This window comes from Salmo trutta, chromosome 15 (genome assembly GCF_901001165.1).
Source record: "Salmo trutta chromosome 15, fSalTru1.1, whole genome shotgun sequence".
In the NCBI taxonomy this organism is placed as follows: domain Eukaryota; kingdom Metazoa; phylum Chordata; class Actinopteri; order Salmoniformes; family Salmonidae; genus Salmo; species Salmo trutta.
The window spans coordinates 8,342,558-8,414,646 of record NC_042971.1 but is presented as its reverse complement, the minus strand read 5'-3'; the positions used below and the strand labels follow the sequence as shown (position 1 = coordinate 8,414,646).

General features: G+C 42.0%; 1 protein-coding gene and 2 long non-coding RNA genes across 4 annotated transcripts in view; 1 reads left to right on the top strand and 2 right to left on the bottom strand.

Moving 5' to 3' along the window:
* Positions 1-32,176: 32,176 nt before the first annotated feature.
* Positions 32,177-34,164, bottom strand: LOC115148415 (NLR family CARD domain-containing protein 3-like; the record flags this gene model as incomplete). The annotated part of the gene is made up of 1 exon (XM_029690296.1): positions 32,177-34,164. A coding segment is annotated over one exon (1,737 nt), but the record flags the coding sequence as incomplete, so codon positions are not given.
* An 860-nt stretch (positions 34,165-35,024) lies between these two features.
* LOC115148416 (uncharacterized) lies at positions 35,025-42,955 on the bottom strand. Its single transcript, XR_003866662.1, has 5 exons — positions 42,712-42,955; positions 38,478-38,582; positions 35,990-36,085; positions 35,267-35,383; positions 35,025-35,072 (listed from the first exon to the last, which is right to left on the bottom strand). It is a non-coding gene; the product is annotated as an uncharacterized LOC115148416 (long non-coding RNA).
* Positions 42,956-65,741: 22,786 nt separating this feature from the next.
* Positions 65,742-72,089, top strand: part of LOC115148417 (uncharacterized) — a 6,892-nt gene continuing 544 nt past the window's right edge. The window contains exons 1-2 of one of the 2 annotated variants that reach the window (XR_003866664.1): positions 65,742-66,006; positions 69,665-69,781. This is a non-coding gene — a long non-coding RNA (uncharacterized LOC115148417). Of the gene's footprint in view, positions 66,007-68,946; positions 68,966-69,664; positions 69,782-72,089 lie in introns of those variants that run through there. The other variant, XR_003866663.1, reaches the window with a different exon arrangement.

The window sequence follows — 72,089 nt, the reverse complement described above, 5'->3', positions numbered from 1 at the left end:
GTCAATGCGGAAACTTTCAGGAACTTTGAAAGATTCTTCAAGTGCAGTCACAAAAACCATCCATCGCTATGATGAAGCTGGCTCTCATGAGGATTGTCACAGGAAAGGAAGACCCAGAGTTACCTCTGCTGCAGAAGATAAGTTCATTAGAGTTAACTGTGAAGACAACAACTATGCCTATGAGATGGTTTGGGATGAATCGGACTGCAGAGTGAAGGAAATGCAGCCAACAATTGCTCAGCATATGTGGGAACTCCTTCAAGACTGTTGGAAAAGCATTCCAGGTGAAGCTGGTTGAGAGAATGCAAAGCGTGTGCAAAGCTGTCATCAAGGCAAAGGGTGGCTACTTTGAAGAATTTCAAAGATAAAATATATTTTGATTTGTTTAACACTTTTTTGGTTACTACATGATTCCATATGAGTTACTTCATAGTTGTGTTGTCTTCACTATTATTGTACATTTTTTACATTTACATTTTAGTTATTTAGCAGAAGCTCTTATCCAGAGCAACTTACAGTAGTGAATGCATACATTTCATGCATTTTTTTTTTTGTACTGGCACCCCGTGGGAATCTAACCCACAACCCTGGCGTTGCACACACCATGCTCTACCAACTGAGCCACAGGGAAGGCCAACTTAGACAACAGTTAAAATAAAGAAAAAACATTGAATTTGTAGGTGTGTCCAAACAATTGACCGGTACTGAATATGCATTGTGGAGGAGAACTGATCCTAGATCTGTACAAAGGCATAACATCTACAGCAGGAACAACTGTCTGTTAAAAAGGCCCAGCTGGATTGAATTGAGCTATTTAAAATGACATATTTGAATGTGAAATGATTTGTTCTGTTTGTCAATACAAGACAGGGTCTGTGGAGGCTTGGCCTATTAGTGGTAGATTTGGGGGAGAATTTGAGTTGGAATAGTGATAGATTTTTGGAGGGACCCTTGTCACTACAGCCAATCAGCGAGCAGCTTCCCTTCCCCCACACCGTAGGCAGTTCTGTTACTCACAACACTTCCCCTGCTTTCCTCAACAATGGAAAAGCCCACTGAACTAAAGCCTTGCCATTTCAGATCTTTTTTAAAAGATTGGGGAATTTTTTGACAATTAGGAAATAATATTTCATGTTTTACTCGTACCTCAGCCAGCATTGTGAATGATTAGGAAATAATATGTCATGTTTTACTTTTACCTCAGCCAGCATTGTGAATGGTTAGGAAATAATATATGTCATGTTTTACTCGTACCTCAGCCAGCATTGTGAATGGTGTCTGATGCAGTGACATACTAGACCATGGCAGTAAATCTAATACTTAGGTGTTTTTAGTCATGCATGAAAGGTCTGGGGTGGTTCTGTGGTTATAAGTTAATAACTTTGGAATACATTTCTGGCCATGCTGGCAGGGTCTGAATCAAACCCAATGTCCACCTGGTACACTGACAGGGTCTGAATTAAACCCAATGTCCACCTGGCATACTGGCAGGGTCTGAATCAAACCCAATGTCCACCTGGCACACTGGCAGGGTCTGAATCAAACCCAATGTCCACCTGGTACACTGGCAGGGTCTGAATCAAACCCAATGTCCACCTTGTACACTGGCAGGGTCTGAATTAAACCCAATGTCCACCTGGTACACTGACAGGGTCTGAATCAAACCCAATGTCCACCTGGGACACTGAAAGGGTCTGAATCAAACCCAATGTCCACCTGGTACACTGACAGTGTCTGAATCAACCCAATGTCCACCTGGTACACTGGCAGGGTCTGAATCAAACCCAATGTCCACCTGGTACACTGACAGGGTCTGAATCAACCCAATGTCCACCTGGTACACTGACAGGGTCTGAATCAAACCCAATGTCCACCTGGCACACTGGCAGGGTCTGAATTAAACCCAATGTCCACCTGGTACACTGGCAGGGTCTGAATCAAACCCAATGTCCACCTGGTATACTGACAGGGTCTGAATCAACCCAATGTCCACCTGGTACACTGACAGGGTCTGAATCAACCCAATGTTAAGGGGAGGGAAGATTGGTCAAGAGGGTGATGATTATTGTTGTTCTACTGCCTGATTGTTATGCAACAACACTGTTTACAAAAGCTTTGGTAAATCAGCACAACAGTTTTCAGCTGTGCTAACATAATTGCAAAAGGGTTTTCTAATGATTAATTAGCCTTTTAAAATGATAAACTTGGATTAGCTAACACAACGTGGCATTGGAACACAGGAGTGATGGTTGCTGATAATGGGCCTCTGTACGCCTATGTAGATATTCCATAAACAATCAGCTGTTTCCAGCTACAATAGCCATTTACAACATTAACAATGTCTACACTGTATTTCAGATCAATTTGATGTTATTTTAATTGACAAAAAAAGTGTTTTTCTTTCAAAAACAAGAACATTTCTAAGTGACTCCAACCTTTTGAACGGTAGTGTTAATCATTTTAGAATAAGGCTGTAATGTAACAAAATGTGGAAAAAGTGAAGGGGTCTGAATACTTTCCGAATGCACTGTATTGTTACACCATGTAGGAGCAGTATAGACCTAGTCTGTTCATTATATACATCTACATGATGTATTGTTACACCATGTAGGAGCAGTATAGACCTAGTCTGTTCATTATATACATCTACATGATGTATTGTTACACCATGTAGGAGCAGTATAGACCTAGTCTGTTCATTATATACATCTACATGATGTATTGTTACACCATGTAGCAGCAGTATAGACCTACAGTAGCTGGCTACTTATTTATATGTTGTTTGACTGAATGAAACTGCCTTAAATGTGCTGTAGAAAAAAAAATATTCTCACTAATCAATCACCACATTCAGGTCTTTGTATGTCTCAATATAATAGTATTATTTAATTAAATCCATGTAAAATAATCTTAGTCTGAAAATAAAATGTGATCCTCAACTGCGTTTCCCTCCAGTCAGCAGACGGCGATGTGCGTCTTTCAGGCGATGCTGCAGCGTGACGTATAATCTAGTGGACGGTTCTTCATAAACAGCTCGTCAACCACCTCGGTAGCTTGCTAGCCAACATAGCCGAAAGATTCAACCTATTTATACGCTTTCGGTCTATATTACCTACTGTGTTTTAGACACACTTCTGTCGTATCTACTTGTTAACCTATTTAATTTAATATTACGTTATTGTTTATTAGTCAGCTATAGTAGCTGGCTGGTTAAGTTAGCATTAGCCTAGCCGCTAATGATAGCTAGCTAGCTAACATCCCCGAACATGAGCTCCCTAAACTTCTCCCCTCCTGTTAAAGAAGAGGAGGTCTACTGGACGGAGAAAGAAGCTCTGGGGCTGAACATTGTCGTGAAAGAGGAGAAGGAAGAGGAGGATGTTACAGTAAAACAAGAAGGAGAGGGTGAGGCTGTTACAGTGAAAGAAGAAGAGAAAGACGTTTCAGTTAAACAAGAGGAAGACGCGTTCAGAGTGAAAGAGGAGGAGGATGCAGTTTATGGAGTGAAAGAGGAAGGAGAGAAGGAGGAGGCAAAAGGTCAGATTAACACCAGTAAACACTAATATTTAATAACGGGGCACAAACCCTGCAGTTGTTGAACTGATGAACACACACGTGGTTTTAAAGCAGCAGTGGTTTTGTTTTCCATACATTTTAACATGCTGAGTTACAGTTCATAAAAGTCAATTGGGGCACAAGACCCAGCCAAACAGAATTAGTTTTCCACAGAAAAGGGCTTCATTATAGACAGAAATACTCCTCCGCACCCCCCTCCCTCAGACGATCCCGCATGAAACATGGGACCAACACTTTCCATGTTGCGTTTATATTTTTGTTCAGTATATAAACTTAGAAACACATGTCAGCGTAGAGCCCTGAACTATAATAATAAGGCATCAGTTTATCTGGCAGGACAGTGTGGTGTGTAGTGATCAGCAGTTTATCTGTCAGGACAGTGTGGTGTGTAGTGATCAGCAGTTTATCTGTCAGGACAGTGTGGTGTGTAGTGATCAGCAGTTTATCTGGCAGGACAGTGTGGTGTGTAGTGATCAGTTTATCTGGCAGGACAGTGTGGTGTGTAGTGATCAGCAGTTTATCTGGCAGGACAGTGTGGTGTGTAGTGATCAGCAGTTTATCTGGCAGGACAGTGTGGTGTGTAGTGATCAGTTTATCTGGCAGGACAGTGTGGTGTGTAGTGATCAGTTTATCTGGCAGGACAGTGTGGTGTGTAGTGATCAGCAGTTTATCTGGCAGGACAGTGTGGTGTGTAGTGATCAGCAGTTTATCTGGCAGGACAGTGTGGTGTGTAGTGATCAGTTTATCTGGCAGGACAGTATGGTGTGTAGTGATCAGTTTATCTGGCAGGACAGTGTGGTGTGTAGTGATCAGCAGTTTATCTGGCAGGACAGTGTGGTGTGTAGTGATCAGCAGTTTATCTGGCAGGACAGTGTGGTGTGTAGTGATCAGTTTATCTGGCAGGACAGTGTGGTGTGTAGTGATCAGTTTATCTGGCAGGACAGTGTGGTGTGTAGTGATCAGCAGTTTATCTGGCAGGACAGTGTGGTGTGTAGTGATCAGCAGTTTATCTGGCAGGACAGTGGTGTGTAGTGATCAGCAGTTTAACTGGCAGGACAGTGTGGTGTGTAGTGATCAGCAGTTTATCTGGCAGGACAGTGTGGTGTGTAGTGATCAGTTTATCTGGCAGGACAGTGTGGTGTGTAGTGATCAGTTTATCTGTCAGGACAGTGTGGTGTGTAGTGATCAGCAGTTTATCTGGCAGGACAGTGTGGTGTGTAGTGATCAGCAGTTTATCTGGCAGGACAGTGTGGTGTGTAGTGATCAGCAGTTTATCTGGCAGGACAGTGTGGTGTGTAGTGATCAGTTTATCTGGCAGGACAGTGTGGTGTGTAGTGATCAGTTTATCTGGCAGGACAGTGTGGTGTGTAGTGATCAGCAGTTTATCTGGCAGGACAGTGTGGTGTGTAGTGATCAGCAGTTAATCTGGCAGGACAGTGTGGTGTGTAGTGATCAGCAGTTTATCTGGCAGGACAGTGTGGTGTGTAGTGATCAGCAGTTTATCTGGCAGGACAGTGTGGTGTGTAGTGATCAGCAGTTTATCTGGAAGGACAGTGTGGTGTGTAGTGATCAGCAGTTTATCTGGCAGGACAGTGTGGTGTGTAGTGATCAGTTTATCTGGCAGGACAGTGTGGTGTGTAGTGATCAGCAGTTTATCTGGCAGGACAGTGTGGTGTGTAGTGATCAGCAGTTTATCTGTCAGGAGAGTGTGGTGTGTAGTGATCAGTTAATCTGGCAGGACAGTGTGGTGTGTAGTGATCAGCAGTTTATCTGGCAGGACAGTGTGGTGTGTAGTGATGTGTTGTGTTATGGAGGCACTTTGTTGATTCTTGATGTTCACTTGTACAACTGTTCATCATTACTATTGTATCTAAATGAATTATTTTAACACATTGGTTAAAAGACTCTTGTCACAAAAATGTAATTACATGGAGCAATATACCACATTACTTCTTACTTACATTCCTTGTGTTACAAACATTGCCAAGCTGCTCATTAGTTTTCTTGTAGTTGTGATTTTTGGTGTGATCAGTCATGGCAAAAAAAGATTTTGGCTGGTAAAAAATCAGTGGCTGGTATATTCTATCATCTGCCTGCTACAGTGGCTGGTATATTCTATCATCTGCCTGCTACAGTGGCTGGTATATTCTATCATCTGCCTGCTACAGTGGCTGGTATATTCTATCATCTGCCTGCTACAGTGGCTGGTATATTCTATCATCTGCCTGATACAGTGGCTGGTATATTCTATCATCTGCCTGCTACAGTGGCTGGTATATTCTATCATCTGCCTGCTACAGTGGCTGGTATATTATATAATCTGCCTGCTACAGTGGCTGGTATATTCTATCATCTGCCTGTTACAGTGGCTGGTATATTCTATCATCTGCCTGCTACAGTGGCTGGTATATTCTATCATCTGCCTGTTACAGTGGCTGGTATATTCTATCATCTGCCTGCTACAGTGGCTGGTATATTCTATCATCTGCCTGATACAGTGGCTGGTATATTCTATCATCTGCCTGTTACAGTGGCTGGTATATTCTATCATCTGCCTGCTACAGTGGCTGGTATATTCTATCATCTGCCTGCTACAGTGGCTGGTATATTCTATCATCTGCCTGCTACAGTGGCTGGTATATTCTATCATCTGCCTGCTACAGTGGCTGGTATATTCTATCATCTGCCTGTTACAGTGGCTGGTATATTCTATCATCTGCCTGCTACAGTGGCTGGTATATTCTATCATCTGCCTGCTACAGTGGCTGGTATATTCTATCATCTGCCTGTTACAGTGGCTGGTATATTATATAATCTGCCTGCTACAGTGGCTGGTATATTCTATCATCTGCCTGTTACAGTGGCTGGTATATTCTATCATCTGCCTGCTACAGTGGCTGGTATATTCTATCATCTGCCTGCTACAGTGGCTGGTATATTCTATCATCTGCCTGCTACAGTGGCTGGTATATTCTATCATCTACCTGTTACAGTGGCTGGTATATTCTATCATCTGCCTGCTACAGTGGCTGGTATATTCTATCATCTGCCTGCTACAGTGGCTGGTATATTCTATCATCTGTCTGTTACAGTGGCTGGTATATTCTATCATCTGTCTGTTACAGTGGCTGGTATATTCTATCATCTGCCTGTTACAGTGGCTGGTATATTCTATCATCTGCCTGCTACAGTGGCTGGTATATTCTATCATCTGTCTGTTACAGTGGCTGGTATATTCTATCATCTGCCTGCTACAGTGGCTGGTATATTCTATCATCTGCCTGCTACAGTGGCTGGTATATTCTATCATCTGCCTGCTACAGTGGCTGGTATATTCTATCATCTGCCTGTTACTGTTGCTGGTATATTCTATCATCTGTCTGTTACAGTGGCTGGTATATTCTATCATCTGCCTGTTACAGTGGCTGGTATATTCTATCATCTGCCTGTTACAGTGGCTGGTGGACCAAAATCAAACTAAAACAAGACATTTGTCAAAGTTTGTAAAAACATTTAAATATTCACTACATTGACTATCTGACTTTGACGTTCATACAGGAGAGAGACGGGACTATCAAGGATCCTCTGGGGAGCCTCAACAACATCATGAAGCTGACGAGGCAGAGAAGAGTCTCTCCAGATCAGAACACCTCAAGAAACACCAGAGACCCACAGGAAAGAAACCTCACTGCTGCTCTGACTGTGGGACACGTTTCAAGTCTTCATCAGAATTGAAAAAACACCAGCGAGTACACACAGGAGAGAAACCTTATAGCTGTAATCAATGTGGGAAGAGTTTTACTCAGTCAAGCCACCTGGTATCACACCAGAGAACACACACAGGAGAGAAGCCTTATAGCTGTGATCAGTGTGGCAAGGGTTTTACTCTGTCAACCAACCTGGTATCACACCAGAGAACACACACAGGACATCAGCCATATAGCTGTGATGTATGTGCGGATAGTTTTACTACATCAAGCCAGCTGGTAGTACACCAGCGAGTACACACAGGAGAGAAATCTTATAGCTGTAATCAGTGTGGGAAGAGTTTTACTCAGTCAAACAGCCTGAAATCACACCAGAGAACACACACAGGAGAGAAACCTTATAGCTGTGATCAATGTGACAAGAGATACTCTCATTCAAATGGTCTGATTAAACATTATAAAATACATGCAGGAGATCCACTGAGTGTAGAATGACCTCCACCACCAGACCTGGGTAGTAGAACACAGAGTATAGAATGATCTCCAACACCAGACCTGGGTAGTAGAACACAGAGTGTAGAATGATCTCCAACACCAGACCTGGGTAGTAGAACACAGAGTGTGGAATGATCTCCAACACCAGACCTGGGTAGTAGAACACAGAGTGTAGAATGATCTCCAACACCAGACCTGGGTAGTAGAACACAGAGTGTAGAATGATCTCCAACACCAGACCTATATACATCAAATCACATTTTATTTGTCACATACACTTGTTTAGCAGATGTTATTGTGGGTGTAGCAAAATGCTTGTGTTTCTAGCTCCAACAGTCCAGTAATATCTAACAATACACACAATCTAAAGGAATGGAATTAAGGATATATAAATATTTGGATGAGTGATTTCAGAGCGGCATAGACTAAGATACAGTAGAATAGAATACAGAATATACATATGAGATGAGTAATGCATAGACTAAGATACAGTAGAATAGAATACAGTATATACATATGAGATGAGTAATACATAGACAGATACAGTAGAATAGGATAGAATACAGTATATACCAGAGGTGGGACCAAGTCATTGTTTTACAAGTCACAAGTAAGTCTCAAGTCTCAGCACTCAAGTCAAGACAAGCTATGGGGCGCAATCGGGCGATGTAGGCTTGTACACAATCGCCCAACCTTAACACACACACCCTCTCTGTGTGTGGTTACAGTTGGCTAACGTATGTCAATGGTTTTAGGGACAGCAGTAACATCAGTCAGGATTTAGACTACCAACAGCCTGGCCAGTTGTAGCTCAATCTTGGGTGCAATGATCACGTTCCCGCACTGACTGACTGTGTGGAGGCTCATTGATTTAATGTTACGTTAGCCTACATGCTATACTAGCAAAAAATTATATAGCTGTCGGCTATATTAGCCACGACTTACCGTTCTTTGTGCAGCTTCAAATGTCGAACAACGTTGGAATTTGTTGCGCCTCCGTCTGTAATTTTCTTCCCGGATGTTTTGCAAGTTGCAATCTGTTTTTTGTTGATACAGCGTAGTCTTTATATCCGAAAAAAATAATTACATCACGCGTTCCAATGGTAAAACGTTTGATTTAATTACATCAAGTGTTCCAATGGTAAAACGTCTGATTTAATTACATCACGCGTTCCAATGGTAAAACTTTTGATTTAATTACATCAAGTGTTTCAATGGTAAAACGTCTGATTTAATTACATCACGCGTTCCAATGGTAAAACGTTTGATTTAATTACATCAAGTGTTCCAATGGTAAAACGTCTGATTTAATTACATCACGCGTTCCAATGGTAAAACGTTTGGTTTAATTACATCAAGTGTTTCAATGGTAAAACGTCTGATTTAATTACATCACGCGTTCCAATGGTAAAACGTTTGATTTAATTACATCAAGTGTTTCAATGGTAAAACGTCTGATTTAATTACATCAAGCGTTCCAATGGTAAAATGTTACAGTTCATTGTGACACGGTCACTTTGCCTGCTGTTTATTGCCACGTTGGGATGCAACCTTTTTTTAATATCCTTTTTTTTATAGAAATATAATTTTACCCCCGTTTTTTCTCCTCAATTTCAATCTTGTCTCATCTTTGCAGCTCCCCAACAGGCTGGGGAGGCGAAGGTCAAGTCATACGTCCTCAGACACAGATTATAGCAAATACATTTTGGGTCTAAGTTAAAGGAGCTACAATTAGAATTGAATTTTAAAAAATTAAGAAAATCTCGGTAATATCTGCATTAATAGTGGAATGATCATGTTTCACAATATTCCTTCACAAAAAAATATATATTTGGGGTCAATACAAGAGGTTCAGCCAGGACACATATACCAAAGGCTGATCCTAAAGTAACCTACCCAAGACCCTACAAGAAGTTCAGTCAGGACTCATATACCAAAGGCTGATCCTAAAGTAACCGACCCAAGGCCCTACAAGAGGTTCAGTCAGGACTCATATACCAAAGGCTGATCCTAAAGTAACCGACCCAAGGCCCTACAAGAGGTTCAGTCAGGACTCATATACCAAAGGCTGATCCTAAAGTAACCTACCCAAGGCCCTACAAGAGGTTCAGCCAGGACTCATATACCAAAGGCTGATCCTAAAGTAACCTACCCAAGGCCCTACAAGAGGTTCAGTCAGGACTCATATGTGGATGAGGTTCAGAATGTGTGATGGCTGGAAGAGTGTAGTGAGAATGATCCTGAAAGGGCACAGAGTGTGTTTATGAAATGATTTATGAGTTTTGTTGATAAGCAAGGCCCCAAAAAGAAAGCAGACTGAGGTCAAACGATGCCCCAGGGATTGATGAGCTGAGAAATGTAACGGTTCAACGTAATGAAACCAAAAAGGTAGCGAACAGATCTGTCTGATGAGCAAAGTTATTGTAAATGAATACATCTAGTGACCAAGCTAGACCAGTTATTGTAGATTAATACATCTAGTGACCAAGCTAGACCAGTTATTGTAAATGAATACATCTAGTGACCAAGCTAGACCAGTTATTGTAGATTAATATATCAAGTGACCAAGCTAGACCAGTTATTGTAAATGAATACATCTAGTGACCAAGCTAGACCAGTTATTGTAAATGAATACATCTGGTGACCAAGCTAGACCAGTTATTGTAAATGAATACATCTAGTGACCAAGGTAAAAAGAAAGGATATTATCATCACTAAATCAAGGCTGATGGACAACATCTATGGACAACTTTGATTCAACACAAGTGGCAGACATGTTTGAATTCTTACCCATTATGACATTCATTACCAAAACCACCTGACATTGCAAATGACTTTAATTACTGTTTGACAGGTCAGGTGGACACATTGAGAAAGGAGTCCAACTGACGGCTCCCTGAATCGGACCGCAGAGTGAAGGAAAAGCAGCCAACAAGTGCTCAGCATATGTGGGAACTCCTTCAAGACTGTTGGAAAAGCATTCCAGGTGAAGCTGGTTAAGAGAATGCCAAGAGTGTGAAAAGCTGTCAATAAGGCAAAGCGTGGCTATTTGAAGAATTTCAAATATAAAATATATTTTGAATTGATTAACACTTTTTTGCTTACTACATGATTCCATATGTGTTATTTCATAGTTTTGATGTCTTCACTATTATTTAATCTACTATGTAGAAAATAGTAAAAATAAAGAAAGCCCCTTGAATGAGTAGGTGTTCTAAGACTTTTGACCAGTAGTGTATATTATGTTATATAATAAATATGTAATAACATTAAAACATAACTGTTTGTCCTTATAGGGAACCAGATTGTGACTACAACTTAGTTACTAAGTCTTTAACAACACTGTGTTGTTACACTGGTGAGTAAAAACTCATGCTTCCTACACTTTAACTTTTTGTCTGAAAATTAAAATATACATTTTACTCAACTGCGTTACCCACTCCAGTCAGCAGATGGCGGTCTGGGAATTTAAGGTAATACTGTTGGTGTGACGTATAATCTAGTGGACGGAACGCTTCTTTCAACAGCAGCAACAGTTAATCAGATACCTCGGTAGCTTGCTACACAAAATAGCCGAACCAATAAAGCTCTTCAGATTTCTGTCGTCTAGTTAGTTATCCGATTTAATTTCATATTTACGGTGTTGTTGTTATTTGTTAGCTAGCGGGCTGGTTAAGTTAGCATTAGCCTAGCTAGCTAACATCTCCGACCATGAGTTCACTAAGCTACTCTCCTCCTGCTAAAGAAGAGGCCTGCTGGACGGAGAAAGAAGCTCTCGTCAAAGCGGAGGAGGAAGAGGAGGCTGTTGAAATACAAAAACAAGTAGAGGGTGAGGCTGTTATAGTGAAAGAAGAAGAGAGAGACGTTTCAGTTAAAGAAGAGGAAGACGCGTTCAGAGTGAAAGAGGAGGAGGAGGGGGAGATGGCTGTCACATCCAAAAAGGAGGTGGAAGAAGAGGAGGAAACTGGACATCTGGGCCCGGTTTCCCAAACGCATCTTAAGGCATCCAATAATGAACTTAGCCATAAGATGGTTTTGAGAAACCGTTCCCTGATTAACACTAGTAAGTACTGTCTTAAATACAGAGGCACAAACTCTGCAGTTGTTGAACTGATGTGTGGTGTTAAAGGGGAAATCTGCAATTGCTACATCCATTTTTGGACTTTTAAATTATTTATAGCCATTGATTCTTGAAGAATATAACACATGCCTCATGAGCTTAGTTCAACTGTTGTACCCCATCAGAACCCCAAATAAGCTTTTTTACTCCAATGTTTAGAAACAATGTAAATCAACACTGTATAGCCTCTGTCTATGCATTTGAGACTAGTTACATTTCTCCAGACCCATCCATCAGCTTATTACCAAGACAGTGTTTGAACTGCAGATTGGTTGATTGATTGATGTGTTTTTTTTAAAACAGCAACAAAATGGCTGCCCAGAAACTTGGCGTAACAGTAACATCTTGGCGTAACAGTTATTAGGTGTTGGTTTAACAGTCACTGGACCCAGGTTTGAGTTCAGCTCAGGGCAACCCCCTGAATTCACTACACTATGAATACAAGGACTGGCCATCCATGATGTCGTAATGATAGTTTAACCAGGTTTCTAGGATATATAGTATATTCTAGAATTCATCCTTGATGTCATAATGATAGTTTAACCAGGTTTCTAGGCTATATAGTATATTCTAGAATTCATCCATGATGTCATAATGATAGTTTAAGCAGGTTTCTAGGCTATATAGTATATTCTAGAATTCATCCATGATGTCATAATGATAGTTTAGCCAGGTTTCTAGGCTATATAGTATATTCTAGAATTCATCCATGATGTCATAATGATAGTTTAACCAGGTTTCTAGGCTATATAGTATATTCTAGAATTCATCCATGATGTCATAATGATAGTTTAACCAGGTTTCTAGGGTATATAGTATATTCTAGAATTCATCCATGATGTCATAATGATAGTCTCTAGGCTATATAGTGTATTCTAGAACTGCCAGTGTAGATTTCTTGTGGAGGCAAATTATTAGAGCTGTTGATAAGTCATTTGTATAATATTCAGCCAATTTTTTTCATGCCATTACGTTAAAGACGAAACATACCTGGATTCAATTACATTCATGAATTGGTTTGAAACCTTTGTTTTAAAACCTTCTCAAAGTTGTTCCCTTGACGGATTTGTAGAAAACAGTTTGTCGTAAAACACTTTTTTTATTTATTTAAATGTAACCTTTATTTAACTAGGCAAGTCAGTTAAGAACAAATTCTTATTTACAATGACTGCCTACCCCGGACGACGCTGGGCCAATTGTGCGCTGCCCTATGGGACTCCCAATCAAGGCCAGTTGTGATACAGCCTGGATTTGAACCAGGGCGTCTAGTGACGCCTCAAGCACTGAGATGCAGTGTCCACTGTGCCACTCTGGAGCCCCAAAATCATGTTATAGGCCTACATTTGCACACAGGCCAGGTAGACTAGTCCTACTTCTATATGTGTAATCAGGTGTGCGTCGTTACTCAACATTGACAGGAGTGTTTCAAACAAAAGACAATGAATAAATTGACAAAACTGACGCGTCTTGAGGGGTAAGGTCTGGGTGGTCTGCCAGGGGCCGTTTCATTTAGTATCCGTTTGGGTCGGCATGGGGAATGATTGTATTTCCCCATAGTATGTTGTACCGAAGTTGACCGACTAAAAGGGAGTGTAAGTTAATGACTATTGTTGGATTCTAAACTTTGAACATATTAAAGACATGATAGATCAGACGCAGAGTATATAAAGGACTGAGATCTGTAGAAAGACAGAGTGGCTGTGGAATGTGCTGGGTGGACAGGAGGAGATCACAGGATTGCTTTAGGGGGAGCGGATGGACATCTGTGGATTAGGCGAAGGAGGGGTTGAGGTCAGGAGGTCAGGTCAGATACCCTGAAGGGAGTAATAAGGGTTTAGTATCCTGTTACCCTCTTCCTGACGAAACCAGAAGATGTAATGATTGGATAGGAGTGTCCAAAGTGGGGTATATATACTTGTGATGGTGAGAACATGTTTTGTCTGACTTACAGCTGTAATGACCCTTTGGGAAGAATTAAACTTGGTTAACCTCTCTGGGATTTGTCAACCAAGAGTCAGCCAGTGAAATTGCAGGGCACCAAATTCAAACAACAGAAATCTCATAATTAAAATTCCTCAAACATACAAGTATTATACACCATGTTAAAGAAACTTCTTGTTAATCCAACGTGGATTTAATAGTATGTTGTACCTAGTTTCCCTCCTTCAGGGAACAGTAGTTATATTCATAACGTGTGGATTTAATAGTATGTTGTACCTAGTTTCCCTCCTTCAGGGAACAGTAGTTATAGTCATAACATTACGCTTGTCATATGATGAACTTCAACTTAAATACTGGATCTTGCTGTCGGACAGTTTTTTGTATTCAGATCTCTGAAATGCTCTCTAACTACGTAACATTTAGTGTCTCCTTATGTTATGCTGGGAAAACAGTTTTCATGGGAACCGAAATCCTAAATCATTTCAGAGTTTGCTAAATCCAGTGGTTCTAACCGAGAGTCATCTTAACTTTGTTGACAACACCCAAATGGATACTGTCATTAATGTGGTTCTTCAATAATTACACGTCATTCTTAATACTGTAGCTGTTTAGTTACAGTCACATGTTCAACTATCATCAGCTGATCCAGGAAATAATTTTCTGAATGACAAACATCACGACATGCAACAACAACCAAAGTGCTTCTTCATTCATTACTCTGGTAAAGACAGTTATGCGGTGCTCCACGTTGGATCCAACATCCCTAACAAATTCATTTTTATACTGCGTTATTGTCTGCTTGATTTACAGTAGGGTCTCGTTAGTCTGTTTGCACACAGAGATACTTAGCTCATAATGTGTAGAGAACTGTTCCTTGATGGATAGGCTATTGTACAACACACAGAGCTATTTTCCTTTATTCGGGACATTTAGAATGACAACACATTACAGAGTAGCCTCGTGGGATTATTCACAAAATTATCTGGTGATCAGGTTATGAAATGTCATGACAAAGACATTTTAATTTCCTAGTTTCACCTGAAATATTAAATGATTTATAGTCCTAGGTCTATGTTGTTGTTAGGTGAAGTTATGGGTCCTACAGTAGGTCTATGGTATTGTTTGATGAAGTTATGGGCCAATTTGTTAAACACTTAGTGTACAAACCCTCATTGTCATAGCCTTCCCTGTGGCTCAGTTGGTAGAGCATGGTGTTTGCAACGCCAGCATGGTGTGTGCAACGCCAGGGTTGTGGGTTCGATTCCCACGGGGGGCCAGTACAAAAAAATAAAAATAAAATGCTTGAAATAAAATGTATGCATTCACTAATGTAAGTCGCTCTGGATAAGAGTGTCTGCTAAATGACTCAAATGTAAATGTCAGGCTGATGGCAAAGCTAGCCATAGAGCATTTTACTGGTTGAAGTGTTTTTTAAAGTATAAATCAGTTGATTTGCGACACTAACACAAACATTATATTAAGCAGGAGATTCAAGCAAGCCTAACAATTATAATCCAAAAGTAATGTGAAATGCACTCATAAGCAACCTGGAGGCTATTTTTGCTGTCAGCCTATGAGAACTCCCCTGAGTTTTCCCCCACGGTGGTGAATTAGTAAATAGACACAGAGCTTAATGTGAGTTTCCTTGAGTAGCACTCCTGATATTGCGCTGTAATATTCCGAATACATTGTGAAAAACTAAAATCTTTGCTCACCATTTTTGCTCCAGGCAGATATACTACATTCATAACTAGCGGTTTCCTCATTACCAGATATACTACATTCATAACTAGTGGTTTCCTCATTACCAGATATACTACATCCATAACTAGTGGTTTCCTCATTACCAGATATTCTACATCCATAACTAGTGGTTTCCTCATTACCAGATATACTACATCCATAACTAGCGGTTTCCTCATTAGCAGGGAGGTGTTTCTGCAATCAAATTGTGTGCACATTGCCCTCATGCCCCGATTTTATTGAACACAGAAAGGGGCCTATATTGGAGACCAAAAGTCGTCTGGCACACTACTTAGGATGTCAACAACTTTATTAACTTATTTCTAGCTACCACTAATGTGAAAACAAGACAAAATTACTTGTTGCTAACTTGACTGTCTTAATTGTCAAATCATTTAACAGACGTCAATTGTTGTACAACTTCATGGGTATGCTCTGGGCATCACCTTTTACCTCAAATAAACAGTGGATTTCTGCTGTTGTGGGCCTTTAACCATCTGTTTAACTTTGTTGTTCACACAGGAGAGAGACGTGACTATCGTGGATCCTCTGGGGAGCCTCAACAACCTCATGATGCTGACGAGGCAGAGAAGAGTCTCTCCACATCAGAACACCTCAAGAAACACCAGCAGAGACCCACAGGGAAGAAATCTTACTGCAAATTGTCGTCAGAACTTAAAATACACCAGCAAGTACACACAGGAGGGAAAGCTCACCACTGTTTTGATTGTGGGAAGAGTTACTCAAGAGCAGATGCACTGAAAGTACACCTGAGAATTCACACAGGAGAGAAACCTTTTGGCTGTGATCAATGTGGGAAGAAATTTACTGTGTCAAACTCCTTGATAGTGCACCAGAGAATACACACAGGAGAGAAACCTTATAGCTGTTATCAATGTGGGAAGAGTTGTACTACATCTAGCCATCTAATTGTACACCAGAGAACACACACAGGAGAGAAATATTTTATCTGTGATCAATGTGGGAAGAATTGTAATACATCTAGCCATCTAATTGTACACCAGAGGACACACACAGGAGAGAAACCTTATAGCTGTGGTCAATGTGGGAAGAGTTTTGGTCAATCTGTCCATTTGACAGTGTACCAGAGAACACACACAGGAGAGAAATGTTATAGCTGTGGTCAATGTGGGAAGAGTTTTGGTCAATCTGGCCACCTGACAGTGCACCAGAGAAGACACACAGGAGAGAAACCTTTTAGCTGTAATCAATGTGGGAAGAGTTTTAGTACATCTGGCTATCTGACTATACACCAGAGAACACACACAGGGGAGAAACTTTATAGCTGTGATCAATGTGACAAGAGATTCTCCGATAAAAGATCTCTGATCAACCATCAGAAAATACATACATGAAGGAGTTGTTTCATGATATCAATGAAATATCCCACCTAGCAACATGTAATTGAAAAGAAGACTATGCTCGAAGTCCAATATACGTTCGGTTTTAGTTGAAAGTTAAAAATATGTATTTTCGGGTTGTTTTTTTCAATGACTTGAAAACAACTTCATTTCAACGTACTTGCAGTCTATTCACATGGACGCAGTATAATAAATTAGTCTATAATCAATTTTATTAACAATCCTACTTCACTCCAGTATTTTTTTACAACATTCAAGTACTAATTGTCTTTATTCCACTACTGAAGAAGCATGACTCAAATCACCTCATATTTCAAACATTCAGCCTGACAAAAGATACATGTTTTATTATTTCATGCCTCACCATTAAGTTAATTATTGCCAATACATATTAACAAAGGGGTGTACATTTGGTTTGATATTTAATATTCACAATTCATGTAATATTTAGTAATCATTATGTATGCAACCAACTGACAATTTTGGGTACAATTATATTGACATTGTTGCCCTGCTTTTAGAATATCAGGGTTCATTCTCAGATGTGATAACGCAAATGTACTAGAGCATGACATTGGGGACTGGGCCCTGATCCAACAACATGCCTATCTAGTGAACCCTGAGAAGAGAGAGACGCTCTGCAGTGAGGTGGAAAGTTACTACGGATATTGCAGGAGTTTCCTCTTGAAATCAGACATGTCTGTGGTAAGGACAACTTGGTTTCTGATTGTCTCAAGGGTGGGCAGTCGAAAATATTTCCATTTAGCCAGTGAGTTGTCATGGATCAATTTATTTTGACTGCACGTTTTTCCGTATTGGAGATGAGTTTTGTTTGGGTTCGTTCCAAGGGGACGAGAGTTCTAGAAGCTAGTGAGTTTTAGGAAGACGAGAGTTCTAGAAGCTAGTGAGTTTTAGGAAGAGGAGAGTTCTAGAAGCTAGTGAGTTTTAGGAAGTTTTAGAAGTTTCCCCCTAGTGGGGGAAAAATGTTTTCGTTTTTAATTGTTGACAGCCAGTAGACACCATGTTTATACTGTAAAAGGTGAAGCATAGCAGTTGATTATTATGTGAAATAGAAGTTATTTTGGTGGTGCGCAAACATATCTAACAAAAATATAGGATATATTTATTGTCTTAAGGTTTTTACAGGCTTTGGTTTTTCCATTTATGTTTTGAGGTTGGACTTTAGCTCGTTAGCCCGTCTAGCTCGTTAACCCGTCTAGCTCGTTAGCACGTCTAGCCCGTTAGCACGTCTAGCCCGTCAGCACGTCTAGCCCGTCAGCACGTCTAGCTCGTCAGCACGTCTAGCTCGTCAGCACGTCTAGCTCGTTAGCACGTCTAGCTCGTTAGCCCGTCTAGCTCGTTAGCCCGTCTAGCTCGTTAGCACGTCTAGCTCGTTAGCACGTCTAACTCGTTAGCACGTCTAGCTCGTTAGCCCGTCTAGCTCGTTAGCCCGTCTTGCTCGTTAGCACGTCTAGCTCGTTAGCCCGTCTAGCTCGTTAGCACGTAGGACGCACTGATTGGTGTCACCTCGTTAGTCAGTATGTGTTACACCTGTGCTGGCTTGTCCATCTCGTTAGTGGGAAGGTGTTTCACCTGAGCTGGTCCAGGTTCTATTTAAGAGTGTCTGGCCCAGTGCTCCAGTTGCCTTGATACATGTGGAGAGTCAACACCTTTAGTAGCTCCACCTTTTTGGTTTGCTTCCTGTCTTTAAGTTTGGTGTGGGTTTTTATTTTGTTTGCCTCTTCTTGGGCAGATTTAGTGGGTCTCATGGTGGGTGTCTTTTAGGTCCCAGTTGTTGTGACTAGTCAACTTTCAGTGGACACCCCCATAGTGTCTTTCAGAGCCCCTCCTAAAACCCCACCTGTTTAGTTTTTGTTGTTGTCAGTGACTCTTTGTTTGTTCCCTCTTCTGTTTAAGGGATATTTCTGATTTTCTTGCTGGGGAATGTAACAAACAATGTAGTAAAACAAGCTGATATTTTTGGTTGGATGTTGCATCCAATTGTTAATATTTTAATCAATGGCATTTTCTTAGAATGATCACTAGTCTTTCAGTTGTTAGTCTTCTGTTTTTTATCATATATTTGTTTATTTTCATTTATTTGGTTTTTCCTGTGAACCCATTGTGTTGCATCCATGTCTGAAATGTGCTGTATAAATAAAGCTTGATTTGATTTCAACATATTGTAAAACAAATGAACCCAATGACTGACAATCAACAGACTCTTGTCAAACCAATGAACAAATCTGTGCAAAAGCAACAAGTATCTTGGTCCATCTTAGTGGAAGAAATACTGAAATTATACTATCTCAAAATAGTGCATGATATGTACGTTTAGTATCACTTTTCAACCAACCCAGTTAATTTGTTGAAAATGAAATGTTTACATCAAAGGATTCAACTACTGGAAACGGAAACAAACAAATGGATCAACCAGATCAATCCCACTTTTCCAGCCTGCTGAAGGCGTGGTGGAGTGGTAAACACCACCCCCGGCTCTACCAGGGGCTTGAGGTGGTCTCCCACAGCTCTGCTTATGTCATGTTCTGTGGCCTTGCTGTTCCATTTCTTGACTGCCCCTGCAACACAGAAACACATTTAGTCATATTATATAAAACACTCAAAGTAATGGATATGGAGCATCTATGGCCTCAGTTACACCTGGCACCTAAATGTGACTTCTGTCATCTGATCACTCCAAGCTGCATTAGGTTCAGATCTACCAGGATGGGCCTTTGACATAGTCTGGATGCAGTCAGGCCACTGATTATGCATAAGCAATGTAAAGAGATGGGGTGAATGAGTGGAAAAGTACATTTGACACAAATTACCTTCATAATATCAAAGAACAAATGTGTGTGCCTGAGGGGAAATTAACTTTCATACAGCCAACAGGGATGAGAAATTACACCAATATTAGTGGATAATTTGCACTAATGTAAATAAACATAGATGGAACATATTCCCTTTAGCTGACGTGATGAACCGCTAAGGGAACATAAATATTTACCATCTAAACCATGTGTGACCTCTCACCTCTCTGGCTGTAGAAGTGTTCTTCCTAACCAGTCCCTCAACAGCTCTCTGACTGAGCTCCACCCTCACTGGGTCTTCAGAGGAGAGGAAGGCTGAGGAGGAATGGAAGGATGAATGGATCAGTCAGTCAATAAAGTGTAGAGCTGCTGTCTATGCTGTCTGACAAAATCACTATTTTAGTAGTTCATTAAAGTAAATAAGGAATGGCTGGATGAGTGTTTCAGACAGCGGGGTTACCCAGAGGAATGGCTGGATGAGTGTTTCAGACAGCGGGGTTACCCAGAGGAACGGCTGGATGAGTGTTTCAGACAGCGGGGTTACCCAGAGGAATGGCTGGATGAATGTTTCAGACAGCGGGGTTACCCAGAGGAATGGCTGGATGAGTGTTTCAGACAGCGGGGTTACCCAGAGGAATGGCTGGATGAGTGTTTCAGACAGCCGGGTTACCCAGAGGAATGGCTGGATGAGTGTTTCAGACAGCGGGGTTACCCAGAGGAACGGCTGGATGAGTGTTTCAGACAGCAGGGTTACCCAGAGGAATGGCTGGATGAGTGTTTCAGACAGCGGGGTTACCCAGAGGAATGGCTGGATGAGTGTTTCAGACAGCGGGGTTACCCAGAGGAATGGCTGGATGAGTGTTTCAGACAGCGGGGTTACCCAGAGGAATGGCTGGATGAGTGTTTCAGACAGCGGGGTTACCCAGAGGAATGGCTGGATGAGTGTTTCAGACAGCGGGGTTACCCAGAGGAACGGCTGGATGAGTGTTTCAGACAGCGGGGTTACCCAGAGGAATGGCTGGATGAGTGTTTCAGACAGCGGGGTTACCCAGAGGAACGGCTGGATGAGTGTTTCAGACAGCGGGGTTACCCAGATGAATGGCTGGATGAGTGTTTCAGACAGCGGGGTTACACAGAGGAACGGCTGGATGAGTGTTTCAGACAGCGGGGTTACCCAGAGGAACGGCTGGATGAGTGTTTCAGACAGCGGGGTTACCCAGAGGAATGGCTGGATGAGTGTTTCAGACAGCGTCAGGGTCCTTTGACGATAGAATTTACATTGATAGCATTGGGGTTCCAAGGGGGGTGCCTGATGAGTTTAAAGCTAGGAATCAGATATGGGCTGGATTGGAATCAAGTTTTTTTTGGTGGTCGACTCTCAATAAAAATGTGGTTTGGATAAATTACATTTATTATAACCAACAGCGTTTCATCAAGTATACCAGAGAGGGAATTCAAGGGTTAGCAGAAGAGACAGCTGCGACCACTTTGATGGTATTGCAGAATAGAATAGCTTTGGATATGCTTCTGGCTGAAAAGGGTGGTGTGTGTGTGTGATGTTCGGATCTGAATGCTGTACTTTCATCCCTGAGAACACAGCTCCAGATGGATCAGTGACCAAGGCCCTGGCCGGTCTAAACAATTTAGCTCAGGAGTTAGCAGAAAATTCCGGGGTGGACACGGCACTCACGGGATGGTTTGATAGTACGTTCGGGAAAAGGGAAAAAGGTTGTAATCACTGTGTTGTGGGCTGCTTTCACCTGTATGACTGTGTTGATATTATGTGGTTGTTGTTTGGTCCCTTGTGCGAGAAGTCTCATTTCCAGGGCTCTGGAGAGATCGATGATGGAGCAGATGGTGAGATACAGACTGATTCCAAGTTCAGACCAGTGGGATGACAAATACCTACCGCCGAGCCTGGTGGAGGATTCATTCAATTACGAGAAGCACATTTCGCAATAATCTAAGTGCATAGCCCAGCCATCACGGGCTAGCTATTTAGACACCCAACCAGTTTAGCCTTCACCAAAATCACATTTCCTATAAGAAAAATGTTCTTACCTTGCTTGTTCTTCGTCAGAATGCAGTCCCAGGACTTCTACTTCAATAACAAATGTAGGTTTGGTCCCAAATAATCCATCGTTATTTCCAAACAGCGGCGTTTTGTTAGTGCGTTCTAGACACTATCCGAAATGGTAAATAAGGGTTACGAGCATGGCGCATAACGTGACAAAAAATATTCTAAATATGCCATTACCATACTTCGAAGCATGTCAACCGCTGTTTAAAATCAATTTTTATGCAATTTTTCTCGTAAAAAAACGATAATTTTCCGACCGGGAATAACCTGTATACGTTCAAAACAAAAGAAAGTAAAAATGGAGTCGGCCCGCGCACGCCCGTGCACGCGCCTCCATTCTCTTTGTCCACTGATAGACCACTTAGCACAGGCGCTAATGTGTTTCAGCCTGGGGCTCCAAAGCCACGATTCAAATTTCTGGCACCTTCTGAGAGCCTATGGGAGCGTTAGAAAATGTCACGTCATGCCAGAGATCCCCAGTTTTTGTTAGAGATGACAAAGAAGGCCATGAAATGGTCAGAGAGAGCGCTTCCTGTACAGAATCTTCTCAGGTTTTGGCCTGCCAAATGAGTTCTGTTATACTCACAGACACCATTCAAACAGTTTTAGAAACTTTGGAGTGTTTCCTATCCAAAGCTAATAATTATATGCATATTCTAGTTTCTGGGCAGGAGTAATAATCAGATTAAATTGGGTACGTTTTTTATCCGGCCGTGCAAATACTGCCCCCTATCCCCAACAGTTTAAGAAGGTAGAGCAGGGCTTTATTATGGACAGACTTCTCCCCTTCTTAGCTACTGTCGTATCAATATGTTTTGACCATGGCGGTTTACAATCCAGGGTTACTCCAAGCAGTTTAGTCACCTCAACTTGCTCAATTTCCACATTATTCATTACGAGATGAACAGGTTAGCAGTACGCGTCTATGAAATGAGAGCATGAACAGTGTGAGGACCGTTAAAATGTCTAAGGGCTAGGGTGCAGTTTTCGGAAGTTCGGAGAGTCTGGCGAGCCCAAAGTAAAATGCCTGTTACTCAGGCCCAGAAGCTATGCATATAATTGGTAGATTTGGAAAGAAAACACTCTGACATTTCCAAAATTGTTAAAATAATGTCTGTGAGTATAACAGAACAGATATGGCAGGTGAAAACCCGAAGAAAATCCGACCCAAAAATAAATAAATAAAATCACAGGCTCATATTTTGTAAAGCTATTGAAAACTCCTATGTCCGTCACCCAGAAATTCATAATAGCTTCCACTAGATGTCTACAGTATTTATTCAAGGTTTTGAGGCTTCTATTTTGAAAAATGAATAAATATTTACACTTTCAGTGAGCTGACTGCTTGGGTCACATCAGTGTTTTTGCGCACGATGGAGAGGGTGCACACTTGCGAATTTGGCATTCCTATTGAACACAGTACTTTCCGTATGAAATATTATAGTGTATTTACATTTTAGACAACCTGAGGATGATACAGACATGTTGTTTGACTTGTTTGAACGAAGTTTACTGGTAGCTTTTAGAACTTCTTTGTCTGCATGTTGAAGGAGTGGATGTCTGAAGTCATGGCGCCTGCTAAACAGACTATTTTGGGATATAAAGAAGGACTTTATCGAACAAAATGACCATTCATTGTGTAGCTGGGACCCTTGGGATTGCAAACAGAGGAAGATCTTCAAAGGTAAGTGATTTATTTTATCGCTATTTGGGATTCTGTGACGCCTGTGCTTGTTTGGAAAATATGTTGTTGTGTGTTGCTGTCCTCAGATAATCGAATGCTATGCTTTCACTGTAAAGCCTTTTTGAATTCTGACAATGCAGTTCGATTGCCATGATTCTAAGCTTTTAAATGATGTATGACACTTGTATTTTCATGAATGTTTAATATTACGATATTTCTATTTTGATTTTGGCGCTCTGCAATTTCACCGGATGTTGTCGTAGGTGTTTCGCTAGTGGTATGCGAGCCCTAAGAGTTATTAAAACCATGTGCCCTGATTTAGTTAAAACTGGTTCCATCAGAGCCCTTACAAAACCTTTTACAACTGATTCCTCACTGTCATACCTTATAGGGTCCAGAGTTTTCCTGGTTTAGTCAACAGATAAGGACAAACTGTTCCCATCATAGCCCTTGCAAAACCTTTTTACAACTGATTCATCACTGTCATACCTTATAGGGTCCAGAGATTTCCTGGTTAGGTCAACAGATAAGGACAAACTCTGGGCCCCAGGGCAAAAAATTGCCCCCCCCCACTCTGGGACCTATGGTTGCCACCAGTCTGCTTGCCGTTCTCAGTTATCGTCAGGTACTGTATGTGGATGATCAGGGCTTTATTCAGAAATAGTTTTTTGGGCTACTTTGATTTGCCAAGTGGGCGAGATGTGAACTCCGTGTTTATCTTCATGGACAAACTTGAAGTTCTAACCTACGATGGCTCAGCTTCAAGGGAACGTATCTGTTGTTTGTATTTCCAGCTGAGTCCCCTCCTGTTCCATGGTTTAACAAGCGATGACCACTCCACTACCATTGTCAACTACCTCCTCACATGAACTGGAAGCCACGTCTCATGTGGCCCACTCATCCACTGGCACATTGAATGTTTCCTCTCCAAGCACTGTGAGGAAACCCCTGTCAATTTTTCTCTCATTACTGTATGTAGAGTCAATCACAATCACAATCACATTATTACACATCTATGATTTGACTCCTTGATTAGACTAACTCATTCTGAGCTATTTGGTCTCACTGTGTAGTGTTTTTGTGTTATTGTCATTATGATATATATAATATAGACTACTATTGTTTAATATTTAATTTGCCATAAACTATTGTTTTTTTAAACAGTTTCATTAATTCATTGTAATTAACTTAATCATTATGACACACCCCTCTCTATTGTCATTGGTTGCACTAACTGCACTGTTCGTCTACATAACCTGGTTCAAGTATTGATGACATCACCCTGAAGAAGGCACAGTGATGCTGAAACATTGGTAAATACCCATTCAATTACTGGGAGTTTATATATGGAGTGTGCGACTCTCTTTATTTTGATAGTTTATAACTCTTATGTATGTGCCATCTTTATGTGTTTTTCAGGCAGCCTGGGAAAGAACTGAAAAAACTCACTAAAGAGTCAAGACAGAGACACCAGAAAGACCCAAGAAGACTTGGACGCAGCATCAGAGGACAGAGAGGGATGTTCAGAACTCACTCAGTCTGGTCAGTTGGTGAGGGTAGACTTGGAGGCTGCTTACCTGACATGGAGGAAGTCCCCCCTCCTCTCCCCTACCTTCCCTTTACCCCCCTCCTCTCCTCTCCCCTACCTTCCCTATACCCCCCTCCTCTCCCCTACCTTCCCTATACCCCCCTCCTCTCCCCTACCTTCCCTATACCCCCCTCCTCTCCCCTACCTTCCCTATACCCCCTCCTCTCCCCTACCTTCCCTATACCCCCTCCTCTCCCCTACCTTCCCTATACCCCCCTCTTCTCCCCTACCTTCCCTATACCCCCCTCCTCTCCCCTACCTTCCCTATACCCCCTCCTCTCCCTACCTTCCCTATACCCCCTCCTCTCCCCTACCTTCCCTATACCCCCCTCCTCTCCCCTACCTTCCCTATACCCCCCTCTTCTCCCCTACCTTCCCTATACCCCCCTCCTCTCCCTACCTTCCCTATACCCCCCTCCTCTCCCCTATACCCCCCTCATCTCCCCTACCTTCCCTATACCCCCTCCTCTCCCCTACCTTCCCTATACCCCCTCCTCTCCCCTACCTTCCCTATACCCCCTCCTCTCCCCTACCTTCCCTATACCCCCTCCTCTCCCCTACCTTCCCTATACCCCCCTCCTCTCCCTACCTTCCCTATACCCCCCTCCTCTCCCCTACCTTCCCTATACCCCCCTCCTCTCCCCTACCTTCCCTATACCCCCTCCTCTCCCCTACCTTCCCTATACCCCCCCTCCTCTCCCTACCTTCCCTATACCCCCTCCTCTCCCCTACCTTTCCTATACCCCTCCTCTCCCCTACCTTCCCTATACCCCCCTCCTCTCCCCATCTTCCCTATACCCCCCTCCTCTCCCCTACCTTCCCTATACCCCCTCCTCTCCCCTACCTTCCCTATACCCCCTCCTCTCCCCTACCTTCCCTATACCCCCTCCTCTCCCCTACCTTCCCTATACCCCCTCCTCTCCCCTACCTTCCCTATACCCCCCTCCTCTCCCCTACCTTCCCTATACCCCCCTCCTCTCCCCTACCTTCCCTATACCCCCTCCTCTCCCCTACCTTCCCTATACCCCCCTCATCTCTCTACCTTCCCTATACCCCCTCCTCTCCCCTACCTTCCCTATACCCCCCTCCTCTCCCCTACCTTCCCTATACCCCCCTCCTCTCCCCTACCTTCCCTATACCCCCCTCCTCTCCCCTACCTTCCCTATACCCCCTCCTCTCCCCTACCTTTCCTATACCCCCTCCTTTCCCCTACCTTCCCTATACCCCCCTCCTCTCCCCATCTTCCCTATACCCCCCTCCTCTCCCCTACCTTCCCTATACCCCCTCCTCTCCCCTACCTTCCCTATACCCCCTCCTCTCCCCTACCTTCCCTATACCCCCTCCTCTCCCCTACCTTCCCTATACCCCCTCCTCTCCCCTACCTTCCCTATACCCCCCTCCTCTCCCCTACCTTCCCTATACCCCCCCTGTCCCCTATTATGTTGGACCATCATGTTTATTTGTTTGAATCTTGTCTTTGTTTGTGATCAGGTTAGAAGAGAATGACTCCTCAACCCAAGAGGCCCTGGAGCAGCTGTGATCAGTTTAGAAGAGAATGACTCCTCAACCCAAGACGTCCTGGAACAGCTATGATTAGGTTAGAAGAGAATGACTCCTCAACCCAAGAGGCCCTGGAGCAGCTGTGATCAGGTTAGAAGAGAATGACTCCTCAACCCAAGAGGCCCTGGAGCAGCTGTGATCAGGTTAGAAGAGAATGACTCCTCAACCCAAGAGGCCCTGGAGCTGCTGTGATCAGGTTAGAAGAGAATGACTCCTCAACCCAAGAGGCCCTGGAGCAGCTGTGATCAGGTTAGAAGAGAATGACTCCTCAACCCAAGAGGCCCTGGAGCAGCTGTGAGAGAGCATCAGTGTGGAAGCATTTGGGGAAATTTAAAGAAGGTTTCCTGACCCCTGTTACGTAAAGGGTCAGAGCCACTGAGTGGACAAAATATTAAGGATACCTTCCTAAAATTTAGTTATGCCTGGTCAGTTTGTCAAGGAAAGAAAGGTGTCCTTAATGTTTTGTGTAAATTACATAATAATTATACATTTATTGATTGTTTTATGTAGCCTATTGTTTTCTATTTATTCAACCTGCCACCTACCCACCTGGGGACTGAGGGTTATGAGAGAACCCCCACATCACTAGCTTCTCTTTATTCAACCTGCCATCTACCCACCTGGGGACTGAGGGTTATGAGAGAACCCCCACACCACTAGCTTCTCTTTATTCAACCTGCCATCTACCCACCTGGGGACTGAGGGTTAAGAGAGAACCGCCACATCACTAGCTTCTCTTTATTCAACCTGCCATCTACCCACCTGGGGACTGAGGGTTATGAGAGAACCCCCACATCACTAGCTTCTCTTTATTCAACCTGCCATCTACCCACCTGGGGACTGAGGGTTATGAGAGAACGCCCACATCACTAGCTTGCATGTTCTGCAGCCTTGTAAAGATTAGGAGGGGATGACTGGAAGGCAGGTTGGCATTTATTGTCATGAATCTTACAGTTTACATTTTAGTCATTTAGCAGACGCTCTTATCCAGAGCCACTTACAGTAGTGAATGCATACATTTCATACATTTTTATTTTTTTGTACTGGCCTCCCGTGGGAATCGAACACACAAGCCTGGCGTTGCCAACAGCTCTACCAACTGAGCCACAGGGAAGACTTGCCCAGGGGGTAGGTTGGCATTTATTGTCATGAATCTTGCCCTGGAGGCAGGTTGACATTTATTGTCATGAATCTGTTCTGGAGGCAGGTTGGCATTTATTGTCATGAATCTTGTTCTGGAGGCAGGTTGGCATTTATTGTCATGAATCTTGCCCTGGAGGCAGGTTGGCATTTATTGTCATGAATCTTGCCCTGGAGGCAGGTTGGCATTTATTGTCATGAATCTTGCCCTGGAGGCAGGTTGGCATTTATTGTCATGAATCTGTTCTGGAGGCAGGTTGGCATTTATTGTCATGAATATTGCCCTGGAGGCAGTTCAGCAAAGTATTACCTAGCTGGCACAGGCACAAAGTAATACAATCAGATTTTAATCCTAACCTCAACCCTAACCACACTGCTAATCCTTCCCTTAAATTAAGACCATAAAACAACATTATTTTCCACAGCCAATTCTGACTTTGCAGCTGACATATCTAGAGGAAATCGCACAGTTCTGCCTCCAGGTCAAGATTCATGACAAACGTCAACCTGCAACTGGGAGAGGCAACGTAAAATCAATAACGAAATTGTTTTCACAATTATCATGCTTTTCTTGTTTCAAGTATGTTTTATTATGAAAAGTACAATATAACCATGTATACTTGTACATCTATGGAGCGTATGTCCACATATAATTGTACAATTTGTTTTTCCAACATAAAAGACAAGAAATGATCACATTGGTATTTTAACAGTGTTATTGTCAGAGTTTAAATGTTTAAACAGAGGATACATCTAAAACAGGATGAAACAAGTGCAGTATGTTGTGAGAATGTTACTTTAACGTCGACTCATAACGTCACACTATAACTTCATGGGGGTCTTGTGGAAAGACTGCATGTTGTTTTGGGTGGATTGAGTGACGTCTTCATCAACATTTTGCAGAATATTCCGGTAATATTTTCACCTCTTGTCGGCTGCAGACATTCATAAGGAGTTCCAGTAGTTTATTTGCCATTTGCAGGTATTAAAAGTAATACATACATTGTAATTCCTTGTTGGATCTCTCTCACAAACAGGACAGTACATACCAGAGGAGGCTGCTGAGGGGAGGACGGCTCATAATAATGTCTGGAACAGAGTGAATGAAATGGAACACATGGAAACCACGTGTTTGATACCATTCCACTTATTCCACTCCAGCCATTACAAGCCTGTCCTCCCTAAATAAGGTCCCACCAACCTCCTGTGGTGCAAACACAAACAGTAAAATACATCATAAAATCACACTGTGTGTGTGTGTGTGTCAGAGTGTGTGTCCGGTGTGTGTGTGTCCACTGTGTGTGTGTGTGTGTGTGCATGTGTAAGTGTGTGTGTGTCAGTGTGTGTGTGTGTCAGTGTGTGTCAGTGTGTATGTCAGTGTGTGTGTGTCCAGTGTGTGAGTGTGTCCAGTGTGTGAGTGTGTGTATCTGTCCAGTTTGTGTGTTTGTGTGTCCTTTGTGGGACCACTTAGTGCTGGAATGAGGTGTCTGTTTGTTCACAATCAGAAATGAAGGTCCAGTGTGTGTGTGTGTGTGTTTGTGTGTCCAGTGTGCGTGTGTGTGTCCAGTGTGTGTCAGTGTGTGTGTGTGTCCAGTGTGTGTGTGTGTATGTCCAGTGTGTGTGTGTGTGTATGTCCAGTGTGTGTGTGTGTGTCCAGTGTGTGAATGTGTGTGTGTCCAGTGTGTGTGTGTTTCAGTGTGTGTGTGAGTCCATTGTGTGTGAGTCCAGTGTGTGTGTGTGTCAATGTGTATGTGTGTCCAGTGTGACTGTGTTCATGTGTGTGTCCTGTGTGTGTGTGTGTGTGTACTTGTCCAGTGTGTGTGTGTGTGTGTGTGTGTGTGTGTGTGTGTGTGTGTGTGTGTGTGTGTGTGTGTGTGTCAGGTTATTATTTACAGGGACACTGAGGAGTCACCATAAATCCTAAACCCTGGATAGAGGGGCTCAGTGAATGTGGAGGTGAATGTGATCAGGTGGGTCAGTGTGTCAGAGGAGGCTCTATGGAAGGACAGAGTGCCGGCTGACCAGTCCAGATACACTCCTACTCTGTGGGACCTGGAGGGGTGGACGTCCATGGTATTGTAATTATTATTGTGCCAGGCTCTGTAAATGTAGTCAGAGCAGGTCAGACTCCAGGAATTGTCATTGTGTCCAAGACAACAGTCCTCAACCCTTCCTCTCCTGCTGATTCCTTTATATGTCACTCCTATAACAGCCCCTTCCCCACCCCACTCTACCTCCCAGTAACAGCGCCCAGTCAGACCCTCTCTACACAGCACCTGTCCCCAGCCCTCAAATCTCTCTGGGTGAACAGGATACGGCTGCTCCTCTCTCCTACCTGTCACCTTTCTGTTCTCCTCAGACAGAGAGAGGAATCTGTTTGCTGTGTTTGGGTCCAGTGTGAGATCACAGACATCTGATGGATGAAACCAGACACAATATTAGAAATCATCATCATTCACATTTGAATGTTAACTCACTTTTCACTAATTCATTTAATGTAGATGTTTCTAGGTATCAAAAGGAGAAGTTAAGGTAACTTGAGACTTGTTGAATGATCATATGTTATACTGTATGGTAATATAAAACACACTTATTCCCATTAATTACACACACACACACACATTGTCAAAGCAACTTCTTGTAAACTTTAGTGTCCCTGATTTCTGCTTCTGTAGAAATACAGCTTATATTTAATATGACCAAGTCAGTAATGATGGTGGTCTTTGACTTAACTTGAATTAAGACTTATTCTTAGTCATATTCTTCACAGCAGTCAACACTCACATTTTCTAAGTCCAGGTTTCATTGTGTTCTCTCCACCATGTTCCACACTGTAGCGGTAAGCAGAAGAACAGACAGTCATTGAACCTGAACTCACACACACACACACACACACACACACACACACACACACACACACACACACACACACACACACACACACACACACACACACACACACACACACACACACACACACACACACACACACACACACAGTCAGCATATAACTTTGTCCAAGTGGTGGTCAGAATGTTTTTCTTAACCAGCCTGATAAGTCAATCATGTCTGATATGAACATTGACATAAACCCTCTACATACTTGAGTTTCTCCAGTCTGCAGTGTGGATCCTCCAGTCCAGCAGAGAGCAGTCTGACTCCTGAATCTCCTGGGTGATTGTAGCTCAGGTCCAGCTCTCTCAGGTGTGAGGGGTTTGACCTCAGAGCTGAGACCAGAGAAGCACAGCCTTCCTCTGTGACTAGACAGCCTGACAGCCTGCAAAGAGTCAAATCATATTAAAACCACACTGCTATTCTTTGGTGGTGAAAATAGTGGCAGTATATTTCTTCAACATATTCAGATACATCAGTGTCCTGAAACCTTCCATATCTATTCATAAATTAATGTATCATAATATAAACTACAAATTATCAAAGTTTTGCCTGCAGATAGAAACATGTATAGTACAAATATTTGAGTAGACTGACCAGACCAGTTTAAAAGCAGTATCAGTCAAAAGACAGACAGTGAGGTATCAGATTTAGATTGTATTGAGTATACAGTCCACACCATATCTATTTTGACAGTGAAGATAACATTTTAAATGTGGCTCTAAACTCCAACATTTTGGATTTCAGATCAAATGTTTCATATGAGGTGACAGTATATAATGTCAGTATTTATTTGAGGATATTTTCATACGTTTCTGTTTCACCATTTAGAAAAATGAAAGCAATTTATGTATCTAGTCCCCCTATTTAAAGAAGTCATAAGTATTCTGACCAATTAAATCATAGTGTATTAAATTAGTCAAAAGTTTAGTATTTGGTCGAATATTATTTGACTGCAACGACTACATCAAGCCTGTGACTGCCATGATTGAGAAAGATCATGAATAATAATGACTGAAAGAGTTACAGAGGCTACAACAAAACATGCTAACCTCTCACCTTTAACCTCAAATAAAAGGTGACATTCTGTACTGTCACCTAATATGAAACATTCTATCTCAAATCAAAAATGCTGGTGCATAGCACCACATTTAAAACTGTAAGCTTCACTGTCCAAACACATATGGTGTGGACTATGTGTGCCTGGTAAACACATGTGGATCTGGTGAACAGTTATCACTTGTTGACCAACTACAGGAATACTGACCTCAGAGTCTCCAGTCTGCAGTGAGGATTCCCCAGTCCAGCAGAGAGCAGCTCCACTCCTGAATCCTTCAGGTCATTGTTACTCAGGTCCAGCTCTCTCAGGTGTGAGGGGTTTGAACTGAGAACTGAGACCAGAGAAGCACAGCCTTCCTCTGTGACTCCACAGCCTGACAGCCTGCAAAGAGATCATCATGACTTCACAAACACACTGTTAATTTAACACCAGTAGTGTAGAAGGACAATGGCATTTGGTTCATATTCCCAAACAACACATAGATTCATCTTCTGTCTCCTAGAATTGTATGGTCATATTGTAATACTACATTGAATATCTGATTCAATATGTTATTCAACATAATATTATATACATATTATAATACATATTTTTCTCTAAACTGAATATTTCTTCCTGATGATTACTTCTTAAATATCATTTGATGTACTCACAGAACAGCTCTGGAGGCTTTGACCACTGGCAGCAGCCTCAGAAGACCTTCCTCTGATCTGGAGTATTTCTTCAGGTCAAACACATCCAGCTCCTTTTCTGAAGTCAGCAACACAAAGACCAGAGCTGACCACTGTGCAGGTAACAGGTTGGGTTTTGAGAGACTTCCTGAGCTCAGGTAGTTTTGGATCTCCTCCACTAGAGAATGGTCATTCAGTTCATTCAGACAGTGGAACAGATTGATGCTCCTCTCTGGAGAGGGATTCTCCCTGATCTTCTCCTTGATGTACTTGACTGTTTCTTCGTGGCTCTGTGAGCTGCTTCTTGTCTTTGTCAGTAGACCTCGTAAGTGCTTCTGATTGGACTCCAGTGAGAGGCCCAGAAGGAAGCGGAGGAACAGGTCCAGGTTTCCTGTCTCACTTTGTAAGGCTTTATCCACAGCACTCTTGTAGACAGTAACTTCAGGCTTGTCTTTTGATTTCAGTTTGTCCATTAGATTCTCATTGTTGTTGATGAATGAGAGGAACACATATACAGCAGCCAGAAACTCCTGAATGCTCAGATGAACAAAGCAGTACACCCTGTCTTGGTACAGCCCACATTCCTCTTTAAAGAGCTGTGTGCACAATCCTGAGTACACTGAGGCTTCACTGACATCAATGCCAGCCTCTTTCAGGTCTTCTTCATAGAAAATCAGATTGCCCTTCACTAGCTGTTGAAAAGCCAGTTTTCCCAGTGACAGAATGCTCTCGTTATTCAAGTGTGGATCTGTCTCTTCTTTCCCAAGATACTTTTCATTCTTCTGTTTGGTATGAAACACCACAAGGTGTGTGTACATCTCAGTCAGAGTCTTGGGCATCTCTTCTCTCTTATGTTTCAGCATGTGTTCGAGGACTGTTGCAGAAATCCAACAGAAGACTGGAATGTGGCACATGATGTGGAGGCTCCTTGATGTCTTTATGTGTGAGATGATTCTGTTGGCCAGGTCCTCATCACTGAATCTCTTTCTGAAGTACTCCTCCTTCTGTGGGTCATTGAACCCTCGTACCTCTGTCACCTGGTCAACACACCCTGAAGGGATCTTATTGGCTGCTGCAGGTCGGGTAGTTATCCAGAGGAGAGCAGAGGGAAGCAGATTTCCCTCGATGAGATTTGTCATCAGAACATCCACTGAGTTTGACTCTGTGACGTCCCTACAGATCTTGTTCTTCTGGAAGTCTAGGGGCAGTCGGCACTCATCCAGACCATCAAAGATGAACAGAACTTTGTACTTGTCGTAGTTGGAGATTCTTGATTGTTTGGTTTCCATTGAGAAGTGATAGAGAAGTTCAATGAAAGTTTGTTTGTCCCCTTTCATCAAATTCAGCTCCCGAAAAGGGAATGAAAACACAAATTGAACATCCTGATTTGCTTTTCCTTCAGCCCAGTCCAGAATGAACTTCTGCACAGAGACTGTTTTTCCAATGCCAGCGACTCCCTTTGTCAGCACAGTTCTGATAAGTTTGTCTTGTCCAGTTAAGGGTTTGAAGATGTCGCTACATTTGATTGCAGTCTCTGGTCTTGCTTGTTTCCTGGTTGTTGTCTCAATCTGTCTCAGCTCATGTTCATTATTGACCTCTCCTGTTCCACCCTCTGTGATGTAGAGCTCTGTGTAGATCTTATTGAGAAGTGTTGGGTTTCCTTGTTTAGCGATCCCCTCAAATACACATTGAAACTTCTTCTTTAGATTAGATTTGAGTTCACGTTGGCAAATCACAGCAAGTTCATCTGAATGAAGAAATAACACAGAAGATATTAATATTACGTCTGTTTTAATGCCTACAGTATTGTAGGACTGTTATAAAGTTTTAAATTATGATTTATTCTCTTAACTGACTGTATAAATGTTTTCATAATGCATTACAGACTGGTGTGACTGATTATATTATTATTGGTATTATTGATGGTATTATTAATGTTGTCTCTCTCTCTCTCTCTCTCCCTCTCTCTCTCTCCCTCTCTCTCTCTCTCTCTCTGTCTCTCTCTGTCTCTCTCTCTAAATTAATCAACACAACACATCCCTGCTGCTACTTGATGAGGTCACTAGGTGTTGTGTTAAGGCTGCTACAATATCATTGAGTTACACAGCTATTTTAGCTGTACTTTAGCTACAGCTTTTAAATGTTATAAAACAGCATTCAACATGAGGCAGACAGATCTTACATTTCTCCAGTGTGTCAGCGAGCTCCTTCTGGTTCATTTTCCTCAGGACGTGCAGTGTGATCTTCAGAGCCCCCTCTCTGGCACTGCTCTCCTGCTTCTCATCTTCAGCATCCACCACTTCCTCATCCTGCTTCTGACTCTCAAAGCCTTCTGGGAGTTCTGGACTAAGAATCCTCTTGAACATCTTCAGCTCGTTCTTCACAAATGTCATCATTTTCTCTTCAAGTAACTAAATAAATAATGTAAATAAGTGAAGCAAGAGAATAAATGCTTTCTCATTAACACAATAATGAATAATTGACAGATCAACTTTACTTGAGGAAAAAAAAAAAAATGTTCATAACAGGACCACATACACTGAATATAGAGTCCAGGTCTGTTTGATGACTCTGGGAAGACTGACCACTGAGAATCTCTGACTCTGATCTCTCCTGTTGGTTTCTGTGGACAAAACATGAGATTACAGTACACACACACACACACACACACACACTGTTTTAGGACTATGAAAATGGACTAAAGTATTAGCCTATGGATTATGAAAACAACAAAAAGAAATGGGGAAATGGGAGAGGAGAAATGTCTAGAGACAGTGTTGTTTAACTCACTGACCATGACCCATGAGTTCTTCTTACCTTTGTTCAGTAGAAAAGTCTCCCTCTCTAAAGTTTATAGGTAGACCCATAGACTCATCACTCTTCATGGACACACAGCTGGGTACAGGGGAGGCTGGTCTCTCCTGCTTGATTGGTCTTCAACACAACAGAGACAAACATGTCATTCACTATACTAACATTACACCACAAACATTACATCTCTCTTCTACTCTGAGCTCAGATGGGGAAACAAGTGTTTAATTCCAAAACGCTAAATATCCATTTTCAGAAATGTTGGAAAATGTAATTTTATTGTTTAAAGACATTATTAAACCACTGCAAGGCTTTATAAAGGCTTTTAACGTTTGTAATTTCCACTTCAAAATGTCAGACTTTATTTGATGGAAAAAAATGGATCAACCACTACAAAAAATGTCCCTCAATTTACAATCCACACGAACAAACACATTTGCTGCTGTTTTCCTGCTGTGAGAAACTGGGTCAAATTAAGAGATGGCATCTGTAAGTGCATTCATCTAAAGATATCTAGGTGAGACAATCACATATCACAGTCAAATATACAGAATACGAACATTCCATTCCTGCTAAACAATGGAAATATTGCACATCTAAAAATTATGAATTAAAAATCTGAGAACGGTAATATTGAAGGTACCCATGAGCAGCCATTTATGATTAAAAAAACAAATGGCATTTTTGAAAAAAACTCTTAATAATTCTTAAAGAAAATTGTCATCTCACCTCTTGGCTTTGTTGTCATGTTCCCCAGAGAGACTCATTTTAGAGGCAGGTCCCTCCTCTCTCTCCCCAGAGAGACTCATTTTAGAGCACTGACCCCTAAACAGAGATCCAGCATGTTGGTTGTGGTCAACACAGTGACAACTAAACAGAGATCCAGCATGTTGGTTGTGGTTAACACAGTGACAACTAAACAGAGATCCAGCATGTTGGTTGTGGTTAACACAGTGACAACTAAACAGAGATCCAGCATGTTGGTTGTGGTCAGCACAGTGACAACTAAACAGAGATCCAGCATGTTGGTTGTGGTTAACACAGTGACAACTAAACAGAGATCCAGCATGTTGGTTGTGGTCAACACAGTGACAACTAAACAGAGATCCAGCATGTTGGTTGTGGTTAACACAGTGACAACTAAACAGAGATCCAGCATGTTGGTTGTGGTTAACACAGTGACAACTAAACAGAGATCCAGCATGTTGGTTGTGGTTAACACAGTGACAACTAAACAGAGATCCAGCATGTTGGTTGTGATTAACACAGTGACAACTAAACAGAGATCCAGCATGTTGGTTGTGATTAACACAGTAACAACTAAACAGAGATCCAGCATGTTGGTTGTGGTTAACACAGTGACAACTAAACAGAGATCCAGCATGTTGGTTGTGGTTAACACAGTAACAACTAAACAGAGATCCAGCATGTTGGTTGTGGTTAACACAGTGACAACTAAACAGAGATCCAGCATGTTGGTTGTGGTTAACACAGTAACAACTAAACAGAGATCCAGCATGTTGGTTGTGGTTAACACAGTGACAACTAAACAGAGATCCAGCATGTTGGTTGTGGTTAACACAGTGACAACTAAACAGAGATCCAGCATGTTGGTTGTGGTTAACACAGTGACAACTAAACAGAGATCCAGCATGTTGGTTGTGGTTAACACAGTGACCCCTAAACAGAGATCCAGCATGTTGGTTGTGGTTAACACAGTAACAACTAAACAGAGATCCAGCATGTTGGTTGTGGTTAACACAGTGACAACTAAACAGAGATCCAGCATGTTGGTTGTGGTTAACACAGTGACAACTAATCAGAGATCCAGCATGTTGGTTGTGGTTAACACAGTGACAACTAAACAGAGATCCAACATGTTGGTTGTGGTCAACACAGTAATTCTTGAATGTAATTGTTATCATTTAATAATTATCTCTTATAAAACATTTACTTAACAGACATATCGAAACAGTCAGGTGATTTAATGCAATCACATGAATATGTAGTTGTAAAATTTCATCTCCATGGTAACTGTCAATAATAATAAGTCACTGTTTGTTAAGGTAGTTATAGACAGTACGGCAACAATAATAATAATAATAATAATAATAATAATAAGTCACTGTTTGTTAAGGTAGTTATAGACAGTACAGCAACACAAGGCCATGTCTCACACGTATTTGTATTCACTAACAGTAGACTATTTATTATCTTTCAATCTGTTCTTTTCTAAACGTATCTGAGAATGTTGACAGAAGGGCTAAAACGGACATGATTGATCTGAGGAGGAAATTATTGATCCATTCAGAAAGGTTTTATGCATCAAGTGAGAGATTTTATATTATTTAAAGTAGACTAGGTTATAATGTATAATAGCAGTTTGTTAGTGATATGCAGATCAAGGTCTATACCTCGGCTATAGCCTACATATCATAGATGACCAGTCTAAACCTGTTCAGATCAACATAATGTTATAGTCCTACCAGTAGCAGGACAGAGAATGTACTGTATATAACCTACATATCATAGATGACCAGTCTAAACCTGTTCAGATCAACATAATGTTATAGTCCTACCAGTAGCAGGACAGAGAATGTACTGTATATAACCTAGATATCATAGATGACCAGTCTAAACCTGTTCAGATCAACATAATGTTATAGTCCTACCAGTAGCAGGACAGAGAATGTACTGTATATAACCTACATATCATAGATGACCAGTCTAAACCTGTTCAGATCAACATAATGTTATAGTCCTACCAGTAGCAGGACAGAGAATGTACTATATATAACCTACATATCATAGATGACCAGTCTAAACCTGTTCAGATCAACATAATGTTATAGTCCTACCAGTAGCAGGACAGAGAATGTACTGTATATAACCTACATATCATAGATGACCAGTCTAAACCTGTTCAGATCAACATAATGTTATAGTCCTACCAGTAGCAGGACAGAGAATGTACTGTATATAACCTACATATCATAGATGACCAGTCTAAACCTGTTCAGATCAGTTCACAGAGACCATCAGGTTTGTCGGCATGATAAGTGATCATAGCCTTATAATAGTTTGTAGGTAGTCTAGACCAACAGTACGAGAGTCTGCCCGTCTTTCCTACATACCAACACATCTATTCAATGTTACCGAGAAATATGTGCCACAGTTTCAACAGCCATTTTTGTAACTGCGTAGACAACACACTTACTTTCACGTTCATATGAGGAAATCACAAAACTTCTGACAGTCACTGGTGCAGCCGCCTGTTTTCTTGCAGATGAAGTAGCTTTCACAGGCAACTCATTCAACCAGCCTAAACAACAGTAAATACAAGATGTCAAATGGTCAAAAGTGAATCTCAATAGAGCCATATACATTAGAGAGGGGTATATTCTGCAGATGTTGGATCTTAATTTGAGCCAGTTTGCTACACCAGGAAAATAATCCTGCAGAAACAGGACATTTGAATTATTGTGTGGATTGTAATTAATGAACAGTTTTAAAATGGAAAAGTGGAATTTATCATCTTCAGAAACATTTTCTAAAGTTTAATTACACTCAAATACACTACAAGTTTAGTTTTTCTGCATCAGGGTGATCAAATTAAGATCCTACATCTGTACAGAGTTTGTCTTTATCTGAAAAGGGCAGTTTGAATTATTAGCAATAACATTGCAACTGTAAGCTGATGTAAACCTATGTGATTGGATGTTATAGACCCCCATACATATCCCCATGTACAATTATGTGTACAGATGTAGGATCTTAATTTGATCACCCCCACTGCAGAAAAACTTTCCAGCAATGCAGGAAATGTAAAACTTGTAGTGTATTTGAGGTTTAAAAAAGCTTCTGAAGTTTGTAATTTTCCACTTTGAGTTCTCTGTCTCAGTAGTAGTAGACTGTTAGGAGTGTTTTACTGTCATTCACTATACTAACATTACACCAACCTGTCTCAGTAGTAGTAGACTGTTAGGAGGGTTTTACTGTCATTCACTATACTAACATTACACCAACCTGTCTCAGTAGTAGTAGACTGTTAGGAGGGTTTTACTGTCATTCACTATACTAACATTACACCAACCTGTCTCAGTAGTAGTAGACTGTTAGTAGGGTTTTACTGTCATTCACTATACTAACATTACACCAACCTGTCTCAGTAGTAGTAGACTGTTAGGAGGGTTTTACTGTCATTCACTATACTAACATTACACCAACCTGTCTCAGTAGTAGTAGACTGTTAGGAGGGTTTTACTGTCCTTCACTATACTAACATTACACCAACCTGTCTCAGTAGTAGTAGACTGTTAGGAGGGTTTTACTGTCATTCACTATACTAACATTACACCAACCTGTCTCAGTAGTAGTAGACTGTTAGGAGGGTTTTACTGTCCTTCACTATACTAACATTACACCAACCTGTCTCAGTAGTAGTAGACTGTTAGGAGGGTTTTACTGTCATTCACTATACTAACATTACACCAACCTGTCTCAGTAGTAGTAGACTGTTAGGAGGGTTTTACTGTCATTCACTATACTAACATTACACCAACCTGTCTCAGTAGTAGTAGACTGTTAGGAGGGTTTTACTGTCATTCACTATACTAACATTACACCAACCTGTCTCAGTAGTAGTAGACTGTTAGGAGGGTTTTACTGTCCTTCACTATACTAACATTACACCAACCTGTCTCAGTAGTAGTAGACTGTTAGGAGGGTTTTACTGTCATTCACTATACTAACATTACATCAACCTGTCTCAGTAGTAGTAGACTGTTAGGAAGGTTTTACTGTCATTCACTATACTAACATTACACCAACCTGTCTCAGTAGTAGTAGACTGTTAGGAGGGTTTTAATGTCATTCACTATACTAACATTACACCAACCTGTCTCAGTAGTAGTAGACTGTTAGGAGTGTTTTACTGTCATTCACTATACTAACATTACACCAACCTGTCTCAGCAGTAGTAGACTGTTAGGAGGGTTTTACTGTCATTCACTATACTAACATTACACCAACCTGTCTCAGCAGTAGTAGACTGTTAGGAGGGTTTTACTGTCATTCACTATACTAACATTACACAAACCTGTCTCAGTAGTAGTAGACTGTTAGGAGTGTTTTACTGTCATTCACTATACTAACATTACACCAACCTGTCTCAGTAGTAGTAGACTGTTAGGAGGGTTTTACTGTCATTCACTATACTAACATTACACCAACCTGTCTCAGTAGTAGTAGACTGTTAGGAGGGTTTTACTGTCATTCACTATACTAACATTACACCAACCTGTCTCAGTAGTAGTAGACTGTTAGGAGGGTTTTACTGTCATTCACTATACTAACATTACACCAACCTGTCTCAGTAGTAGTAGATTGTTAGGAGGGTTTTACTGTCATTCACTATACTAACATTACACCAACCTGTCTCAGTAGTAGTAGACTGTTAGGAGGGTTTTACTGTCATTCACTATACTAACATTACACCAACCTGTCTCAGTAGTAGTAGACTGTTAGGAGGGTTTTACTGTCATTCACTATACTAACATTACACCAACCTGTCTCAGTAGTAGTAGACTGTTAGGAGGGTTTTACTGTCATTCACTATACTAACATTACACCAACCTGTCTCAGTAGTAGTAGACTGTTAGGAGGGTTTTACTGTCATTCACTATACTAACATTACACCAACCTGTCTCAGTAGTAGTAGTAGACTGTTAGGAGGGTTTTACTGTCCTTCACTATACTAACATTACACCAACCTGTCTCAGTAGTAGTAGACTGTTAGGAGGGTTTTACTGTCATTCACTATACTAACATTACACCAACCTGTCTCAGTAGTAGTAGACTGTTAGGAGGGTTTTACTGTCATTCACTATACTAACATTACACCAACCTGTCTCAGTAGTAGTAGACTGTTAGGAGGGTTTTACTGTCATTCACTATACTAACATTACACCAACCTGTCTCAGTAGATTTTTTTCTGTTCTGTTCTGTATATTCTGATGGGTGAGGCCTGAGCTGGAATGTGCAGCTAACTGAAGCTGGCTAGCTTTAGAAAACCAGTATATCAAGCCTGTATCATAGTTTACCCCTCAGGCTACGTTCAGGTTTCAGCAAGAGGCAGGTATCAACATGCCGAGTCGTAGGCGACAACCTGGGTTGTATTCATTAGTTTTCTCCACAGCCAACAGTTTTAAGATGTTAAATAAAACATAAACCGTTTACTCTAAACGCTGTACAATGTGACCTAAACGGTTTCTGTTGCCAAACGTTTTGCTACGGTGGGCACTAATGAATACACACAACCTGTTTTGAGGAAGTGTAAGTTGTTCTTAGGCTCTCGAACAATATTTATTTGTCTCTCTTTCACACAACATACCTTCCTGAGTGAAAAGAGTTAACTGTAGATTATAAAGAGAACATGTTTGTTTGTTGCTTGTTGTGTTTTAAGCCTGTTTTGAGAAGACAAATCTATAGACCTATGATACAGTACACTCTTAGAATAAAGGGTTCCAAACGGGTCCTCCGGCCGTCCCCATAGGAGAACGCTTTTGGGTTCCAGGTAGAACCCTTCTGGCTTCCATGTAGAACCCTCTGTGGAAAGGGTTCTTCACGGAACCCAAAAGTGTTCTACCTAGTACCAAAAAGGGTTCTACAAAGGGTTCTCCTATGGGGACAGCCAAAGAACCCTTTTAGATTGTAGATAGTGTAGGAGCGATCACCCTGGGGCACACAGATGGGCACAGAACGAATTCACCCCACGCATCTAATTTATATCGATTTTTTTTTTAGGAGAGTAGGACTATTATAACACTGTCCATCAAAAATATAATTAACTATATGAATACACATAACAATACCACCAACTATATTAATACACACAACAATATCACCAACTATATGAATACACATAACAATATCATCAACTATATTAATACACACAACAATATCACCAACTATATTAATACACATAACAATATCATCAACTATATGAATACACACAACAATATCACCAACTATATGAATACACACAACAATATCATCAACTATATGAATACACATAACAATATAATTAACTATATGAATACACATAACAATACCATCAACTATATTAATACACATAACAATATCATCAACTATATGAATACACATAACAATATAATTAACTATATGAATGCACATAACAATACCATCAACTATATTAATACACATAACAATATCATCAACTATATGAATACACATAACAATATAATTAACTATATTAGTACACATAACAATATCATAAACTATATGAATACACATAACAATATCATCAACTATATGAATACACACAACAATATCACCAACTATATTAATACACACAACAATATCATCAACTATATTAATACACACAACAATATCATCAACTATATTAATACACATAACAATCGTCGTCTTACCTTTTATCTCTCAATAGAAACAGAGTCTGAATGATCATTCGGTCGTCGAAAGTTACTTTTGTTTGCTCTGCTCATTTACATATCAGGTTCTGCCTGTTCTCTCTCCGAGTGCCTCTCTCTTTACAGCTCTTACAATGTGCCTTGGCAAACATTCTACACCTGTCTGGAACTCTATTGGAGGGATGGTGGTGTTCTATTGTGTTGAGACCTGGTGACTGAGACGGCCATGGCATAATGTGAAACATCAGCAAGTGCAGCAGTCTTCATCACTGAAGTTCCTGCCAAACGTGCCCCAACAATCACCAATCGTTAACTCTTCCCAAGCAGGGTCACAGTCTCTCCTGGTAGCAGCTCCTCTCTCCCCAGGGGTAGCAGCTCCTCTCTCCCCAGGGGTAGCAGCTCCTCTCTCCCCAGGGGTAGCAGCTCCTCTCTCCCCAGGGGTCGCAGCTCCTCTCTCCCCAGGGGTAGCAGCTCCTCTCTCCCCAGGGGTAGCAGCTCCTCTCTCCCCAGGGGTAGCAGCTCCTCTCTCTCCCCAGGGGTGGCAGCTCCTCTCTCTCCCCAGGGGTAGCAGCTCCTCTCTCCCCAGGGGTAGCAGCTCCTCTCTCCCCAGGGGTAGCAGCTCCTCTCTCCCCAGGGGTAGCAGCTCCTCTCTCCCCAGGGGTAGCAGCTCCTCTCTCCCCAGGGGTAGCAGCTCCTCTCTCCCCAGGGGAAACAGCTCCTCTCTCCCCAGGGGTAGCAGCTCCTCTCTCCCCAGGGGTAGCAGCTCCTCTCTCCCCAGGGGTAGCAGCTCCTCTCTCCCCAGGGGTAGCAGCTCCTCTCTCCCCAGGGGTAGCAGCTCCTCTCTCCCCAGGGGTAGCAGCTCCTCTCTCCCCAGGGGTAGCAGCTCCTCTCTCCCCAGGGGTAGCAGCTCCTCTCTCCCCTAGGATGTGAAGACATTGGTGGCTTAGCCCATAGCCAGTAGGGGGGTCCGGGACGGAATTTCAACAGCTAAAACCATGAATACAACACCAGTGTATTGCCAAAAATCATTCAAGAACTTCAAACATAGACTCTGACCTGTCTAATGAGCCAAACTGATTAAAGAATCCCACAGTACCTAAACTCTCTCTCTCTCTCTCTCTCTCTCTCTCTCTCTCTCTCTCTCTCTCTCTCTCTCTCTCTCTCTCTCTCTCTCTCTCTCTCTCTCTCTCTCTCTCTCTCTCTCTCTCTCTCTCTCTCTCTCTCTCTCTCTCTCTCTCTCTCTCTCTCTCTCTCTCTCTCTCTCTCTCACACACACATACATACATACAGACTCACAAACAGTGCAGTAATTAGAATCCCTATAGCAGCAGTAAGTAATACAGTCTACTGTACACTCCCCTCCTCTGCCTCTCTCCATCACTTTCTCTGTGTCGTCTGTTGCTGTCTCTGTGTCTTGTCTGGTGTCTCTCTCCATCACCAGAATAATTGGTGAGGGTTAGGCCTACTACAATACAACATTCAAAACATGAAAACACAACTACATAACTAGCCTGTCCAACCTCTCTTTCGTATCATCTGAGATCGCTAAAGACTGGAAAGCTGCCGCGGTCATCCCCCTCTTCAAAGGGGGTGACACTCTAGACCCAAACTGTTAAAGACCTATATCTATCCTTCCCTGCCTTTCTAAAGTCTTCGAAAGCAAAGTTAATAAACAGATCACCGACCATCTCGAATCCCACCGTACCTTCTCCGCTATGCAATCTGGTTTCAGAGCTGGTCATGGGTTCACCTCAGCCACGCTCAAGGTCCTGAACGATATCATAACCGCCATTGATAAAAGACAATACTGTGCAGCCGTCTTCATCGACCTGTCCAAGGCTTTCGACTCTGTCAATCACCGCATTCTTATCGGCAGACTCAACAGCCTCGGTTTCTCAAATGATTGCCTCGCCTGGTTCACCAACTACTTCTCAGATAGAGTTCAGTGTGTGAAATCGGAGGGCCTGTTGTCCGGACCTCTGGCGGTCTCTATGGGGGTGCCACAGGGTTCAATTCTCGGGCCAACTCTTTTCTCTATATACATCAATGATGTCGCTCTTGCTGCTGGTGAGTCTCTGATCCACCTCTACGCAGACGACACAATTCTGTATACATCTGGCCCTTCTTTGGACACTGTGTTAACAAACCTCCAAACGACCTTCAATGCCATACAACTCTGCAACAAAGTATCCTTCACTCACAACCACCAGCTGCCTCTAATTGGACGTCATTGAAAAAACACAACATAGAAAGAGAAACCTAGAATAAACATAGAAATAGAAAATATAGAACATACATCAAAGCCCCGAAACACACAAAACAAACACCCCCCTGCCACGTCCTGACCAAACTACAATAACAAATAACCCCTTTTACTGGTCAGGACGTGACATTTATTCCATGTGTAACTCTGTGTTGTTTGTGTCACACTGCTTTGCTTTATCTTGGCCAGGTCGCAGTTGTAAATGAGAACTTGTTCTCAACTGGCCTACCTGGTTAAATAAAGGACTTGTTCTCAACTGGCCTACCTGGTGAAATAAAGGACTTGTTCTCAACTGGCCTACCTGGTGAAATAAAGGACTTGTTCTCAACTGGCCACCTGGTGAAATAAAGGTACATAAAATAAGAAATAACACAGAACTCTCAACTAGTTCCATCAAACAGAAAAACAACAAGAAAGCTGAATAAACACATTCAGATTTCTAGTTATTGCACTTTTCTTTTGCGTTTTAGGGGTCATAGGTCAGATCAGTGGTCATGGTTGATATGCATGGACTAAAAAACAAACTTGAAACCATTTTTCTCAGATTCACTGTTTGTGTAGACTGCTCCTTGTCTTTTCTAGGGCAGTAGTTCAGGTGGCTGTTTGTGTAGACTGCTCCTTGTCTTTGTAGGGCAGTAGTTCAGGTGGCTGTTTGTGTAGACTGCTCCTTGTCTTTGTAGGGCAGTAGTTCAGGTGGCTGTTTGTGTAGACTGCCCCTTGTCTTTGTAGGGCAGTAGTTCAGGTGGCTGTGTGTGTAGACTGCTCCTTGTCTTTTCTAGGGCAGTAGTTCAGGTGGCTGTTTGTGTAGACTGCTCCTTGTCTTTGTAGGGCAGTAGTTCAGGTGGCTGTGTGTGTAGATGCTGTTTGTCTTTGTAGGGCAGTAGTTCAGGTGGCTGTGTGTGTAGATGCTCCTTGTCTTTTCTAGGGCAGTAGTTCAGGTGGCTGTTTGTGTAGATGCTGTTTGTCTTTGTAGGGCAGTAGTTCAGGTGGCTAATTGTGCAGATGCTGTTTGTCTTTGTGGGACAGTAGTTCAGGTGGCTGTTTGTGTAGATGCTGTTTGTCTTTGTAGGACAGTAGTTCAGGTGACTGTTTGTGTAGATGCTCCTTGTCTTTTCTAGGGCAGTAGTTCAGGTGGCTGTTTGTGTAGATGCTGTTTGTCTTTGTAGGACAGTAGTTCAGGTGGCTGTTTGTGTAGACTGCTCCTTGTCATTTCTAGGGCAGTAGTTCAGGTGGCTGTTTGTGTAGATGCTGTTTGTCTTTGTAGGACAGTAGTTCAGGTGGCTAATTGTGCAGATGCTGTTTGTCTTTGTGGGACAGTAGTTCAGGTGGCTGTTTGTGTAGATGCTGTTTGTCTTTGTAGGACAGTAGTTCAGGTGACTGTTTGTGTAGATGCTCCTTGTCTTTTCTAGGGCAGTAGTTCAGGTGGCTGTTTGTGTAGATGCTGTTTGTCTTTGTAGGGCAGTAGTTCAGGTGGCTGTGTGTGTAGATGCTCCTTGTCTTTTCTAGGGCAGTAGTTCAGGTGGCTGTTTGTGTAGATGCTCCTTGTCTTTTCTAGGGCAGTAGTTCAGGTGGCTGTGTGTGTAGACTGCTCCTTGTCTTTTCTAGGGCAGTAGTTCAGGTGGCTGTTTGCTCTTAGTCTGCCTCCTGTCTCTCCTATCATCGTAGACAGTTGTGGAAAAAGTACCCAATTGTCATACCTGAGTAAAAGTCTAAAAATATTTGGTTCTATATATACTTAAGTATGAAAAGTCAAATTAAAAGTATAAATGGTTTCAAATTCCTTCTATTAAGAAAATCAGGTGTCACCATTATCTTGTTTTTTAAAATGTATGGATAGGGGGCACATACCAAAACGAAGACGTAATTTACAAAAGATTCATTTGTGTTTCCTGACTCCGCCAGATCAGAGGCAGTAGAGATGACCATGTGTTGTCTTGATAAGTGAATTAGACCATTTTCCTGTCCTGTCTAAGCATTCAAAATGTAACGAGTACTTTTGGGTGTCAGGTAAAATGTATAGATTAAAAAGTATATTATTTTCTTTGGGAATGTAGTGATGTAAAATGATCAAAAATATAAATTCAAAAGTAAAGTACAGATACCCCAAAAAACTACTTATGTAGTACTTTATAGTATTTTTACTGAAGTACTTTACACCACTGGCCATGAGTACACCTTCCTGAAAACAATGACTCCATACTTTGCTGAAACCTGTTCTGCCAGTTCATGTCCTTAAAGACTAGAATGTTCCATTGTGGTTACCCAAAGAGATGACAAGATAGTTCACACATTCATCATCCAGGGTTATTATCTAACACATATATGTACAATTTATGGTTCAATAACATGAGAATATTTTTCTGCAGGGAGAATGTAATGCAAGTCAAGGTGTCCTTGGAGGAATGTCATCAAGATCTGATACCAGCATTGTTAAATGAATTGTTGTAATTGAGAAAAAAAACACATTTACAGAGTGATCCTCTATCACAGTTTAATACATTTACAGAGTGATCCTCTATCACAGTTTAATACATTTACAGAGTGATCCTCTATCACAGTTTAACACATTTACAGAGTGATCCTCTATCACAGTTTAATACATTTACAGAGTGATCCTCTATCACAGTTTAATACATTTACAGAGTGAACCTCTATTCCAGTTTAATACATTTACATAGTGATCCTCTATCACAGTTTAATACATTTACAGAGTGATCCTCTATCCCAGTTTAATACATTTACAGAGTGATTCTCTATCACAGTTTAATACATTTACAGAGTGATCCTCTATCACAGTTTACTACATTTACAGAGTGATCCTCTATCCCAGTTTAATACATTTACAGAGTGATCCTCTATCACAGTTTAATACATTTACAGAGTGATTCTCTATCCACTATAACAGTTTAATACATTTACATAGTGATCCTCTATCCCAGTTTAATACATTTACAGAGTGATCCTCTATCCCAGTTTAATACATTTACAGAGTGATCCTCTATCACAGTTTAATACATTTACAGAGTGACCCTCTATCACAGTTTAATACATTTACAGAGTGATCCTCTATCACAGTTTAATACATTTACAGAGTGATTCTCTATTACAGTTTAATACATTTACATAGTGATCCTCTATCACAGTTTAATACATTTACAGAGTGATCCTCTATCACTATCACAGTTTAATACATTTACAGAGTGAACCTCTATCCCAGTTTAATACATTTACAGAGTGATCCTCTATCACAGTTTAATACATTTACAGAGTGATCCTCTATCACAGTTTAATGCATTTACAGAGTGAACCTCTATCCCAGTTTAATACATTTACAGAGTGAACCTCTATCCCAGTTTAATACATTTACAGAGTGAACCTCTATCCCAGTTTAATACATTTACAGAGTGATCCTCTATCACAGTTTAATACATTTACAGAGTGATCCTCTATCACAGTTTAATGCATTTACAGAGTGAACCTCTATCCCAGTTTAATACATTTACAGAGTGAACCTCTATCCCAGTTTAATACATTTACAGAGTGAACCTCTATCCCAGTTTAATACATTTACAGAGTGATCCTCTATCACAGTTTAATACATTTACAGAGTGATCCTCTATCACAGTTTAATACATTTACATAGTGGCGGCTGCAGGCCATGGAAACCCATTCCATGAATCTCCCAATGAACAGTGTTTGTGCTGACGTTGCTTTCAGAGGCAGTTTGGAACTCGGTAGTGAGTGTTGCAACCGAGGACAGATGATTTTTACGTGCTATCCGTTTCAGCACTCTGTGGTCCCATTCTGTGAGCTTGTGTGGCCTACCACTTCGTGGCTGAGATGTTGCTGCTCCAAGACATTTCCATTTCACAATAACAGCAGTTACAGTTGACCGGGGCAGCTCTAGCAGGGCAGGAATGTGATGAACTGACTTGTTGGAAAGGTGGCATCCTATGACGGTGCCACGTTGAATGTCACTGAGCTCTTCAGTAGGGCCTTTCTTCTGCCAATGTTTGTCTATGGAGATTGCATGGCCGCGTGCTCGATTTTATACACCTGTCAGCAACGGGTGTGTCTGAAATAGCCGAATCCACTAATTTGAAGGGGTGTCCATATATAGTGTATTTTTATATAGTGTATTTAATTTTGAGTTTGCCTCCCAATATTACACTTTATATACATCGCAGAAGACTGAAATATAACAAAACCATTTGACACAGAAACACCATATTTTCGCAGTTTAAACAAATCTAATGTTTATTAATGATGAAATGATGAAACATATTAATAACATTCCACCCATGAGGCCACTAGAGGGCAATTTGGTCATTTGACTCACTTCCATCGCATCATTAATTGGGGTGTGTTTGTGTGTGGATGTGTGTGTGCGTGCGTAGCTATCCGACACATGTGCTTGCATGTGTGTTTTTGTGCACGTGTCTGCATGCGTTATCTATGTAGGCTACATCATATACATGTATAACCTTACCTCTGGCCTGCTCGCCTCCCTACCTCTGAGGAAGCACAGTTCCCGCTCAGCCCAGTCAAAACTGTTCGCTGCTCTGGCACCCCAATGGTGGAATAAGCTCCCTCACGACGCCAGGACAGCGGAGTCAATCACCACCTTCCGGAGACACCTGAAACCCCACCTCTTTAAGGAATACCTGGGATAGGATAAAGTAATCCTTCTAACCCCCCCCCTTAAAAGATGTAGATGCACTATTGTAAAGTGGTTGTTCTACTGGATAATATAGGTGAATGCACCAATTTGTAAGTCGCTCTGGATAAGAGCGTCTGCTAAATGACTTAAATGTAAATGTAGAACTGTTGTTATTCAATGTGTTTCTGTGGGCTAATAGCAGTAAGGCCAAATTCAATGTCTAATCAAATATCTGTTTTCATACTTACAGGGGTCCTAAAAGTCCAAATGAAATATCTAAATGATACTTGGTATGACCATCTTAAAACAATTCCCTATGTCAGCTTAGTAGAAACCCATCCCTGGGCCCTTAGACCTTTTTAAAGGCAATGTTCCTGTGTCAGCAGTGATGGAATTTATGGTAAACGCTGCAGATGTCGGTTGAATCGGAAATTACCTTTAACTGTCAAGTGTTCTACAACGCAGCCTCGGTTTGAATCCTGGCCTAAGTATACGGCTTGGTTCCTATTTTTCTCTGAGGAATGTGCACAAACATTTCATACAGGGCTAATGGCCAACAGAACATTAGACCATTCTTAAAGGGTCTCCAAAAAAACCTCATATGCTATGACATCAAAGCGTTTCCAATGGCTGCCACTGTATAAGGTACATGTCCACCTGTTGAAGTAAAGCCCTTCAGTGTGATGATAAAGCCATGTCTGCTGGTACCTGTACACCCTAGTGTCCTTATAATGTCCTTAGTGGAATCCTGTCCGTGTCCCACTATCTCAATAAGGTCTGCACAATAAATTGTCAATGATCTCAACAGCTGAGACAGAGCCATTGCGCTTACACTATATCCCAAGGAAATCTGAGTGAGAAAGGCTTTGTCCTTCTTTTCTAACAAGAACCACACGCATTATCTATTAACATAACCTTACCTTTTTTACTTTCTGTTTTTTATTCAAGTTTTTTTGTATCAAGTTGTGCCCTAAAACACTACTTTCTGAAGAGCGTCATCATCGTGGCTGGTCTGGTGCAGCTGGTCAGTCAGACAGACATGCCTTAACATAAAGTCCACCACTGTAAAAGTCCTCAGTTGTAGTGAGAACATTGTGTCATATGTTTAAGGGGGGTTTCATGACTGTGATTCCAAAATGTTCCAGTGCTGAGGAACTGTAATGGTTTGAATACACCTGCTCTTTCTGTGAAGAACTACAACTCCCTGTTTCATGTTGCATCACGTCCTGCGGCGACAACCAGAAATGGTGCAGAAATTGTAGTTCTAACCCCTTTGTGGTTTGTTTAGAATGTTTCTTTATTAAATGTGCTACTTTGACCACACCACGGCCTCCAGTCTCCCCTCCAGCAAAGTAAATTTATCAGAAATGACGAGTCTACAAAGCTTGATCTCTAAATGTGTTTCTCTGTAGGCTACATACTAAAACCTTAAGGTTACAATCCTTAGTTACTAAACCCATTATTGGACCATTAAATGTTGCAGGAGTGTCACGACTTCCGCCGAAGTTCGGGCGGCGTTCGACGTCACCGATCCACTTTTCATTTTCCATTTGCTTTGTCTTTTTCTTACACACCTGGTTTCAATTCCCCAATCAAATCAAATCAAATCAAATGTATTTGTATAGCCCTTCTTACATCAGCTGATATCTCAAAGTGCTGTACAGAAACCCAGCCTAAAACCCCAAACAGCAAGCAATGCAGGTGTAGAAGCACGGTGGCTAGGAAAAACTACCTAGAAAGGCCAGAACTTGGGAAGAAACCTAGAGAGGAACCAGGCTATGAGGGGTGGCTAGGAAAAACTCCCTAGAAAGGCTAGAACCTAGGAAGAAACCTAGAGAGGAACCAGGCTATGAGGGGTGGCTAGGAAAAACTCCCTAGAAAGGCCAGAACCTAGGAAGAAACCTAGAGAGGAACCAGGCTATGAGGGGTGGCCAGTCCTCTTCTGGCTGTGCCGGGTGGAGATTACAACAGAACATGGCCAAGATGTTCAAATGTTCATAGATGACCAACAGGGTTAAATAATAATAATCACAGTAGTTGTAGAGGATGCAACAGGTCAGCACCTCAGGAGTAAATGTCAGTTGACTTTTCATAGCAGATCATTGAGAGTCTCTCTAGTATCTCAATTACTTGTTCATTATTTAACCTTCTGTTCCCCATGTTGGTTTGTGAGTGATTGTTTGTTTGTAATACGGTCCCTTATTGTGGGCTCATTTATTGTGTTTGTGATGATTTTGAGTGAATTACGTTTTATTACTCACATCTGCTGTCCTGCGCCTGACTCCTCTACACACAGGCCATATTACAAGGAGCCAGGCAGCATCAGCTGCAGAAGTTATTAATTTATTTAAAGATGACAATGGTGATCTAGATATTCACATGACAATATTTACACAATAATCTACATTGATGATGGTGATCTAGATATTCACATGACAATATTTACACAATAATCTACATTGATGATGGTGATCTAGATATTCACATGACAATATTTACACAATAATCTAAATGGACTTGCCTAGTTAAATAAAGGTTAAATAAAATATATTTACAAAATCCACAACTAACAGGTCAATAAAAGACAATACTTTAGAGGAAGCAAACCTGTCTCTTCCATTAGACTCTTGGGGTAAATCAGGCTCAAGTCAGGTTCTCCTCACCATGACATCAATAGTAAATGACATGCAACACTGGCCTGTATCACATCTAACAATTAAACAGAAATGTGCTTCTTTCAACCCCAAAAGAGCAATAAAACATACCATTATAAACAAAGGGCAGGAATACAATGACATCAATTAAAAAGCAATGGACATGTTAAAAACAACACACCATCAGCCTCATTCATCTGTTCCTCCATCAATATCACCATCGTTGTTGTAGTCATCACCCTCAGCCTCATTCATCTGTTCCTCCATCAATATCACCATCGTTGTTGTAGTCATCACCCTCAGCCTCATTCATCTATTCCTCCATCAATATCACCATCGTTGTTGTAGTCATCACCCTCAGCCTCATTCATCTGTTCCTCCATCAATATCACCATCGTTGTTGTAGTCATCACCCTCAGCCTCATTCATCTGTTCCTCCATCAATATCACCATCGTTGTTGTAGTCATCACCCTCAGCCTCATTAATCTATTCCTCCATCAATATCACCATCGTTGTTGTAGTCATCACCCTCAGCCTCATTCATCTGTTCCTCCATCAATATCACCATCGTTGTTGTAGTCATCACCCTCAGCCTCATTCATCTATTCCTCCATCAATATCACCATCGTTGTTGTAGTCATCACCATCAGCCTCATTCATCTGTTCCTCCATCAATATCACCATCGTTGTTGTAGTCATCACCATCAGCCTCATTCATCTGTTCCTCCATCAATATCACCATCGTTGTTGTAGTCATCACCCACAAACTCATTCATCTGTTCCTCCATCAATATCACCATCGTTGTCATCGTCATCGTCGACATCATAACAGTCATCCTCCTCCTCTTCATAGTTTCTGCCCTCAATAAAAGCCCTTCTGAACGATTCACATTGTCCTTCTGCATGCTGTAGCTCATCAAGCTTTCCACAAAGGACAGCTCTTTCCCCAAGACAACATCCATCTTGCTCTGTCTAATGTTGTAAGGCCTCCACGATCAGTTCCTGCTCTGTGTAATGTTGTAAGGCCTCCACGATCAGTTCCTGCTCTGTGTAATGTTGTAAGGCCTCCACGATCAGTTCCTGCTCTGTGTAATGTTGTAAGGCCTCCACGATCAGTTCCTGCTCTGTGTAATGTTGTAAGGCCTCCACGATCAGTTCCTGCTCTGTGTAATGTTGTAAGGCCTCCACGATCAGTTCCTGCTCTGTGTAATGTTGTAAGGCCTCCACGATCAGTTCCTGCTCTGTGTAATGTTGTAAGGCCTCCACGATCAGTTCCTGCTGCATGTGAGTAGAACATCTTGGCAGTGAAGACATCATCCTCAATCTACCGCTTCTCTTCACAAAGAGCACCAAGAGCCTTAGCTTGAGGTGCACCTCCCCATCATCCTCTGCTCCTCCTGCTCTCCAGGACCAATCAGTGCTGTCCACCTGCACTGCATCCTCATACACCAGGGCCTGTAGGAGCTGTGAGGACAAACCTCGTCTCCTCAGGTTGTAGTCCTTCACATGTGTTTTTATGTTACTACCGACCGTGGCCTTTTGGACAGGCAGTTGGCAATACCTTGACCATCTATTGATAACAGATAATCAATACCTTGACCATCTATTGATAACAGATAATCATTATCTTGACCATCTATTGATAACAGATAATCAATACCTTGACCATCTATTGATAACAGATAATCAATACCTTGACCATCTATTGATAACAGATAATCAATACCTTGACCATCTATTGATAACAGATAATCAATACCTTGACCATCTATTTGATAACAGATAATCAATACCTTGACCATCGATTGATAACAGATAATCTGTCACAGCTGTGGAAAGGAGTAGACCAAGGTGCAGCGTGGAAGATGTTCATCTTGTATTTATTTTACTCAGAACACTCTGACAATCAAACAAAACGACAGCAAAACAGTTCTGTCAGGTTTCACCAACGAAACAGAAAATAACTACCCACAAGGACAAAGGAAAAACAGGCTGCCTAAGTATGGCTTCCAATCAGAGACAACGAAAGACACCTGCCTCTGATTGGAAACCATACCTGGCCAAAACATAGAAAATAAAACATAGATTGCCCACCCACCTATCACACCCTGGCCTAGCTAAACAGAGAAAACACAGCTCTCCTAGGTCAGAGTGTGACATAATCAATACCTTGACCATCTATTGATAACAGATAATACAGACAGAAAATATCTTAAAAGTAATCCAATCTAAGCAAAAAATAAATAAAAAATGACCTAAAGCTGCTATAAAATTACTCTGATTACCATCCAACAATAGATCATTAGCAACAGAAACCAAGTTCAGAAACAGATACAAATAAACATTATTATTGTGTTTGCCCGCCCAGAATTATCATAGGACTGATATGAGTTGAATTGTTCCTATTGTTGAATATATATCTATAACCTGCATATTTTCAGGCCACAGAGGACACTCCGTTCTAGCAGCAGACTGAAGGTTCCCACCAGATTGGTCCTCAATCTGTTCCTCTGCAGTCTGGAAGAGACTGCTGGTGGGGGACCATCAATCTGTTCCTCTGCAGTCTGTGGAGTGCAGTCTGGAAGAGACTGCTGGTGGGGGACCATCAATCTGTTCCTCTGCAGTCTGTGGAGTGCAGTCTGGAAGAGACTGCTGGTGGGGGACCATCAATCTGTTACTCTGCAGTCTGTGGAGTGCAGTCTGGGAGAGACTGCTGGTGGGGGACCATCAATCTGTTCCTCTGCAGTCTGTGGAGTGCAGTCTGGAAGAGACTGCTGGTGGGGGACCATCAATCTGTTCCTCTGCAGTCTGTGGAGTGCAGTCTGGAAGAGACTGCTGGTGGGGGACCATCAATCTGTTCCTCTGCAGTCTGTGGAGTGCAGTCTGGAAGAGACTGCTGGTGGGGGACCATCAATCTGTTCCTCTGCAGTCTGTGGAGTGCAGTCTGGAAGAGACTGCTGGTGGGGGACCATCAATCTGTTACTCTGCAGTCTGTGGAGTGCAGTCTGGAAGAGACTGCTGGTGGGGGACCATCAATCTGTTCCTCTGCAGTCTGTGGAGTGCAGTCTGGAAGAGACTGCTGGTGGGGGACCATCAATCTGTTCCTCTGCAGTCTGTGGAGTGCAGTCTGGAAGAGACTGCTGGTGGGGGACCATCAATCTGTTCCTCTGCAGTCTGTGGAGTGCAGTCTGGAAGAGACTGCTGGTGGGGGACCATCAATCTGTTCCTCTGCAGTCTGTGGAGTGCAGTCTGGAAGAGACTGCTGGTGGGGGACCATCAATCTGTTACTCTGCAGTCTGTGGAGTGCAGTCTGGAAGAGACTGCTGGTGGGGGACCATCAATCTGTTCCTCTGCAGTCTGGAAGAGACTGCTGGTGGGGGACCATCAATCTGTTACTCTGCAGTCTGTGGAGTGCAGTCTGGAAGAGACCGCTGGTGGGGGACCATCAATCTGTTCCTCTGCAGTCTGTGGAGTGCAGTCTGGAAGAGACTGCTGGTGGGGGACCATCAATCTGTTCCTCTGCAGTCTGTGGAGTGCAGTCTGGAAGAGACTGCTGGTGGGGGACCATCAATCTGTTCCTCTGCAGTCTGTGGAGTGCAGTCTGGATGAGACTGCTGGTGGGGGACCATCGATGGAGGATGCTGTTCGTCCTCTCCATCGTCTTCAGTTTTCTGTCATCAGAAAGGTTCTAAATACTTTGACCAGGGATATCAATTATAATCATTGATCTAACAATTACACTGTTAAAAACTGAGGAAGTACCTATCGAACTGCACAAGCTGAAAAACAGCTGTTCCATCTCCACTTTCCTGCTGTACCCTGAAAATAAAACATGGATTACAGAGGGCATACAATAATGCATGTCGAAAAATAACAACTTTGTTTAGTCATTTGAAATGAATTACATACATTGCAATTGTATGAGCAACATATTGCTCCTCCCAGCACAGAGCAGGTTTTTGCCTCTCAAGGGTGACCCTGACATTCCTGCCCCAATCCCTAATGGTGTCCAGTGTTGTTCCTACAACATAACAACACTGACATTCCTGCCCCAATCCCTAATGGTGTCCAGTGTTGTTCCTACAACATAACAACACTGACATTCCTGCCCCAATCCCTAATGGTGTCCAGTGTTGTTCCTAAAACATAACAACACTGACATTCCTGCCCCAATCCCTAATGGTGTCCAGTGTTGTTCCTACAACATAACAACACTGACATTCCTGCCCCAATCCCTAATGGTGTCCAGTGTTGTTCCTAAAACATAACAACACTGACATTCCTTCCCCAATCCCTAATGGTGTCCAGTGTTGTTACTACAACATAACAACACTGACATTCCTGCCCCAATCCCTAATGGTGTCCAGTGTTGTTCCTACAGCATAACAACACTTACAGATGTGACAACATTTCTAATCAATACTGAAATTCTATGCTTAGATTATTGATACAATGGTTTACCTGGAAGAGACTGTGCAATTTCTTCCATTTCCCTTTTTGCCTCTGTTGCAACTTCTGTTGCTGGGGAAACCCTCTATGGCAGAGAGTCCACTGCATCAAAACAACAGGAAATGTTAGGAACATCACTGGAGTCAACCAGCATCAAGTAAATTAATAACAATTCCAAGTGTACTAACGTAGCCTCTGGCGTTTTCCCATGGTGGAGAAGTGCATCAGTCAGGAGGTCAATAAGATGGGACGGCCTCATTTCTTTGGTGACCTTCCCAAAGCGCCTCAGATACGACCACAGCTTCTCCATCTGCTCCCCATCTGCCAGTCCAGCACCTTCCACATATCGGGTGTTGAATTTCATCTAGAAATATAAAATCATGTCATACCATGGTAAAAGGGTTATTTGGTTAAACCTTATAAAATATGAATAAATACCTACTGATAATATTAATGATCCTGTTCAAGTACCTGACATGGCAAGTCATGTCCATCAGCTTGGAAACCTGGAACAACCAATCTGGTCCCATGATTCAATTCAGGAAAGTTTCTCTAAAAAGTTATGGACAAAATGTTCATGTTAAAACTATTGTTGGAGAAACTGCTTTTCAAATGTTAAAGTCAATGAGATCTTGAATAAAAAAGGTTCATTACTTGCACATGTGGCTGCATCTGGAATCAATGTCCTCCATGAAGATGAGACTGATGTTCTAGCCTCTCATCCCCTCCTTCATCTCTCAGCAGGTTCACTGCATCTGGCATCAATGTCCTCCATGAAGATGAGACTGATGTTCTGGCCTCTCATCCCCTCCTTCATCTCTCAGCAGGTTCACTGCATCTGGCATCAATGTCCTCCATGAAGATGAGACTGATGTTCTGGCCTCTCATCCCCTCCTTCATCTCTCAGCAGGTTCACTGCATCTGACAAACTACAGAAGAAGTACATCATTATCTGCACTAAATAACTAAATACAATTTACTAAATTATCTAAATTAATCAACACTGAAATAAAATACTGAAAAAGAAACTGAAAAAAACTAACCCTAACCCCAACACGCCTGTCTCCTCCAATTTCCTTGTTTTGGGTTTGGACCTGATGGCATTGCCTGCTTGAAATCCATGGCAACCCTAAAATATCTATAATAATATAAAGTACAATACAAGTATTATGTACTGAAATGTTTCCTTGCAGGTTAACCTCTTGACAATGCAACAACAATAGAACAAGTCAGTAGCTAAGTTAATAAAAAGAGTACTACAATAGTAATAAACCCTTCATTCATCAGTATCCTGAACATAGCTGGGTGTTTCTGGGATAGAGGGTTGATATTAAAGTCAGTACTACAATAGTAATAAACCCTTCATTCATCAGTATCCTGAACATAGCTGGGTGTTTCTGGGATAGAGGGTTGATATTAAAGTCAGTACTACAATAGTAATAAACCCTTCATTCATCAGTATCCTGAACATAGCTGGGTGTTTCTGGGATAGAGGGTTGATATTAAAGTCAGTACTACAATAGTAATAAACCCTTCATTCATCAGTATCCTGAACATAGCTGGGTGTTTCTGGGATAGAGGGTTGATATTAAAGTCAGTACTACAATAGTAATAAACCCTTCATTCATCAGTATCCTGAACATAGCTGGGTGTTTCTGGGATAGAGGGTTGATATTAAAGTCAGTACTACAATAGTAATAAACCCTTCATTCATCAGTATCCTGAACATAGCTGGGTGTTTCTGGGATAGAGGGTTGATATTAAAGTCAGTACTACAATAGTAATAAACCCTTCATTCATCAGTATCCTGAACATAGCTGGGTGTTTCTGGGATAGAGGGTTGATATTAAAGTCAGTACTACAATAGTAATAAACCCTTCAATCATCAGTATCCTGAACATAGCTGGGTGTTTCTGGGATAGAGGGTTGATATAAAAGTCAGTACTACAATAGTAATAAACCCTTCATTCATCAGTACCCTGAACATAGCTGGGTGTTTCTGGGATAGAGGGTTGATATAAAAGTCAGTACTACAATAGTAATAAACCCTTCATTCATCAGTACCCTGAACATAGCTGGGTGTTTCTGGGATAGAGGGTTGATATTAAAGTCAGTACTACAATAGTAATAAACCCTTCATTCATCAGTATCCTGAACATAGCTGGGTGTTTCTGGGATAGAGGGTTGATATTAAAGCCAGTACTACAATAGTAATAAACCCTTCATTCATCAGTATCCTGAACATAGCTGGGTGTTTCTGGGATAGAGGGTTGATATTAAAGTCAGTACTTCAATAGTAATAAACCCTTCATTCATCAGTACCCTGAACATAGCTGGGTGTTTCTGGGATAGAGGGTTGATATTAAAGTCAGTACTACAATAGTAATAAACCCTTCATTCATCAGTATCCTGAACATAGCTGGGTGTTTCTGGGATAGAGGGTTGATATTAAAGTCAGTACTACAATAGTAATAAACCCTTCATTCATCAGTACCCTGAACATAGCTGGGTGTTTCTGGGATAGAGGGTTGATATTAAAGTCAGTACTACAATAGTAATAAACCCTTCATTCATCAGTATCCTGAACATAGCTGGGTGTTTCTGGGATAGAGGGTTGATATTAAAGTCAGTACTACAATAGTAATAAACCCTTCATTCATCAGTACCCTGAACATAGCTGGGTGTTTCTGGGATAGAGGGTTGATATAAAAGTCAGTACTACAATAGTAATAAACCCTTCATTCATCAGTACCCTGAACATAGCTGGGTGTTTCTGGGATAGAGGGTTGATATTAAAGACAGTACTACAATAGTAATAAACCCTTCATTCATCAGTATCCTGAACATAGCTGGGTGTTTCTGGGATAGAGGGTTGATATTAAAGTCAGTACTACAATAGTAATAATCCCTTCATTCATCAGTATCCTGAACATAGCTGGGTGTTTCTGGGATAGAGGGTTGATATTAAAGTCAGTACTACAATAGTAATAAACCCTTCATTCATCAGTACCCTGAACATAGCTGGGTGTTTCTGGGATAGAGGGTTGATATTAAAGTCAGTACTACAATAGTAATAAACCCTTCATTCATCAGTACCCTGAACATAGCTGGGTGTTTCTGGGATAGAGGGTTGATATTAAAGTCAGTACTACAATAGTAATAAACCCTTCATTCATCAGTATCCTGAACATAGCTGGGTGTTTCTGGGATAGAGGGTTGATATTAAAGTCAGTACTACAATAGTAATAAACCCTTCATTCATCAGTACCCTGAACATAGCTGGGTGTTTCTGGGATAGAGGGGTGATATTAAAGTCAGTACTACAATAGTAATAAACCCTTCATTCATCAGTACCCTGAACATAGCTGGGTGTTTCTGGGATAGAGGGGTGATATTAAAGTCAGTACTACAATAGTAATAAACCCTTCATTCATCAGTACCCTGAACATAGCTGGGTGTTTCTGGGATAGAGGGTTGATATTAAAGTCAGTACTACAATAGTAATAAACCCTTCATTCATCAGTACCCTGAACATAGCTGGGTGTTTCTGGGATAGAGGGTTGATATTAAAGTCAGTACTACAATAGTAATAAACCCTTCATTCATCAGTACCCTGAACATAGCTGGGTGTTTCTGGGATAGAGGGTTGATATTAAAGTCAGTACTACAATAGTAATAAACCCTTCATTCATCAGTACCCTGAACATAGCTGGGTGTTTCTGGGATAGAGGGTTGATATAAAAGTCTATATATTCAGCAATAAAAGTCTATATATTCAGCAATACAGTAAGATTCTGAGACACAATCTCTTACTATTGGTCAGCTGCAGGGAACCGCCCACGTCTCTGAGACACAATCACTTCCTATTGGTCAGCCGCAGGGAACCGCCCACGTCTCTGAGACACAATCACTTCCTATTGGTCAGCCGCAGGGAACCGCCCACATCTCTGAGACACAATCACTTCCTATTGGTCAGCCGCAGGGAACCGCCCACGTCTCTGAGACACAATCACTTCCTATTGGTCAGCCGCAGGGAACCGCCCACGTCTCTGAGACACAATCACTTCCTATTGGTCAGCCGCAGGGAACCGCCCACGTCTCTGAGACACAATCACTTCCTATTGGTCAGCCGCAGGGAACCGCCAACATCTCAGGAGACACAATCACTTCCTATTGGTCAGCCGCAGGGAACCACCCACGTCTCTGAGACACAATCACTTCCAATTGGTCAGCTGCAGGGAACCGCCCACGTCTCTGAGACACAATCACTTCCTATTGGTCAGCTGCAGGGAACCGCCCACGTCTCTGAGACACAATCACTTCCTATTGGTCAGCCGCAGGGAACCGCCCACGTCTCTGAGACACAATCACTTCCTATTGGTCAGCCGCAGGGAACCACCCACGTCTCTGAGACACAATCACTTCCAATTGGTCAGCTGCAGGAAACCGCCGACGTCTCTGAGACACAATCACTTCCTATTGGTCAGCCGCAGGGAACCGCCCCCGTCTCAGGAGATATGTATTTTAGGCAGTAAGTAAAACTGCCAGGGCCTTGGAGAATCTGGCCCAAAAAGACAGACCATCTGTTTATCTGTAATGTACTTATCCTCATACAGTTTATCTCCTGGATTAATCTTTGTGTTTTCCGGTTGTATTGAGTGGGACAATGGAACATAGTGTTTAACATGATCCTATTGTCTATTGGCTTCAAGAAGATATTCACTTTATCCATTACAACAGTCTGAGCCCCTTATCTGCTGGTTTAATCACTATATTTCTAGAGCTTGATTTTTAACCATTTATAAGGTTAAGCTGATAAAAAAGGTCTGGTTCTGAATAGTGAAAAGGAAACCACATCCTTACGTATAAGAGTCTGTATAGTTTCTGACTCCAATTGAGGTTCCCAATGTGAGGGGTTTGGAAATAGTATCTGAGGAAAATCTGTTTCATATTCACAATGATCTGATAACTTCAATCTTCTATGATAGACGTGTAGATCCCCTCCGGAGCTCCTCCCAGTCCACCTGTTTAGGTGTTGGTATGAAAGTCAGTCCACCTGTTTAGGAGTTGGTATGAAAGTCAGTCCACCTGTTTAGGAGTTGGTATGAAAGTCAGCCCACCTGTTTAGGAGTTGGTATGAAAGTCAGTCCACCTGTTTAGGAGTTGGTATGAAAGTCAGTCCACCTGTTTAGGAGTTGGTATGAAAGTCAGTCCACCTGTTTAGGAGTTGGTATGAAAGTCAGTCCTCTTTCTAGAACCTCACTCTCGGCTTGGTTGAGCCCAATGGGACATTGCTGGTCAAGACCTCAAATGGGTTGTGAAGTAGTATGGACATATTGATGGAACAAGGTCACTAAACTGGTGGATAGACAGGGTAGATCCAAGAGCCTCTGCTGTCATCTAGAGGGTGTTTCTCTGTACTGCTTGACACATGGAGACTCAATTGAGGCCCAGTGCAAGTGCTCAAAGTCCGGCCAAAACAATTGTTTGTTCAGGCTGGGATCTATAAAGCAGTATGTTCTTCAATTAGATGCCAACTAATATTCATACAGGGGACAATAGGTGGACAGGAGGAAGAATGGTGTTCCTGATTCATACAGGGACAATAGGTGGACAGGAGGAAGAATGGTGGTCCTGATTCATACAGGGACAATAGGTGGACAGGAGGAAGAATGGTGGTCCTGATTCATACAGGGACAATAGGTGGACAGGAGGAAGAATGGTGTTCCTGATTCATACAGGGACAATAGGTGGGGCAGGAGGAAGAATGGTCTTCCTGATTCATACAGGGACAATAGGTGGACAGGAGGAAGAATGGTGGTCCTGATTCATACAGGGACAATAGGTGGACAGTAGGAAGAATGGTGTTCCTGATTCATACAGGGACAATAGGTGGACAGGAGGAAGAATGGTGGTCCTGATTCATACAGGGACAATAGGTGGACAGGAGGAAGAATGGTGGTCCTGATTCATACAGGGACAATAGGTGGGCAGGAGGAAGAATGGTGGTCCTGATTCATACAGGGACAATAGGTGGACAGGAGGAAGAATGGTGTTCCTGATTCATACAGGGACAATAGGTGGACAGGAGGAAGAATGGTGGTCCTGATTCATACAGGGACAATAGGTGGACAGGAGGAAGAATGGTGGTCCTGATTCATACAGGGACAATAGGTGGACAGGAGGAAGAATGGTGTTCCTGATTCATACAGGGACAATAGGTGGGGCAGGAGGAAGAATGGTGGTCCTGATTCATACAGGGACAATAGGTGGGGCAGGAGGAAGAATGGTGTTCCTGATTCATACAGGGACAATAGGTGGACAGGAGGAAGAATGGTGGTCCTGATTCATACAGGGACAATAGGTGGACAGGAGGAAGAATGGTGTTCCTGATTCATACAGGGACAATAGGTGGACAGGAGGAAGAATGGTGTTCCTGATTCATACAGGGACAATAGGTGGACAGGAGGAAGAATGGTGGTCCTGATTCATACAGGGACAATAGGTGGGACAGGAGGAAGAATGGTGTTCCTGATTCATACAGGGACAATAGGTGGACAGGAGGAAGAATGGTGGTCCTGATTCATACAGGGACAATAGGTGGGGCAGGAGGAAGAATGGTGGTCCTGATTCATACAGGGACAATAGGTGGGCAGGAGGAAGAATGGTGGTCCTGATTCATACAGGGACAATAGGTGGACAGGAGGAAGAATGGTGGTCCTGGTTCATACAGGGACAATAGGTGGACAGGAGGAAGAATGGTGGTCCTGATTCATACAGGGACAAAAGGAGACAGGAGGAAGAATGATGGTCCTGATTCATACAGGGACAATAGGTGGGGCAGGAGGAAGAATGGTGTTCCTGATTCATACAGGGACAATAGGTGGACAGGAGGAAGAATGGTGTTCCTGATTCATACAGGGACAATAGGTGGACAGGAGGAAGAATGGTGGTCCTGATTCATACAGGGACAATAGGTGGGCAGGAGGAAGAATGGTGGTCCTGATTCATACAGGGACAATAGGTGGGCAGGAGGAAGAATGGTGTTCCTGATTCATACAGGGACAATAGGTGGACAGGAGGCAGAATGGTGTTCCTGATTCATACAGGGACAATAGGTGGGGCAGGAGGAAGAATGGTGTTCCTGATTCATACAGGGACAATAGGTGGACAGTAGGAAGAATGGTGTTCCTGATTCATACAGGGACAATAGGTGGGCAGGAGGAAGAAGGATGGTCCTGATTCATACAGGGACAATAGGTGGACAGGAGGAAGAATGGTGTTCCTGATTCATACAGGGACAATAGGTGGACAGGAGGAAGAATGGTGGTCCTGATTCATACAGGGACAATAGGTGGGGCAGGAGGAAGAATGGTGGTCCTGATTCATACAGGGACAATAGGTGGACAGGAGGCAGAATGGTGGTCCTGATTCATACAGGGACAATAGGTGGACAGGAGGAAGAATGGTGTTCCTGATTCATACAGGGACAATAGGTGGACAGGAGGAAGAATGGTGGTCCTGATTCATACAGGGACAATAGGTGGGGCAGGAGGAAGAATGGTGGTCCTGATTCATACAGGGACAATAGGTGGACAGGAGGAAGAATGGTGTTCCTGATTCATACAGGGACAATAGGTGGACAGGAGGAAGAATGGTGTTCCTGATTCATACAGGGACAATAGGAGACAGGAGGAAGAATGGTGGTCCTGATTCATACAGGGACAATAGGTGGACAGGAGGAAGAATGGTGTTCCTGATTCATACAGGGACAATGGGTGGACAGGAGGAAGAATGGTGGTCCTGATTCATACAGGGACAATAGGAGACAGGAGGAAGAATGGTGTTCCTGATTCATACAGGGACAATAGGTGGACAGGAGGAAGAATGGTGGTCCTGATTCATACAGGGACAATAGGAGACAGGAGGAAGAATGGTGTTCCTGATTCATACAGGGACAATAGGTGGACAGGAGGAAGAATGGTGTTCCTGATTCATACAGGGACAATAGGTGGACAGGAGGAAGAATGATGTTCCAGATTTTCACAATTCCTATTCTTTCTTTAGAGCTTCAGATTGAGATTGTTGTTATTCTCCAGTATGTTTTTCTTCAGTGTTGCACTCTGGGTTCTCCAAGGGGAATACTTCCCCTGTTCTCCTCTTGACAGTTGTAGCACCATGCTTTTGCTGGGAATTGTCCACTGTTGGTATCTAGTTTTAGCTGAGTCCTCAGTCAGAATCCATGTGGTTCATTTCAAAGTTTAATAGATTAAAAGTACATTTAAAAAAATGCGCTCCTGACATTTCATCACAATAGGCTTCTTCAGACAATGGACAATGGACAAAAAGTAGCCAATCAAAAGCGATGAGCAGCAGCAGCATCATCAAACCACCGAGGCTGACGGCAAGCCCAACAGTGATGATGCTGCCGAGCTCCAGTTAGCTCCGTGTCCAGAGTCTACCCACCCTTCCACAAGCCCAACAGTGATGATGCTGCCGAGCTCCAGTTAGCTCCGTGTCCAGAGTCTACCCACCCTTCCACAAGCCCAACAGTGATGATGCTGCCGAGCTCCAGTTAGCTCCGTGTCCAGAGTCTACCCACCCTTCCACAAGCCCAACAGTGATGATGCTGCCGAGCTCCAGTTAGCTCCGTGTCCAGAGTCTACCCACCCTTCCACAAGCGCTGTCAGGATAATGTCTCCACAGCCCCCTCCACCTCCGACTGTTCTTGAATATCTAGGAACAGAGGAACCAGCCCAGATTAGACTAGAATCCTAATGAATCAGATTACATGGAGAGGGGGACCTGATCCTAGATCATAATGAATCAGATTACATGGAGAGGGGGGACCTGATCCTAGATCATAATGAATCAGATTACATGGAGAGGGGGACCTGATCCTAGATCATAATGAATCAGATTACATGGAGAGGAGGACCTGATCCTATATCATAATGAATCAGATTACATGGAGAGGGGGTACCTGATCCTAGATAATAATGAATCAGATTACATGGAGAGGGGGGACCTGATCCTAGATCAGCAATCCAACTCTGGGACACTGCCTGTATGAAACCGAACACATAGTTGTAAAGTGTAGTTACAGCAGGTGTTTACTGCCATCTAGTGGAAGATACCAATTAAACACTTTATTATCAGGGTGGGGAGGCGGCTGAGCTGAAACTGAAAGTAAAGTTGTTCTTTTGTTCAGGATCCATTTTGAGACGACAGAGCAGAAAACACTATATGGAGATTATTGAAAAATAAAGTAAGTATTTCTGAACAATAATTAATTCTACTGGACAGAGTAAGAGACTGAATACCTGGAATGAGATATTACTAGTTAGTAGAACTGCTACTTGAGCTGAGTTGCTGACAGACAGCAGTTTTCAAAGTGGAAACTAATCAGTAGGTCTACATGTTATCAGTAAAACGTCTGGTAAAGATGGCGGAGGAGCTTTTACATTATATGGTTTAATGTTTATCTCAGGGTTTCTCATCCTTTTGTTCTTACCAGCACTTACACACCTGATTCAACTAATCATCAAATATTTTAAGACAGTTTAATATTTGAGGCATACAAATGAACATTCTCAAATTAAAACCTTTTGGGTTTGTAGGCCTGTTAACAATTATTAAAGTCCTACAGTAACTCACATTTAGGAGGAAAAAAACACAGCTAAACTTGGTTACGAGTAAATTATATGTTTAGCTAAAATAATGTAAGAGAGATGTCTTGAAGAAATGCGTCTGGGTTTAGAACTCTGTGTCTCAGTGCCCTGCGACAGTGGGAAGTTCGTTTTGCATGGCCCGGTGCTACAGGTGAGTGGAGTTTTATTTTAAGGAACAATGGAATGGTCTAAAATGCGCAAACTCTGCTCACCCGGGGAGCTGGGCAATGCAAAACTAATTCACCCAGTGACCGTTACTTTATTTCCTTATATGAAACTGAAAGTAACTTTGTAGCCCACGCAGTTACAAAATGTCTGTTGAAACTGTGGCTCATATGTCTCTAGAACGTTCGAACAGTGGTGGAAAAAGTTCTCAATTCTCATACTGGAGTAAAAGTCAAGATACCTTAATAGAAAATGACTCAATTAAAAGTGAAAGTCACCCAGTAAAATACTCTTCAGTAAAAGTCAAAGTATTTGGTTGAAATATAATTAAGTATCAAAAGTAAATGTAATTGCTAAAATATACTTAAGCATCAAAAGTGAAAGTAAAGTAGTCAGAGGCAGTAGGGATGACCAGGGATGTTCTCTGTTTAGTGAGTCCTCCAGATCAGAGGCAGTAAGGATAACCAGGGATGTTTTCTGTTTAGTGAGTCCTCCAGATCAGAGGCAGTAGGGATGACCAGGGATGTTCTCTGTTTAGTGAGTCCACCAGATCAGAGGCAGTAGGGATGACCAGGGATGTTCTCTGTTTAGTGAGTCCTCCAGATCAGAGGCAGTAGGGATGACCAGGGATGTTCTCTGTTTAGTGAGTCCTCCAGATCAGAGGAGGGGAGGACAAGGGATGTTCTCTGTTTAGTGAGTCCTCCAGATCAGAGGCAGTAGGGATGACCAAGGATGTTCTCTGTTTAGTGAGTCCTCCAGATCAGAGGCAGTAAGGATGACCAGGGATGTTCTCTGTTTAGTGAGTCCTCCAGATCAGAGGCAGTAGGGATGACCAGGGATGTTCTCTGTTTAGTGAGTCCTCCAGATCAGAGGCAGTAGGGATGACCAGGGATGTTCTCTGTTTAGTGAGTCCTCCAGATCAGAGGCAGTAAGGATGACCAGGGATGTTCTCTGTTTAGTGAGTCCACCAGATCAGAGGCAGTAGGGATGACCAGGGATGTTCTCTGTTTAGTGAGTCCTCCAGATCAGAGGAGGGGAGGACCAGGGATGTTCTCTGTTTAGTGAGTCCACCAGATCAGAGGCAGTAGGGATGTTCTCTTGATAAGTGTTCATATTGGACCGTTTTCTGTCCTGCTAAGCATTCAACATGTAACGAGTACTTTTGGGTGTCAGGGAAAATGTATGGAGTAAAAAGTACATCATTTTCTTCATGAATGTAGTGAGGTAAAAGAGAAAGTTCTTAAAAATATATTTCTCAAAGAGAAAATGAATGAATGAGAACAATTGACATTCAAGAATTAGTCACTGTGTTAAACACAACCAACATGCTGGATCTCTGTTTAGTTGTCACTGTGTTAACCACAACCAACATGCTGGATCTCTGTTTAGTTGTCACTGTGTTAACCACAACCAACATGCTGGATCTCTGTTTAGTTCTTACTGTGTTAACCACAACCAACATGCTGGATCTCTGTTTAGTTGTCACTGTGTTAACCACAACCAACATGCTGGATCTCTGTTTAGTTGTCACTGTGTTAACCACAACCAACATGCTGGATCTCTGTTTAGTTGTTACTGTGTTAACCACAACCAACATGCTGGATCTCTGTTTAGTTGTCACTGTGTTAACCACAATCAACATGCTGGATCTCTGTTTAGTTGTCACTGTGTTAACCACAACCAACATGCTGGATCTCTGTTTAGTTGTCACTGTGTTAACCACAACCAACATGCTGGATCTCTGTTTAGTTGTTACTGTGTTAACCACAACCAACATGCTGGATCTCTGTTTAGTTGTCACTGTGTTAACCACAACCAACATGCTGGATCTCTGTTTAGTTGTCACTGTGTTAACCACAACCAACATGCTGGATCTCTGTTTAGTTGTCACTGTGTTAACCACAACCAACATGCTGGATCTCTGTTTAGTTGTTACTGTGTTAACCACAACCAACATGCTGGATCTCTGTTTAGTTGTTACTGTGTTAACCACAACCAACATGCTGGATCTCTGTTTAGGACGTCACTGTGTTAACCACAACCAATATGCTGGATCTCTGTTTAGTTGTCACTGTGTTAACCACAACCAACATGCTGGATCTCTGTTTAGTTGTCACTGTGTTAACCACAACCAACATGCTGGATCTCTGTTTAGTTGTCACTGTGTTAACCACAACCAACATGCTGGATCTCTGTTTAGTTGTTACTGTGTTAACCACAACCAACATGCTGGATCTCTGTTTAGTTGTCACTGTGTTTACCACAACCAACATGTTGGATCTCTGTTTACAGGGGTCAGTGCTCTAAAATGAGTCTCTCTGGGGAGAGGAAGAAAGGAGGCCCTGCCTCTAAAATGAGTCTCTCTGGGGAACATGACACCAAAGCTAAGAGGTGAGATTACAATTTTGTTGAATAATTATTAAGTTTATTTCCAAAAAGCTATATCCCCCCCAAAAATCACATTTGTTTTTTCAGCAGATTGCTTATGGGTGTGTTCCTTCAATAATAATGTTATCACATTTTTTATTAATAGATTTGAGATGTGTATAAACAGTTTTTTATTTGCGAAACGCAATATGTCCATTGTTTATCAGGAATGGGTTGTTTGTATCCTGTATATTTGACTGTGATATGTGGTTGTCTCACCTAGATATCTAAAGAGGAATGCATTTACAGATGCCATATCTTAATTTGACCCAGTTTCTCATGGCAGGAAAATAATGTGGATTATAATTAAGGGATTTTTCTTGTTGGGGTTGATACATATTTCATCAGGGCAAATCAAGTCAATTTAGATTCAGGCAGATATACAGCATTTTGCAAAAAAAAAACATGATTATTTGTCTCTCTGAAATGAAACCATCAAGTGATAGATTTTCAACAAATACATGTCTGTCATTGAACAACCCCATGCCATGATTAGATAGTGAAAAAAAAATCTCTTTCCTAATTTCTTTAAACAATAAAATCTCATTTACCAACATTTCTGAAAATGGATACATAGCGTTTTAGAATGAAACTCTTCTTATGTTTCCCCATCTGAGATCAGAGTAGATGAGAGATGTAATGTTTGTCTCTGTTGTGTTGAAGTCCAATCAAGCAGGAGAGACCAGCCTCCCCTGTACCCAGCTGTGTGTCCATGAAGAGTGACTGGTCTATGGGTGAACCCATATACTTTAGAGAGGGAGATGTTTCTACTGAACAAAGGTAAGAAGAACTCATGGGTCATGGTCAGTGAGTTAAACAACACTGTCTCTAGTCATTTCTCCTCTCCCATTTTCACATTTCTTTTGGTTGTTTTCATAATCCATAGGCTAATACTTTAGTCCATTTTCATAGTCCCAAAACAATATTAAACAAACACAACATTCCCTCTGTGTGTGTGTGTGTGTGTGTGTGTGTGTGTGTGTGTGTGTGTGTGTGTGTGTGTGTGTGTGTGTGCACTCCCTGGATGAGGAGATGTACTTGTACTCCTTATAGTCTCATTATTACCTCAACTACCTGGTACCCCTGCACATTGACTCAGTACTGGTACTCCTTATAGTCTCATTATTACCTCAACTACCTGGTACCCCTGCACATTGACTCAGTACTGGTACTCCTTATAGTCTCATTATTACCTCAACTACCTGGTACCCCTGGACATTGACTCAGTACTGGTACTCCTTATAGTCTCATTATTACCTCAACTACCTGGTACCCCTGCACATTGACTCAGTACTGATACTCCTTATAGTCTCATTATTACCTCAACTACCTGGTACCCCTGCACATTGACTCAGTACTGGTACTCCTTATAGTCTCATTATTACCTCAACTACCTGGTACCCCTGCACATTGACTCAGTACTGGTACTCCTTATAGTCTCCTTATTACCTCAACTACCTGGTACCCCTGGACATTGACCCAGTACTGGTACTCCTTATAGCCTCATTATTACCTCAACTCCCTGGTACCCCTGCACATTGACTCAGTACTGGTACTCCTTATAGTCTCATTATTACCTCAACTACCTGGTACCCCTACACATTGACTCAGTACTGGTACTCCTTATAGTCTCATTATTACCTCAACTACCTGGTACCGCTGCACATTGACTCAGTACTGGTACTCCTTATAGTCTCATTATTACCTCAACTACCTGGTACCCCTGCACATTGACTCAGTACTGGTACTCCTTATAGTCTCATTATTACCTCAACTACCTGGTACCCCTGCACATTGACTCAGTACTGGTACTCCTTATAGTCTCATTATTACCTCAACTACCTGGTACCCCTGCACATTGACTCAGTACTGGTACTCCTTATAGTCTCATTATTACCTCAACTACCTGGTACCCCTGCACATTGACTCAGTACTGGTACTCCTTATAGTCTCATTATTACCTCAACTGCCTGGTACCCCTGCACATTGACTCAGTACTGGTACTCCTTATAGTCTCATTATTACCTCAACTACCTGGTACCCCTGCACATTGACTCAGTACTGGTTCTCCTTATAGTCTCATTATTACCTCAACTACCTGGTACCCCTGCACATTGACTCAGTACTGGTACTCCTTATAGTCTCATTATTACCTCAACTACCTGGTACCCCTGCACATTGACTCAGTACTGGTACTCCTTATAGTCTCATTATTACCTCAACTACCTGGTACCCCTGCACATTGACTCAGTACTGGTACTCCTTATAGTCTCATTATTACCTCAACTACCTGGTACCCCTGCACATTGACTCAGTACTGGTACTCCTTATAGTCTCATTATTACCTCAACTACCTGGTACCCCTGCACATTGACTCAGTACTGGTACTCCTTATAGTCTCATTATTACCTCAACTACCTGGTACCCCTGGACATTGACTCAGTACTGGTACTCCTTATAGTCTCATTATTACCTCAACTACCTGGTACCCCTGCACATTGACTCAGTACTGATACTCCTTATAGTCTCATTATTACCTCAACTACCTGGTACCCCTGCACATTGACTCAGTACTGGTACTCCTTATAGTCTCATTATTACCTCAACTACCTGGTACCCCTGCACATTGACTCAGTACTGGTACTCCTTATAGTCTCATAGACTGGTACTGTACATATGGACATACTATGAAGTATGTGCATCAATAGACTCTGACTGGTACTGTACATATGGACATACTATGAAGTATGTGCATCAATAGACTCTGACTGGTACTGTACATATGGACATACTATAAAGTATGTGCATCAATAGACTCTGACTGGTACTGTACATATGGACATACTATGAAGTATGTGCATCAATAGACTCTGACTGGTACTGTACATATGGACATACTATAAAGTATGTGCATCAATAGACTCTGACTGGTACTGTACATATGGACATACTATGAAGTATGTGCATCAATAGACTCTGACTGGTACTGTACATATGGACATACTATAAAGTATGTGCATCAATAGACTCTGACTGGTACTGTACATATGGACATACTATAAAGTATGTGCATCAATAGACTCTGACG